The sequence below is a fragment of the Schistosoma mansoni genome, chromosome 2 (assembly GCF_000237925.1).
Source record: "Schistosoma mansoni strain Puerto Rico chromosome 2, complete genome".
NCBI lineage: Eukaryota > Metazoa > Platyhelminthes > Trematoda > Strigeidida > Schistosomatidae > Schistosoma > Schistosoma mansoni.
The window spans coordinates 1,974,264-2,046,352 of NC_031496.1; the positions used below are offsets into that span (position 1 = coordinate 1,974,264).

The 72,089-nt window shown below is 38.4% G+C and overlaps 3 protein-coding genes and 1 non-coding gene across 4 annotated transcripts; 3 read left to right on the forward strand and 1 right to left on the reverse strand.

Annotated features, from left to right (window-relative positions):
• Window positions 1-6,921: 6,921 nt before the first annotated feature.
• Smp_166430 (putative 20 kD nuclear cap binding protein) lies at window positions 6,922-12,648 on the forward strand (the record flags this gene model as incomplete). The annotated part of the gene is given in 4 exon segments (XM_018795297.1): window positions 6,922-6,999; window positions 8,362-8,436; window positions 8,442-8,666; window positions 12,571-12,648. Coding segments are annotated over 4 exon segments (456 nt in total).
• A 3,109-nt stretch (window positions 12,649-15,757) lies between these two features.
• On the reverse strand, window positions 15,758-16,451 carry Smp_082030 (family C56 non-peptidase homologue (C56 family)). Its single transcript, XM_018795299.1, has one exon. It carries the CDS (start codon window positions 16,430-16,432, stop codon window positions 15,878-15,880), a length of 555 nt encoding a protein of 184 aa, XP_018649625.1. The 5' UTR covers window positions 16,433-16,451; the 3' UTR covers window positions 15,758-15,877.
• An 11,955-nt stretch (window positions 16,452-28,406) lies between these two features.
• On the forward strand, window positions 28,407-56,858 carry Smp_166420 (hypothetical protein; the record flags this gene model as incomplete). Its single annotated transcript, XM_018795300.1, has 8 exons — window positions 28,407-28,688; window positions 32,431-32,643; window positions 33,127-33,351; window positions 37,124-37,482; window positions 40,605-40,800; window positions 44,480-44,991; window positions 50,105-50,217; window positions 56,728-56,858. 8 exons carry the CDS (start codon window positions 28,407-28,409, stop codon window positions 56,856-56,858), a joined length of 2,031 nt encoding a protein of 676 aa, XP_018649626.1.
• Window positions 56,859-70,333: 13,475 nt separating this feature from the next.
• Smp_tRNA_01709_Gln_TTG.1.1 lies at window positions 70,334-70,407 on the forward strand. The gene has a single exon. It is a non-coding gene (tRNA).
• The last annotated feature ends 1,682 nt before the right edge of the window (window positions 70,408-72,089 follow it).

The following is a 72,089-nucleotide window of genomic DNA, read 5'->3' on the forward strand; positions in this document are numbered from 1 at the left end:
ATTTGTAATGAACTTAAAATCATTGACAGAAGTGTGCTTCAAAGTTGTTAGTGCCAATTTTCTTTCCGAATTCCAAGTTAGATCTTGCCTCGTAATGCAGCTTGATTGTTTCCGCAATGTACATACTATCCATCTGCAGTATCTCTTCCTAATTTCCTCTTCCGATGAAAGTTGGTTTGTTCTCTCTCATAAAAGGCTGTTGCTGATACTGTCTATCCAAACGACATAAAGTATATTGCGTAGAAAATTGTCTACAAATACATTTTTGATGGTGGTTGTAGTAGTTCTACAAGTTTAAGCTCCGTATATCAGAACTGTCCTGACGATCGTATTGAAGATTCTGACTTTGCTATTGGTTGACAGGCGTTATGAGTTCCAAGCTTTCAACTACGGGGATACTTTCCTTGATTTTGCTAATCCATGCCTACACATCTGTATCAGATCCTCCTTGTCTATTGACGATGCTGTCCTGGTATGTAAATATTTTCGCCTCGTCCAGAGCTTCCCTATCAAGTGTGATTGGGCTGGTGTTTCCCGTGCTGTATTTCGGGATCTTGCTTTTTCCCATGTGTATATCAAGACAAAATTCTTCGGAGGCTGCTGCAACATTGACTATCGTGATCTGAATTTGCTTTAATGTATGGGATGAAAGAGCTAGGTCATCTGAGAAGTTTAAACTGCTTAGTTACATCCGGGCTGTCCACAGTACTCCTTGCTTCTCCTCAGATATGAAGGTCTTTATAATCCAGTCAACAGTCGCAATACGAAAAGGAATTTTAGGTAGTCTTGTCTGACGTAGATTTCACGTGGAATGCACATATGAGCTGTCCTCCATGAGTGACCTTGCAATGTAGTCTGTTGTAAGAATTCCGTTTGATCCTGTGGATCTTCTGAGGTATGTCTTTATGTTGAAGTTGGTCCCATAGTGTTCTCCTGTTCGGAGTGTTAAACCTCCCATAGTCACGGAATTCGGTGTATAGTGACGAATTCCATCTAATTGACTGATCAACAATGGTCTGTAGTGTTGTGACATGGTCTGTGCACGACCGATCCTTACGGAATTCAGCCTATCGGTCTCGAATTAGCTAGTCTACTGAATCTTTCATCCGGTTCCGCAACACGCTGTTGAAGACTTTTCCTAGTATCGATATTAGTGTAATGCCGTCGTAGTTCTTACGCTTATTGAGATCTCCTATCTTCGGTATCTTGGTGAGATATTCTTCTTTGTAGTCTGACGGTAGCTGTTCTTCCTCATGAATCTACCTGAATAGAACGTGGAGCACCTTTGCAGTAGCTTTTTTTGTCCGAATTCAGTGCATCAATCGGCATGTGGTCACATCCTATGGCTTTCCCACTCTTCATTTGTCTAATAGCCGCACTGATTTCTTCGCTTATCATTGCGGTGACATCTACATTAAAGTTCATGTGTACTAATTCAAAGTCCAGCTGGTTTACTGAGGCTGGTCTATTCAAAAGTTCTTCAATGTACCATAACCACATGCCTCGCCGACACTGAACCCCAGCGAATCACTTGACATCTTCGTCCTTGACTGGTCTAGTTTACCACAATTCCCTGCCAGTTTCTTCGTTGGGTGATAGTAGTTTTAGTTCTAATTACATGATCCTCGAAGCCGAACATGAGATAAATGAGAGAATTCATATCCAACATTTGACACAGAGAGAAGGTCAGCTATAGTAATGAACCGAAATGGTATGGCTTGGTCATGCAGGCGTGGTCACCTTTCACAACTTCATTTTTTATCAAATATATTGTTCTCTTCCAAGCTCACATGTTTTTCAGAAGTGCTAGATGTTGTGTTGCTGATATTACGATCGGACGAGTCAGTGTAGAAAATGGTGGGACGTCTGCATAAGGTCTTATAGATTGGGTAGTCACACCATGACAAATCTACAATTTCGGGATTAGGTCTATGATTATGGTAGTACTAATACCAAACTAGACCATAATTCTATAAGGTCTAATATGTACCTCAGCTTGTCATATTTAACGCTCTTCCTCACTCTGTTGTTTGTTTTTGCGTATTCCGCTTGTGTCTTAGCTTTCTTTGCTCCCCTTCAACTGTCGCTAATCGCTGCCTTGAATCTTACATGGAGCAATAACAGAGTTCTATCCTTTGTGCCAGTGTTTCTTGGGGCCTAGCACCCCCTTAAACATCGAAGTTATTCCTTCATTAGTCTTTTCTTAGTTGCCCCTCATAATAGTTTTTTAATCTTTCTTGTTATTTTCGTTCACAAACAGCTCACTGGTGTATAAGTGTTTCGAAGAAATCGTTTCAGATTCCTTCTTCCTGCATACTTGTAACGCTTGGAACTCTTTTTAGAGAGGTATACTAAATTATTTGCGTTTGTCAGCATCTCGATGGAATTCTGTATTAAACTTTTGTATAGCTGTTTCCCCAGTTTTCCCGTGCTTCTTTAGCTTCAGTTTCATTTTGGCAACCACCAGATAATTATCTGAATTTATGTCAGCTCCTCTCTTGCTTCCCATTTCTTCCATTGACCTTCTCAGTTTTTTATTGATGCAGATATGGTAGATCTAGTTGTCAGTATTGTGACCGAGTGAGACCCATGTGGCTGTATGCCATCAACAACCATTTTGTTGAACTCACATAAACCTGCTAATTTCTCACCATTCTCGTCCCTCTCTTTCATACCATGTCGTCTCATGACATCGTCATACCTTGAGTTGTCATTACGTCTTGAGTAATTAGGTCTCCTATCAGGATTATCAGGTCTTTTCCTGAGCACTTCTCTACGATTGACTGCAGCCTCTCATAGGGCTAAGCCTTATTGTCTTCAGTGTTATCATTGGTGGGGGCACAGAACTGTAATCTCCTCCTTATTTTGAAGGAGGCTTTGATGAAACTGGAACAGTAGAATTCCCATCCATAGGTGATTTTTGTGCTTCTTTGGACAGCATTATTGCAGCCCCTTGTGTATGAGAAGCAGTTTATTGTTTACGTACAGAATATAACTGCATCCCTCTCGAATCTAATCTTTTCTGTCCAACTTGGGTCCAATGGATTTCACTTATTATGAGAACCGTCAAGTTATACCTCTTCATTTCAGCAGTTATTTGGCCAGTCTTTCCACTCCATCACATTTACCGGATATTCTATGTACCTAAATTAATTGTTGCTCTGGTTGTTAGAAGTGGCATCGGACTCGTGATTTCCGAAGAGCCTCAGTTTTACGATGAGGCGTCATAATTCTTCGAAATGATGATCCTTCAATTTCCAGGGTAGAGTTTGAATGGTTCAAGTCGTTGTTTTCGTTAGCATTTTTTAGCAAGATTGCTTTCCATCCAATCCTCCTCCATTACCCGGACCTCGGTAGACAGTAACCCTACAACAGCTACAGGTAAGTCATGTTCCGACGAAATATATCAGTACATAAAGACAAGTTATCTTTCCTGAGTTCACTATGAAGATCAGAACCCCAACACTATCACGATCTCCCACCATAGACCTGGGACTTTCACGAAATTTCATTTCCTCCCTTTCCAAACCGGTGTCTTCTGTAATTCTTCGCTAACCAGAGTAACTAGATCTTCTCCAGCAAACCACTTCAAGGGAAAACCTAGCTATTCAATGCTAATCCAAGGATTACATACACCCAGGAACAATGGATAATTGCACAAGACGATGTGAAACTCACTAGTTTCACTCTTTCTGCAGTACTATCACGATTATCGACTCTACTTATTTATTTACCTAAACTATGTTTTTCTCATTTCCATCTCTCGTCGTTGCTCATCTATTTACATGATTGAATCTACAATGTTGGAGGTTTCGATAGACAGATTCTCGAGAAAATTTGTCAAAGCAGTACTCAGTTATAGATTATCGTCTACCGCTTGGACTATCTGTAACTGATGCATGTCTCAGTGTCTACCTACTGTTATCAGAGTCCCATATGAATAACGTATTCCGATACCGCTTATTACCATCTTGGTTTCTGCCTAATTCCTAAACTTCAGCCTTTTCATACTGTATGCAATCGACCGGCTTAATGTTATCAAATACTTATCCAAACAACAAGAAATGAGAGCAAAGTATCAATTGATTTGTACAAGATCATGGCAAAGATGGTGCACATTTGACATACGTTAACAATTAATCAATTTATTTATTTACTTCTTGAGACAATCGTTCTTTCCTGGCATCCAAACTGTATTGAAATTATAGGAAAAAGTGTCAAAGAAATTAGTTGTTTTATCCAAACTCCTAACAAAAGTATTGGACAGAGGTATTTTTCCTCCGAGTATATTTAATAGTATCGCTTGTTTAATTACGCATCAAGACTACCGTTATTGCTTTGATTGAATTTATTTCAGTTGAAGTAATCCCCAAGATTACTTCTTTTCTAGAGAGGTTAATCATCTGTACTTTTCGAGTACAGATACAATAAACTAAGAGCATGAGTATTTATTTTTTCTCATTGAGTATATTTTTGAGTATTTTTTGTATCCATAGGTGTTAAGGTCTTTTTTTGGCTACTAAAGTTGCATTTTTCTTTATTGTTGTTCGGTACATTTATATACAAACTTCCGTTTTGGTTTGTATGTCTGTCACCTTTCAAGCTTTAAAAGGCACTCTATCTAGAGATCAGATTCCGCTATGAGATCTCAAAACAAATTTATGGCACAAGTAAAACATCGTTATGGCAGACCTGCATACCGTTTCCCTGTCGATAATGGGATGCAATATGATAACTGCAATAAGTGGTACCACAATGTGTGCACCGGAGTCACAACGACTGCATATAAAAGGTGCTTTAAGCCATCATCACGCTGGCTGTGCAAAGCATGTTGTTCCACAAAGTCTCTGCTGATCCTAGAGGCGATTGAGCTGTTGGACATAACTAGAAAATTGCCCCCATAAACAGGCAGCAGCAGATGATCAGAACTCTGCTTCCCAGGAACTAGAGAGCATTATCATGATCCCAGCTCTGGATTTAAATGAAACCATAAAGGCGGACCCCATCAGAGAAGCAGATAAGAAGCATATGGATGTTTGTATGGTCACAAGGAAAAGTAAAAAGGGCGCGGGGAAAGATGAATTATAGGCAGTACCAAGTTATGTGAATCTACGGTTTCTGTTCCGGATACACATATCAACACAAAACAAACTTTGGAGGAGCCAAGTCTGAGCGGTGTAGAGGATGTGATCACTAGACAAAATAAGGTAAGTGAGTGGCCCACAGTCAAAACCAGGGAAAGAAAAGTGAGGAAACAGAATGCGACCTCTTCGTTTGGCGCCAAATCGGAAGCGGATTGCAAGGTAGAGACGATGTTAGGAATTGAAATTCCACAGCGTGTCAAGACGGACCTTGTTGACAGGTCAGTCATTTTTCTTAAATGAGGAAAATCTTCCGATAAGAAACCAAAGGCTAGATTGGAGCATGATCTCGGTCACATTAAATTCTTAATAAGCAAGCTACTGCCAGAAACAGTTTTAGGAGTTGACATCTGTGAGCTTTAGAGAATAGGACAAAAGGTAAATTCTGAAAGTACTCAGGAAAGCCGTCTCTTGAAGGTTACCTTTGCTACGGTTGAAGAAAGAATCCTGATACTGGGAGACTCACGCAAACTGACTGGATCTGGAATATACGTCCAAGAGTATCTCAGCCTGATTGCTGGTATTAAGAGACGAGCTGCAAAAGTATAAATAAATGAGGGTCGCCGAAACGGTGAAAGAAACCTCGTCCTTAAAGTTCTTCACATTGTAAAAGTTCGGAGCGAAACGATCTCAAAACAACTCTGGGCAGGAAGGGAAAGTTATTCACAGAATTAAAGGTGTGCCACACAAATACTCGCAGCCTACTTAATAAAATGGCAGAGCTCAAGACAGTGGTAGATATAGAAAAACCTGATGTTATTGCTGTCTTAAAAACATGATTAACGTCGGAAGTGTATGATAATAAAATTCAGTCGACTGGTTTTTTATCCAGTTGGGCTGATGGATTAAACCGAGGGGGAGATGGAGATATCCTGTACACGTAAATACCTTAACCATACGAGTTACTGAAACACTGGCACATGATTCACGGACATGTGAACTAGTGTGTTGCAAGCTGAAATGTAGACGGCAATATATTGAATTAGTTGCAGTATATCGCAGTCCAGAATGTGTAGTAGATGCAATCGTCACTCCCATACCTAAAATCGGATCGCGACAACTTCCGTCGAACTACAAACCTGTCAGCCTAGCCAGTATCATAGTTAAAATACTGGAATGAATAATCAAAAAAACCATAATGACATTTGTGAAAAGCAACAATTTGTTAAACAGCGAACAACATGGTTTCAGAAAAGGTTTATCTTGCACAACAAACCTCCTTATAGCAAGGGAGCAATGGATAAAGGCACTAGACAACAGAAAGTCAGCAAATGTGGTCTACATAAACTACAGCAAAGTATTTGTCAAGGTGCTAACAAATAGACTACTCGTGAAGCTAGAAAATCTTGGTATTGTCGGACCATACGAAGAGCAGCTTGAAAAGCTAGACCTCGTCACTCTGTCCTATCTCAGATTAAGAGGTGATCTGATTTCGATGTATAGAATACTAAGGAATGATTTTGGACATAATATATTCTCTTTTTTCTTCTCAATAGATCGAGGCATCTCAAAGTACATAATGGGTGAGTAGAAAAGTGAAGAACGAACGAATTACCTGTAACATACAGGTTTTCACACAGAGTTATCAGATCTTGGAACCTGTTACCCGAAGTAGTGGCGTCCGCACCTTCAGTTGACTCATTCAAGAGAAGACTGGACACTCGTAGAAGCATACTAGAAAAGGAATAACATCGGTCATAGGCCTTATGTCTTTACTAAACAAATCTGAATGTTTGAAACATTCCAGGTCATGAGCGTTTATCGAATCTCGCGGTGCGGTATGCCAAGAGACAAAGCGGTGTGCGATATTTTAGATGCTTCGTTTTATAAATCACCCTACCGTGACAGGAGGAATGATGTAAGTGATTGGACACTATATTCACCTTCATGCTAGTCATTCATCGTAACAAAGTATTTGGTTTTGTTCCCGTACGAGCAATCTTTCTAAGGCACATAGTAAAATATCTGTTCTTTAAAAATATCTTCCTGCTAAAGTCACGTTTATTAGTTGTAAAATTACCGTTGCAACTGTGACGTGGTGCACGTAATAACGTATAAAAGCCTTGAGGATTCATATGATACGCTTAACAAATGAATTGTGCAAAATATTCACATATTTCTACTTCAGATGTTTCGTAAGCCGGACTTTCGTTTACTGCCATTGCAATATGTTACCAATCGGCTTTTTGGGCAACACATCGCAAAAATCTTTTGAGACGAGTCCACAGTATTTTGAACAAAATTACTATCAGAACTATCCGCACGGATATTTTAGTTACATAACCGAAGTCCCACGTAAGGATTTAAACTAATGTCTTTTTGGTTAAGTATGTCGAGATAAGGGTCGCTTATCGTCTGTAACTTTTAGGAACGAACAAGCTGATTCAGAAGATAATATACATACTCTGAAATAAGTTTTGGATAACAGTAACACTCAAATGCTCATAGATTCAAGAAGCTCGTAGGAAAATAATAGCAGGTCGATCTTACATGGATATTGAGCTAGTGTTGACCAGATTATTCATATAACTTATTATATTTCCTTAAGACCATGTAAACGTGTTCATTTAACTTGGTTAAAATTGGTTCGTCAGCTTAAATTTTACCTTAATTCAAACACTGCATTCAGTATACATACCATGAACTCTCCATTTTGATATATATTTATGTACGTGGATTTAGAGGTATTTTTATAGATATCAAACGGTCTGTAATAAAGGTTTTGTCAATATATCGCCTCCAAGTCAACAAGTTACTTAGTGAGGTTGTGTCTCAATGGATTGCACAACTACTCAAAGCTAAAATACGAGGTATTTAAGATCTAATCATCCCCACAACTAAATAAGACCATTTTGTTAACACTGAAACGGTTGGCTGTAGGACAGCAATCAAAGTCGCTGAGAAGAATTATCAAAAGGCAAGCAACTACAAGAGTCGTCATATGCTGTCGTAATTTTAACAATGTGATGCAAACATCGATCATAGGTTTTTTAAAATTGCCTTTTAATTACTTTTCATTAGGGATCATGGCACTACTCAGCCCTCCAAACTGGAGCAGGTGGAATGAAATTCTAACCCATGTTTTGATAATTGGTGGCATGATATTTTTATAATTTATTCACTACCCTTATTTCATGGTTACCTGTCTTAGCATAGAATTACTGTTGTGCTTAAAAGAGTGACAAGATATTATAACCCTCATTATAATTTAATTTCAGTTTTCTCCACGGGAATTATCTCAGTGTTTAAGAGAAACTACCACTTTATACATCGGGAATTTGTCTTTCTATACTCGTGAAGAACAAATTTGGGAACTATTTAGCCGAGCCGGCGAAATCAAGCGCGTTATTATTGGGGTTACACAGATTTGATAAAACTCCATGTGGTTTTTGTTTTGTGGAATATTGTACACGGGACGGTGCAGAAATGGCGATGAGATATATTAACAAAACCCGATTAGATGATCGAATAATTCGCACAGACTGGGATGCGGGTTTTGAAGAAGGAAGACAGTATGGACGAGGAAGAAGTGGTGGACAGGTAAAATGCTTTAATTTCTCGTTATTATACGTAATTGTGCTAACTACATACTTTGAGGACTTACATACTAGTTAGGTACTAATAGACATTAGAACTTTAGAACCTCAAGAAAATGTACATCAACCCACTTGCTACATTTCACATTATGATAAAAAATTAATGAAGGAATAATTACTCCAGTAACCTCATAAGCAACTCAAGCCTCAAAAAAAGTAATACTCTCAAAACTTCTGCACAAATTTAAGACCAGTTTATTTTGATGATCTTCGTTATGTGATCTAGCCTATCCTCATTAGGCAGATACATTTATGCTAACCATGCTAAATTTGTCAACATGACGGTTGACTCCAGATTAACACAGATACCGTGCGTCTGTAAGTTGTCCAGGATTCCTGTAGTTTCCTCAACCTCGAAATGGTCTTCCGATGTACATATTCATTTGTCTAATAAACGATATATTGTAGTGCGTAACTGTGCGAATTTTATCATTGTTATGTAAGATGAAATGATAAGTGTAGTGTAAACTTCGCCAGACTTGTGTTCTTTTATCTTACCTTTCGTCTGCATAATACCTTTGTCAGAATGTGAGGGACGGTAAGAAAGTTTGAAAATTCAAGGGACGAAATTCTTCTATGGACAGAAAGTTTACCTGTGTTCTAGTTCCTAAAAACTATTTAATGATTATAAATTGGCTGTAAAGACATATCTTTCAAAAATATGGTAACTCCAATTCTTATTATTAGTTTATTTCAATCAATTGTCAGAACCGCAACTTGTCGATTGACCGATATTTGCTAATTTGTCTACTTCTGGTTTTAAGCTTAAGATATACTTATTAGTCAGTCTGATACATAACTAGAGATGGACTAGTCAATAGGATCCTACAAGGAAAAAATAAGCACAACTTTCTTATTATAAATATCGTATGTAGGTATCAATGCCAAAGTTAAACTTGATAGTTTCAAGTAAATTGGACATAGTTCAAAAGATTTCAGGATTTGATTAATGTTTAATGGACATCTGCTAGATATTGTCATCCTCTAGTAAGCCATTAATAAGGTCCAGACACTTATCAATTGGAATAGTAATGTATAAAGATACATCATAGTTTACTGTGCAGCAGTTCGTTCCGTCCTACTTTATGGCAGTGAAACATGGCCGATAAGAGTAGAGGATATTCGTAGGCTGCTAGTATTCGATCATAGGTGTCCTCGACGCATTGCTCGTATATCCTAGGACCACCGGGCAAGTAATGTAGTTGTTAGGAAACGGGTAATAGGTAAGGATGGCAAATCAATTGATGAAGTAGTGAAACTTGATCAGTTGAGATGGCTGGGATACGTGTTACGTATGCCCAACCACCGACCGCCCCGACGTGCAATGTTTTATGGTGTAGGAGTAGGTTGGGAGAATGCTAGAGGCGGCCAGACCAAAACGTGGCACAAGTCCATGAAGTCACTGACAGTCTGACTGAGCCATGCTGGTAGGTGTAGACTACCTGGTTGGGATTCGCGAGATGATAGCAATCGATTGAAGAGACCTTGAATGACAGGGCTCAAAATCGTTTGCAATGGCGAAGGTGCATCGACTCTTTGTGTTCTCCCAAATTCTAATCTTCTGAATTCCTCATGTCTCTACCTTTTTTCTCTTTCCAAATTTATTTCTCTGGATTTTACTCCTTCAGTTACATCTTCAAACCCTAATCTTTCGGATTACTGCTTATGCTATTACTACTTTTACCACTATGGGATTCGAATGGACAACTGCATCTTTGTGTTAATGTGGGATGGCAACTCGAACTGATGTACATACGTACGAAGTTCTACGTTGTGACTGGCTGACTCATAGTTCACCATTGTTTTGTCCTCGTTGATAGAAAATTCCGAAGTCTTCGGTTTAAATACGGATAAATCCTTTAAGGCATTACTTAGGTCATGTTGAAATGGCTTCAGTATATTGCTTAGATATTAAGATAAAGCACATGTGGGGGTATTTGTGGAGCCTACTATGGGTCTTAAATGGATATCAGGTTTGTGAATTTTCGGTAGCCCATAAAAACGTGATGTGTTGGATTTGAGATATAAACTAGGCTATAAGGAAACGCCAATAAAAGCCTTTAGTTCTTTTAGAACTCCGCTCGTCTCAGGTCTAACTTTAATTTTAAACATATAAAGGTTTTTTGAATCGATTTCTACAAACGATCCCATAGATAGATGTTCAGGGGCTTTTTCTTCTGTCTCTTTTGTTCATAACCTCTGTTTTGTTGACTTTGTCAGGCTTGGTGATGACAATCGTTCTATTATTTTATAAGGAGCATAGAGCTCTCCATTAATCTTCGGAAACATTAAATGAAAGGCATTTCTGTTTTGTCAAAATGTGAAATGCTTTCTGGCACAATATATTATCATTAATGGCTTTGTTCAATATTATTTTTTGGTCCAATATAGAAATCTCAGCACGAGGTGACTGCCTATTCAGAAGTTTACTTAAGTATCGATTCTAGAATTGGGACGATTTCTAGGGTACCAGACATAGATGATGAATCTTTTTAATTAATTGAGGAATAATCCTATTAATTTACTTTCAAGTCATTTAATATCATAACCAAATTATGACATTACCTCTAATTCGGTTATGATCATCAGTTACTTTTCGCATTATTTATGTATTTCTTCGTATATCAAACAATTGAGAATAACGCCATCACTAAAGCATTAACATCCCAATGAAATAAACATCATTATATTATGTGAAATACTATTAATTATCAGCCCTCAAATGCTCTGGTACGGCCGAGAGTGAGTAGAGTCCGCTCTTCTTCTTGAAATGCTATCACATGGCCACGCTTATATAACCCCTGCCAGGGAAGTTCTACTCACTGCCTTCTCGTACCACGGGTGTTGTTTATGAAATTGAAATGACGAAAAGCGAAGGTCCGGCGCTTTAACTGGGTTGGCGGACACGGAAAGTTCACCTAGAAGAGTTGGAAAACCCTGATTCTAAACCAATGGTGCACATGGGCTGCAGTATCCTGATGGAACAAATGGCGTATGAATCAATCGTTGGTCACTAGCTACTATGGGACTGCATCTCCTTACGATGCTCCACTGCCTTATGGATCAGACTTTTAGGTCAAAGGCTCCGGGTGTGGCCTCCTAAGAAAACCACCTGCTTCGGTTTTGGCACCTGAGCAGTATGATAGCCCTCACACAAATCAAATGAGATTTGTGTGGCACATATATATCTGGTGCCCCCTTTGTACCAATATTTTTTTGTGTTTAAGGTACCCATTAATTATCACCTTCGTTAGGACAAGCTACTCAGTCTGATTCTCATCAAATTTCACTGTAATACTGATTATCGTTCTATGCTTCTAACAAAGATTCATGTTAATCATCCATACCATGGAGCTAATATTGTAAATAATACTGATACAGAAAGTCAGGTACAGGAAGTTGAATTTTGAAGGCAACACTAAGCATTACCTATCTGGTCTCATATCAATAAAATTCTACGAGTAATCTATCATGCTTCGGCTAGTTGAAAAGAAAATAGCTTTAACAGCGATCTGATATCAGTTGGGCATAACCCTTGAACACCATGAGACTATTGGACTTTTTCGGTGGTTTGAAAATTCTTGTTATTGTTTAACCGTGTTCTTAACTAGTATTAAACTCCTTTAAAGCCAAAACTCTACTTCGTTATGCAACCTTTGTGCTTAAAATTAACCTATTGGTAATTTTTTTTCCTGGTTACAACCAAATGTTAATGTCGAGTTCATGTAGGCGGTATTGTACACTAGTTTTATGTCAAAATTCATATCAACTATCAGTGTTGCTAAGAGAAGATTATGTATGTTGTTGTGTTTTCTTCTAATAAATAACCTTAGGTACGAGATGAATTCCGTAAAGATTATGACGCCGAACGAGGTGGTTATGGAAAGTTGGCTCAACGAGATGGAGAATAGTTATTATTTTTATATCTTGTATTTTAATATTATAGAAACAAATAATACTAATGTACATACAGTTCGGCTTTCTTTCGCAAAATGATATATACATATATCCGATAAACAGTAGTATAAATTTAAAACTGTTCGTTGAGGACTTGGAATACTAATACCTCTTCTAACTTGAGTTAAGTAAGACGAGAAAGGCAAATGTTTTAATGGACAACGTATTTAACCGGCAATTTATTATGTGTGAAAGTCGATGTTTTCGTGAGTTACGTTAACATTTAGTGGTCATATACAAAACTTGCCTCGATTCCAGACTGTTCTGCAACTGATAATCATAATCTTGTTCATGTTACAGAGTATAGGGAATGAGAACATCAAACAATGTCAGACCCTAAATCACGCTCCCAAATATTCGCCTTGGATGTTACTAGGCACTAGTTTTTTTCAAGCGGACTATATCTTATGTCAGAATATCAAGTCCCCTAAAAAACCTATTAAATGGTCTCTACCTTCCAGTTGGGTCGGTAGAGGTTAACAGGTGACAAAATCGCCAATCTCAATATCGAATTTTATGAGCTTTTCCTTAGCACTAGCAGTTTTCTATCAACTCTGAATCTTTATTGCTCCTCAATATAGTAGATCCTAGCCGTGTCTGTTGAGTCCAGAACATAGTATCCGCCTCCACTAGATGAATAATATGTTCCAGACATACGTAGCTTATATATAAGCAGACCAGACCGCATCATACGATGAAATGAAAAAATAATTATATAGGATAAATCCGAAAGTGGCTGTGAATATAGGGGACTGTAAGTGATAGACTGGGAATAAATCAAGAATGTTAAATCGTATAATAGTAACCAGTAAGTCAAATGAAAGCTTATGATAAAAGATATAAATATATGTAGTCTAGTTGCTTAATAGTTATAAATAAGAATGTATATATGTAATAAGAGTCTATAAATAACTCCCACGAGTTACCAATAATTTAATCCGCTTCCAATACAACAAAGGTTCCTGGGAGCTTAAATTCTACAACAATAACTACCGAACGTCTAAACTATTCCATGAACATTTGCCATTCATTCGCATGACTTTTTATCTGTTTCTTCGTGATAGAGGGGTACGCAGTCAGTCAGCTACAACGTAGGACCAGGGGTACGTAGTAACCTGGTATTAACTTTTAAGAAACTGTCTAGCGTCTGAGAAGTACTTATTGTTGTGAAGCACCAGTCTACCGTTATCCAGGTCTTCTAAATGAAGTGATAACAGTCAAACTCATTCTACTGATCCTATGATTGACCCACTGTCGTGGAGTAGTGCATACTGAACTGTACAGACCTACTGTTCCGCTAGTATTAATGGATAATCAAGACGTAGACACTTATTTGTCAGATATTAATATACTAGTTTTTACATACTGCTGAGTTGTGTGGTTAATTTCAACCGACGCAATCTTACTACGTTGTAACGCTTCTCATCTATAAACGTGCTTGGGAAATTTTACAAAATGATGGGACAAGAATGGGAAGATAAGTAGGTAACCCATTTCCGAATAGTAACAGTGACAACAAATCGAATAAATGTGGTACGACTAATGGTGAGTGGTGTCAATATGTTGATGAGGATAAGGCCGACTAGGGTACATTATGCTTGTCGTCATGCTGAAGGCGTTTGATCTACTAATCATTTTTAGCTCTACTTGGAGTATTTATTCATAGAGGTCGCTGTTTTACTATCTATAACCCTGTGTTCAGATTTTGCTATCACAGCCCTGTGCTTATTTTTGACGTGATTTGTTTGTTCACTGAATAGAACCCATATTCCGTAAAGAAGTAACTGCCTGTTCCGATTGCCTACTCAGGGTATTCACTAATATAGGAGTAGGACGATACTTGAGGAGTCTTTTACTTGAACACTGACTAAAGAAAGTTACAAGGAACCCGGAGGTTAGGTTACTTTGCTTGGAAATCTACGTTTCGTTCCAACATTGTCTATATGGCGGTCAGGGTGGGTGAAGCTCATTGGCAATATCTAGGTGAAGCATCACCAACCTGTACAGTTACAGAATATAATGGGAAGTTAATTCGCGCCGCATAACTAACCGCCAATTACTAAGGAGACGGTATTGTCGTAGATTACAAAGTGAGTCCTGCGCTCTCGATATGCGTGCCTAGTCAGAGATCCATTTGTCAGAATGGATAAAGATGTACATGCGAAGTAACTAAGATCTTCATCCTTTAACGCCTCATTCAAGAAAGTATAAATCAAACTAATTTTACAGTTTCCTCGAAAGTATCAAGACTGATTTTGCTTAGTATCAGAGATATGGTACGCCCTACACTAGTCAACACATTCAACGATAAGGTAGAAAGTAGTATTTTTAACCGACACTAGTCGCTATGATGATTTTAACAAGATCGTAACTCAGTCTCGAGGAGGTGGCTGAACGGTCCAAGACTCTTCATTATCAGATGCTTACGAAAAAGCCACCTAGTATACAATACTTACATCCAACAACTTCCTGACTGGATACATGGGACACAATCAAGATAGGGGGTTGCCAGTTGCGTACAAACTACCAGGCAGAAATGTTGGGAACTACATTAATTGGCTCTAGTGTGGTAAATGCTCATAAAATATCGACATACTAAGAAACACGTCAGGGAGCATCAAGACTTCTGATTAGGTTTAGTGGTCTCATTAATATCCTGAAAGCTTGAATCAACTATTGGGAAACTCACATAGTCTATAACTCTTATCTGAAATACCTAAGCAAATGTTACACTTATTCATTTCCCCACAGTGACCCTTTCGGATGTGCCAGTTGGAGATCATGGGATTGCACTGATATAATAATTGAACTAGCGACAGTAGTCATGTAGAATCCTTTTACGAGCTTATATTGTAATATACAGGATCAACCATGTAAGCGTGGATAGTTTGAAAATAGACAAGTGAAACGACTCGAATTCGGTATCAATGGACGCCCTTTGTAATATTCATTCCTACAAGCCGGATATCGCAGTGCAACTTACACTTGTGTACTGTTCTAGGGAATAAATGTAACATCTCACGAGAAAATCGTATTCAGATACAATAAAACGAACAGAAAAAATACACGGTAGTTATTGAAATTTATTTGTGCGAACGTATGAAAAGTATTTTGGATGAATATGAAGTCTATCCAATCTACCATGACGGAATAAAAAGATAAGAACCGGGAAGTTTAAATGTTTTAAAGTGAAACAAGCATGCCTTTTATTAGAGTTTGAGCTTTCGGCTTGCCACACAGCAATTCAACTAATTTCATTGCAAAAGCAAATGCAGTTCCTGGACCTCGACTTGTAACGAGTTTATCATCAACAACAACATTGTCTTCACAATATTTATAACTCGGAAGTTGATCCTGGAAGCCTGGATAAGATGTCAGCCTTTTTCCTATAGCGATTTTGTGGGATTCTAGGGCGATCGGTGCAGCACAGATTGCTGCAATGTACTTGCCGTGTTTTTCGTGCTCTTTAAGTATTTTACCAACTAATTCCGATGACGCCATAGCATTAGAACCACCCATACCACCTGGCATTACTACCAGATCAAAAAGTTTTGACGAAACGCTAGAAAGTGAAACATTTGGCTTTATACAAACACCATTGCTTCCCTTAAGCACTCCATCGCCCTGAAGTCCACCAACAGTAACGTTTACCCCTGCTCTAGCCAGTACATCAGCAACCGTCACAGCCTCAATCTCTTCAGCTCCCTCAGACAGAATCAACAAGGCTGATGCACTCATTTCTGCTCTTGATGATCAGGGTCAAGGTCAATATGAACTCAACGTCCAATATATTTATTAAGCTCTTGCGCAGTCATCAATCTTCAATGAAAAAATAGTAAATCAGTTGACGTATGCCAATTGTTGCGGTATGTCTTTTAATAAAGATGCAGTTTTAACCAGTATATATTATTTGATCTCTTGATTTTTCAATGTTGTACTAACGAACGGCTTTTAGTCTTTGGTAACACTCAGAAGAGGTATTTCAGTTCTCCAACAACAACTGAGTTCAAATTTTTCGTTATTCTAAACGAAAGCGCTTGTATCATGGTTATATGGTTACTAGGATTATCAGCTCGCGCGCTACTAGGTAATCAACTATGTCAGTCAGTCAGTCACAACGTAGAACTTCGTACGTATGTACATCAGTTCGAGTTGCCATCCCACATTAACACAAAGATGCAGTTGTCCATTCGAATCCCATAGTGGTAAAAGTAGTAATAGCATAAGCAGTAATCCGAAAGATTAGGGTTTGAAGATGTAACTGAAGGAGTAAAATCCAGAGAAATAAATTTGGAAAGAGAAAAAAGGTAGAGACATGAGGAATTCAGAAGATTAGAATTTGGGAGAACACAAAGAGTCGATGCACCTTCGCCATTGCAAACGATTTTGAGCCCTGTCATTCAAGGTCTCTAACAATCGATTGCTATCATCTCGCGAATCCCAACCAGGTAGTCTACACCTACCAGCATGGCTCAGTCAGACTGTCAGTGACTTCATGGACTTGTGCCACGTTTTGGTCTGGCCGCCTCTAGCATTCTCCCAACCTACTCCTACACCATAAAACATTGCACGTCGGGGCGGTCGGTGGTTGGGCATACGTAACACGTATCCCAGCCATCTCAACTGATCAAGTTTCACTACTTCATCAATTGATTTGCCATCCTTACCTATTACCCGTTTCCTAACAACTACATTACTTGCCCGGTGGTCCTAGGATATACGAGCAATGCGTCGAGGACACCTATGATCGAATACTAGCAGCCTACGAATATCCTCTACTCTTATCGGCCATGTTTCACTGCCATAAAGTAGGACGGAACGAACTGCTGCACAGTAAACCCGTCCTTTTGTTGCTAGACGGATATCTCGCCTATGTCATAAATGACGCAAGTTAGCGAAAGCTAGACGAGCCTTCTGTATCCGTGCTGAGATTTCGTCACACACCAGACCAAAAGGGCTGATGAGAATACCAAGATAAGTGAAGCAGCCAACACGCTCAACTACTTCACTCCCTATCATTAGTTCAGGTGTCGATGCAACCCAATCCTGAAGTAACATTCTGCACTTCGAGGGTGAGAATCGCATCCCGAGCGTGCCTGCATAGTTGCTTATGGTGGTCAGAAGACTCTGCATTTTGTCAGCGCCTTCACCAAATAAAACTATGTCGTCGGCGTATTCTAAGTCAACATGTGAGCCTCCCGGTAAAAGTTCAACTCCTGGAGATTGAAATGATGAAAGTGATATCTCTAAAAGCATGTCAACGACAAAGTTAAAGAAGAATGGAGAGAGTGGACAGTGCTGACGAACACCACTTGAGGTAATCAATTCTGATGATGGTTCGCCATAAGCTTTAACTCGACTAGTTGTCTCCAAGTAGAGAGCCTTTATAAGGTTAATGTACTTCTTTGGTACTCCTTTCAGTGACAAACACTGCCATAGAACCTCACGATCAACGGAGTCAAATGCCGCCTTAAGGTCAAGAAATACTACTATTGTGGGACGTCTGAATGTATGTCTATGTTCTAGGACCTGACGTAGAGTGAATATCTGGTCTATGCAACCACGTCCAGGTCGAAAACCAGCCTGGTCTTCTCTAGTCTGCTCTTCACGTGCTTTGGTTAGGCGTCCAAGTATTATTGAAGCTAATATTTTAGACACTATATTAGTCAAACTGATCCCTCTGTGATTGTCACAGGAGGACTTATGTCCTATCTTATTGACTGGCACAATTAGTGATTGGGACCAGTCAGATGGAATTACGTCCAGTTCCCAGATTCTACCTAAGACCTCAGTCAATCTCGCTGCTAGTACTGGACAACCATCCTTAAAAATCTCAGGGGTAAACCTGTCAGGGCCTGCTGCTCTCCCTCGCTTCAGATTTCCGATAGCTTTTTCAACCTTGTAGAGAGTTGGAGGACTTACATCAATTCGCCATTCAGGACGACTGGGGATCATGGGTAACTGAAGTGTGGCTGAAGGCCAGTTGAACTGATCCCTAAAGTGTTCTGCCCATCGATCCAATCTCCTGGATTGAGAATGAATGATATGCCCATCTTTATCTGAGATGGTTTCACTGATAGTTGGGTTCCTAATGCCGGTTTCTTTAGCGAGTCTGAATAGCTGTCTGCTGTTACCTATTGCCGCTGCCTTTTCCATCTATCTTGCTTTCGCTACCCACGACTGTTCACGATCATTACGTAGGCTTCTTATTAGCCTTCGCTTGAGCTGACTCCGCTCTTTGTTATGTTCAGAGCCAGGTGGGATGAGTTTTCGAGCGTCTATCAGTGCGGTAGATGCTGCCGAGATCCATTGTTTCTCCCTAAACTTATGGTTTACCTTACTGGCGGATATCACTGCTGTTTCCACAGCTTTTCGGATGTCATTCCACGCTGCCTCGGGGTAGGCACAACTTACATGGCTGCCCAACTGATTTTCCAGTTGTCCCTGAAATACTTTTTTAGCTTGCCTATCATTAAGTAGAACCCTTAGAGGCTTACCTACAGTGTCTTTCTTACGTCCAGTAAGACGCAGACAGATACGTGCTCGCACTAGAGTATGATCTGATTCTAAACATGTGCTCCAGAATTAGCGACAGTCTTCTATCGAGTGTAGCAAGCCCATTCAACTACTGTATTATTTGTGTGCTCTCTGTAATCCTAACATTTAATCCACTTTGTAAATTTATGTGTGAGTCTGATTGAGCGCATGTGTCTGCACATCAATCCTTAATCTGTTCTCTCATTGGTTGTAAACAAAGACAATCAATAATTTATCCACAACCATTAACACTCAAAAATATATATGGATTTTTAACACTCACACACACACTTGTTTTCCCGGTGTGCTTGCTATCTGTACGCTTGCGGATTTTACCGAGCTTCAACAATAAACTATCTTTATAACTGGTGTTCAGGCTTTTGAATAATCTCGAGTAAACCCGTAATTCTACTAGGAGATTTAGCCTTCAGTAAATATTCAGTTAGCGGGATATAATTTATTTATTGGAGTCAGATATAGAGGAATTAATCCTCTACAAAATTGGTGAGCCGCATTTTGAACACGCACCATTATTCCACAAAGTTGGTAATCCGCTTTTTGAACGCGCACCATCTCTGTACAAGTCTGCTGCATATTCTCTAAGCATATATCATAAAGAACTTCACATTGGAATTACTGTTACAATTATTAGCAATTCGTTGACAGTCATAATATATTCATTCATAGCATTGTCCCTTTGGAATTATATTGATATACTCGCATATTTGTACCCAAAGTGACAGTTTTTTTATTCCGTGAGTCTCTCATTTATATTTCTTGTTGTTGTTGATTATCTCTTCATATTGTGTATCTTAGTCCACAGCTTATTATCATTGCTACTGTTATTATTTCTTTGTGTCATGTCACTCGATAATTCGCTTAGCCTTTCATCTAAGTCTATTTCCGTGGGTGCCATCTCTGTACCTTTACCTGTTTTTAATCCTCGAAAGGCAGAACTCTGGTTTGCACGCTTAGAAAGCTTTTTTGTTACAAACAAAATCACAAGCCAGATCACGAAATTTAGTTACGCAAATTCGTTGCTGCCGGATGACGTTATTGAGCAAGTGCCTGACGTCATTTTTAAACCGGGTCCTGACTCACCATATGATTGCCTAAAAAGAGAGGTCATACGTGTTACATCTCTCACTGACCAGCAGACGATCGATCAACTTTTAGCCAATGTAGAGCTAGGTGATAACACACCTTCCCAATTAAAACGCCATATGACAAGTGTTTTAGGGAATCGTATAGTTGATAAACGTCTATTATATCAATTGTGGCTCAGACGCCTCCCACAAAACATACAGCAGATACTCGCAATTGGAGACGAGGATGTCGATTTTGACAAGTTGGCGGATATAGCCGATCGAATTTACGAGCGGACCAGGACTCACTCGGTATTACACGTACAAACAAACTCAACCGACGAGATCGCCGAGTTACGACAGACAGTCGAAGTCCTCACTAAACAGATAGCTCAGCTCCAACTTTCGAATGCCTATCACTGCAAGTGTAGAGGAAGGTCCAGAAGTCGTACACGTCGTAGTCCAAGCACCATCCGACATAACATTTGCTGGTACCATAAAACGTTCGGTAAACAAGCTAAAAAGTGTATTCCTCCCTGTAATTTTGCAAGCACACGGAAAAGGGAACATCAAGGCCGACAATTAGTGACGACTGCGGTCACCGGCCACAACTCACACGAAAGTCGTTTGTTATATGTCACGGACAGAAGAACCGGAACACAGTTCTTAGTCGACACCGGGGCAGAGGTTAGTGTAGTACCACCTACTGCACTCGGGAAAAAGACACCTGACCCCATACTGAAACTAAGAGCCGCGAATAGATCCGAGATCAAGACATACGGCAAAAGACATTTGCAATTGCATTTCGGTCCCAAATCCAACTTCTCATGGAACTTCATCATAGCTGATGTTCTTGTTCCCATTATCGGTGTTGATTTCCTGCAATCACATAAAATACTCGTAGACGTTAGAAACCGGAAGCTGGTACTTGCCGATCACAGCAGCGTAATCAAAGGAATTCTATCTAATGAGAAGTCTATACATTTATTGGTCAAACCTCATCGCGAGAATGACAAGTACGTCAATTTACTTAAACAGTTCCCAGACTTATTAAGACCTTGTTTCAAAGGTGACAAACTGACACATACTGTCGTACACCACATTAAGACAGAGGGAGCACCAGTATTTGCACGTCCAAGACGCCTTGACCCCTCTCGTCTGACTCTCGCAAAGAATGAGTTCAACAAAATGATAGAGTTGGGTATCATACGCCCCTCCGATAGTCCATGGGCATCACCGCTGTTATGGTACCTAAGAAAAACTCTTCTGAGGTTAGACCTTGTGGCGATTACAGAGCTCTTAACAGCAGGACTGTACCAGATAGATATCCGCTTCCACACTTACATGACTTTACTCACAGTCTATCTGATGCAACGATTTTTTCAAAGGTTGACCTCGTCCGTGCCTACCATCACATCCCAATTCACCCGGATGATGTTCCTAAAACAGCCATCACTACCCCATTTGGGTTATACGAATTCGTTCGCATGCCTTTTGGATTGAAGAATGCTGCACAAAGTTTCCAACGTTTTATTGATCAAGTCGTACGTGGCTTACCGTTTGTATATGCCTACATAGATGACTTACTTATCGCCAGCAAAGATGAAAACGAACATCTAACTCATCTAAAATTGCTTTTTGAGAAGCTAAACGAATATGGGTTAACAGTCAATCTCGATAAGTGTGAGTCTGGAAAGCAATCCCTCATCTTTTTAGGCCACTTACTCGACAATCAAGGTATTAGACCGGTTCCTTAGGAAACACAAATCATTAAAAGTTATCCTTTACCTGACTCCTTCAAGAAACTACGACGTTTCCTTGGGATGATCAACTTTTATCGACGTTTTATTCCGAAATGTGCTGACATAGCGAAACCGCTAACGGATTTATTAAGGGGACGCGCCAAATCCCTAATGATGACACCGCAAGCAATTCAAGCTTTCGAACAGTTGAAAAACGCATTAAGCACTGAGGCGTTGCTGGTTCCACGGAAGGTTAACGCACCTTTAGCAGTAATGACCGACGCCTCTAATGTAGCGGTAGGTGCTGTACTTCAGCAACGCGTCAATCAACAATAGCAACCCCTAGCATTTTTCTCAAAAAAGCTAAATGCGACGCAAACAAAATATAGCACATTCGGTAGAGAACTGTTGGCCGTCTATTTAGCCATCAAACACTTCCGGTATATGTTAGAAGGCAATTCTTTTACAATATTTACTGATCACAAGCCGCTAACTAAATCCTTGATGCAAAACCATGATAAATACAGTCCACGTGAAATTCGTCAACTAGAATTGATTTTGCAATTTGCAGCTGACGTACGCTATATAAAAGGCATGGAAAACGATGCAGCAGATGCGCTATCTAGATTAAACATTAATAGCTCCTCAATCCATGATATAAACTGTCAAGATATTACAGTAGAAAAAGCTGGTAAACATGCTACTGTTAGCATCGACAGAATAAAACCAGCGTTTTCAGAGCACATCAAGAAGCAGACAACGAAACCATCCAAATCCGCATCAAAGCAAGCACTACACAAACTACCTGTAACAATCAATACTTCATACGGAAGTTCAACGGCTACAGAAACTACTATAAAATCAGGTAGGAGAGTACACTTTCCAGATAGGAACGTAGCAACAACCATACTTATCTAGCCCAAATGCTACAAATTGTTCTCTATTTTTATTAACTGTTCTTTATTGGCCCCACGGAACTTCATTATACTTACTTTTAACTTCATGCAATCCTTATACACATACATAAAACGTTTCAACACATACAAACTATCATTACAACTTAACGCTTACTCATCACATCGGATTGTACATTTATTTTATAAAAATTTTTTTATCACTTTGTCGAACATAGATGTTAATAAAAAAAATCTTTGTTATGAAAAAAAATATCTACATTCTGAATGGGAACTTATGTAGCAAGCCCATTCAACTACTGTATTATTTGTGTGCTCTCTGTAATCCTAACATTTAATCCACTTTGTAAATTTATGTGTGAGTCTGATTGAGCGCATGTGTCTGCACATCAATCCTTAATCTGTTCTCTCATTGGTTGTAAACAAAGACAATCAATAATTTATCCACAACCATTAACACTCATAAATATATATGGATTTTTAACACTCATACACACACACACACTCACTTGCTTTCCCGGTGTGCTTGCTATCTGTACGCTTGCGGATTTTACCGAGCTTCAACAATAAACTATCTTTATAACTGGTGTTCAGGCTTTTGAATAATCTCGAGTAAACCCGTAATTCTACTAGGAGATTTAGCCTTCAGTAAATATTCAGTTAGCGGGATATAATTTATTTATTGGAGTCAGATATAGAGGAATTAATCCTCTACACGAGCCCTCCATCGGTGGCTGATAGCGATGTGATCTAATTGGGTCCAACGTTGGGACGAATTCGGGGGTCGCCATGTCAAAAGATGTTTTTCCTTATGCTTAAAGTTAGTATTTGTAAGAAGTAGGAGGTTATCTGAGCACAGCTGCAACAGACGGTCGCCATTATCTGTTCTTTGAGCCACGACACCATAAGATCCACCCAGGTGTCTTTCCCTCTCACTTAGTTTACCTACTTGAGCATTAAAGTCACCAGCCACTATTACTACATCAGAACGCCTAGCTTTTCGGAGAAGGTCAAAAAGTTTCCTGTAAAACTCATCTTTTATATCGTCTGAGCTGCAGTCAGTGGGAGAGTAGGCAGAGGCGACGAAGAGGCAACGACGGGTTTCCTTATCTTTCCGAGTCCTTACTGATCCGTTTAGTCGGACAGCGCATAGACGACTGTCTACTGGGATCCAGTCTAAAAGAGCTAGTTCTGCCCTAGGACTTAATGCTATACCTACTCCAGCGAGGCCACGGGAAGCAGCATCAGGGCTTCCAGATACACGAAGCGTGTATCGAGATGGTTCTTTATTTTGGTTAGGTGAGGTCAAATGAATGACGCTACTCGGATCTTGTATGCGCGTTTCGGAGACGCAGCACACATCGATGGTGTAAGATTCTAAGGTCCTAGCTAAGGGAGCCTGTTGTCCTATTTGGCACAATGTTCGGACATTAAAAGCTCCTACTTGTAGTTTAGAGCGTGGTTTCAGGAGACCAGGAATAACGTTCCGTGTACTCGAATCGTTTGCCCTAGCGGTGCGAGGTGATAAAAGGACGTGGGAAGGGTTAGTCGTGGAGATAAGAGAGTTATTAGGAGGTGTAGGAAGGATTTGAATGTGACCAACTTGGTCTCGTGTGCAGTTACGGGTATGAGGGCTAGTATCACTTCCCGGCTGCCCACACCGTGGAAGGGTATTTCTTGAGGGACCTGAAAAAGAAGTTGGATTAGTGTTGGTCATAACGACCTGGGAGCGTGACCGCAGTGCTCAAGGGACAACTGCTTGAGGTCGGTCACGCACGGCTTTTTTGTGGGGGATTTTTGATGTGTTAGCTCCGTTCTTCAAAGGACCTTATCGCCGGAAACGGAAATCCGTGGGATAAGGCGAGGTGTGCATTTTTAGGGTCGACCTTTTCTAACCTCACCCCTGCTTGTGGGAAGGCAGCATCGCTGTCATGCTGGTCGTCTGAAGGAAACACCCTACTGCCGCCACACCTCTGTACAGTCGGCAGTACGACTTTGCCTTCGGACCTTGGGTTTGCTGCTTTTAGTCTTACCGCTCTTCAACCGACCTGTCTGGCATGGTAGGACCTTGAGGAACGATTGTTCCAGTCAGCATAGCTCGATTGGATCATCACGATAGGCAAGCCCGACCACCACGTCAAGGTAGCAGCAACGGTCAGGAATCAGCTATGTAGTTTCAAAAAAATTATGTTAGATAAATGTGGGAGAAGACATGGATTTAAGGTAATTGTATTGGCTAAATAGACAATTTCACGTGTGCAGATGGAAAGAGAATGGACATAGTACCGGACAGTGGAGGTGATTCGGAGTAGCATAAGCTAATAATAATGATTGTTTGGATTGTAATAACAACAATCGATAGATCATTAGACATAATGAAAATAGGATATGTGAATGCCAGAATGTATTTACTAGTTAGTGTGTGTGATCAACTATTATACAAGGTTTAGTCTGATAGTTCATGATTACCTTCGTGGTTACCTAACCTCTTTTAGAAGCTTTCTACTATGAGAGCTTTAGCCACATTAGCAGGAACGTTACTGAAAATATGAAAAACTGAGTGTGAGAAAAAAATGAATTTCACCTGTGAGTTTTCGCATTGGTTTTCAATGTATCTCAGGCTGTAAGTTTTTTGTGAGCGTGACCTGCACAACTCAATATTTTGTAGGTTATGGATTTTCTGGGCACCTAGTTGCGAAAAGCATTTTAAAGATATTAACTTATGGCCGTGTAGTTTACTCGGTAAGGTATTGTCCTCGTTACATAGTAACTTCAAGTTGATGACCTTTGTTATATCTTTCACGTTTGTGTGAGTAGTTGTGCATGGTAAAATTCCCTCCAACCTACATACCATAAGACATTAGCCTTATTATCACTTTGAATATTTAGTTAATTCGTTCATCCATTCGCTTTAATGTACTACGTTCAACTACTGGTCCATCAAGGGTATTATCCATAAGCACTTATAATTATGTCTCTTCAACCGTTTCATTTCCATAGCAGTTGTTCGTCTATGGGAAATATCTTATATTCTTTAATGGTTGACTGCACAAGGTTTAAGAAGGGGTCTGTTCACCTGCATCAGCATACTGTTCAGATATCTCATTTATCTGTATACCTTATGCTTAACATTCTTCTTAAATGATAATGTTGTATCAAGTGAAGTGAAGTAATGTGATGCACTGGTGATTTTTGGGACGTAGTGAACAAAGCGTAGATTTAACGGCCAAAAAATTTTCAGTATTTGTTCTGAGTGTGGAGCTAACGAGCCTGAGTTTATTTGGTTATATCGGACTGCGTTATTCTGCATAGCGTACGAAGCGGTTTTGAGTAACTGGCATTAAATCAAGCCCAAACACTAAGTCTATACTCAATTTGGACGGTTCTAATTCAAGAAAAACTATATAGAGAACACGAAATACCTCAAGTAGTACATGTTGGGCTATATAGTCAAAGGTCTATTGAGCACAAAATGACGTTCTAAACATCCATAAATGAGTGTTCGGTACCTGACAATAAGTAAGAAGATATGATCAAGTACCCGTTCGCAAGAGTTTCAGAAACCGTTTCCAACATCCAAACAAAGTCAACAACCAAAGGCTGTATCTTGAGTTCGACCAAACACGAAGTTATCGTCAATGAAACAGCAGCATGCAATAGTAAAATTACGTAATGAATATGAATCTCTGTCTAGTCAATAATAAAAGCCCAGACAAAGATGACTGAAGAACACAAAACTTGGTTACAAGAGACTTGTATAAAAGTTAAAATACAAGATAGAGAAGGAGAAAAAAGAAATAACATTGCTGCAAAATGAAACAATTTAGACGGAACTTCGGCGTATTCCCTCCATTGTACTGACCACCTAAATCTCTCCAGCTACGTGAAGACATTTTCTAACCCATTCAGTTATGGCTATCCTAGATAACTTTCTTACGTCAATGGGTAGTGCAGCACTGACAAGAGTGTGCTTGTACATCCATAAACTTAACCCACAACATATAGTTATCCGGCTCACTTAGGAAAACAAAGATTTCTCATACCTTTTCTTGCAACCTCTTTCTTCATACGTACTATTACTGTTCTAACTAGGCTATCTCTATCTACTTACAATTGTCAGTCAATCTCATCGGCCATGTTCTGAGAGTAGTAAAGTTGTTAGTCATCACTACATCTACATCATCTTTCCACAGCTTTCTATGTTCTCGAGGCTATTTCTGTCTCATTGCAGTAACGGGAAGTATTCATTCACCTACCTATGCCAGAAAACGTTTTGGTGCATCCTTTTCCTACAATCATACTGAGTTTGATTGCAACTTCAGCGCTGCTATCCATAAAGGACCACATCAACTCTCCATCTAAAATGTCATCATTTTTGTGGCTCTGACAGCAGCTAGTGTTGACAGTTCATGGTTGGATTTAAGAGACAGGGAAAATATCTAAATAATTCGTAAATGACACTAGTACCAAACAAGTATCATTGTACCAGTAATTGAAAATTAGCCCTCAGAATTGGTCATTTTGATTTTCATGACTTTCATTATTCATAACTTCTTTAGGTGCTTCTGGACGTTTAACAGAATATGAATATGTAATTTGAGCAGAGATGGACTCCTGGTTTTCGGTATCACTGGGATATATAAAGAATAGTAAACTTTGTTCTTAAGGAATATTACCAATAAAAACATGGAAAATTATGCCCCAAACTGTCACTTGCCCGGTAACAAAAGATGGAGCTTTTCTGTCCATAAACTTTTAGTTGAACTTAATAGGTACTAACTGTCACCCAAAGTACTTTCCAAACGAAGGCAAGAGAAGACCATTGAAACGAACCACCTTTGTGAATACCACGTGTGATAAAGTGTCTATCAGTTTTACTCTTCTTTATTATGAATAGGCGAACTATACCATAGCTTGATAACTTATTAAGTTTCAAATACCTGAGGCTTTGGAGCACCATTCCAGGCAGCAAAAGAAGTACAAAATTTTCTCCACTTTCCTAAAACCCTACCGACTCCCCATTGTCAGAGAGTGGTTTCCGCCCGATTCCTTCAGTGGAAGTTTCCATTTATTCTAGGTTCTCCTTTGAGACTAACAAAACACTTAAAGACTCTTTTTAACAAAAAATTCTTCTGCCTAGCTTCTCGGTGCTTCCGTTAATTTCATTTGGGATGCCTTTACATTAAGTCCTACAACAATCTTAAAGTGTTTGTTGACTGATAGTTTTTTCTTTTACTGAGGCCAGCCTTACTACTGCTACTGAGTAAATAAACAAATTTTTAGGAGGAGACACCCTCTCTATTTCGAAATAACTGTCCCATACTAGCTAGTTATACAGGTTTTAAATGCAAAGAATGACATGAACAAAGAGCAAGCATTACAAGCTTGTTTGTATTTATTGCCATAGCAACTCCTCTTTCGCGCTTACAAAATTATGAAAATTAAAGAAGGGGAATTCACAGCTGCAATATATGGCGCGATTAAAGACCAGAAATATAAAGAAGCGGTGAATATACTAAATCAACAACTCCTCGTCCATCCAACCAATCGAGCTGCACTTTCACTACTTGGTTATTGCTTTTATCAGCTACAGGATTTTGTCAGTGCTTCCGATTGTTACGAACAATTGACTCAGCACTTCCCTGAAGTAGAAGAATATAAATTTTACTTTGCTCAGTCACTCTATAAAGCAGGCTTGTTTCAAGCTGCGACTAAAGTAAGTGCCTCTATGTGATAATTAATGATCGTACTACTAATTAAAATTATTCCAACTAATGTGCTAACTAAGATCTCCCAAACTATTGCGATTTGGGGCAAGTAGAGCTAGATCAGCACAAAAAATAACGTTTTATACTTTTAATTCGTAATCAGCGGGCCACCAAGTGCAGCGGAATCATTAGTTCTCACAAATGCCACACTTTATTAGATCTAAAAGGAAAACGTTAAGATAACATAGTTTCACATTTTGTGGTCTAATTGAACGTAAATTTATGAGTCTTTAATGTTGTGCTGAGCGTTTACTACCTCAACGGAGATGAGGAGTTTAAAGAATAAAATGGGTATGACCTAATTTTGGTTAGGCCGTTGACGCAACTATATGTAATCAGAATGATACTCAAATGGACCTCGAAAATTTTTTGTTGTAATAATCTGGTTATGTTAAGCTGCTTTACGGAGCTTTGTCTCAGCAGATTCACATATGAATTTCGACGTTATTAAAAACTGAAGAATCCTAACTACACTTAAAACCTGCCTATAAATGTGAAATGTATTTATGAAACCATATCAGAAGAGGCAGCGGATGAAGCAACACACATCTTACTGTTTTCATATTCGTATTTAAATTCTGATCCACAAGAGAACTGAGTGTAAACAATATTATGACCATCAACTGCCGTATAGTTCTTTTAGATCACTTCATAAATATGTTTGGTTGATTTTTTGTTCAGTCTCAAAATGAAAATATTTATGGATCGTCAATCTCTTCGCATTAGTGAGAAGTGATGGATTTCTTTTCAAATACTTAATTAAAATATCATATAAGCATACAACTAACTACTTATAAGGTATTTGGCAGATAATTTATGTGGTATTTTAAAATGCATCCTTTAGAAAGATCTCATGTTTTTAAACACACGGTGTGATTAAAATGTAAGTGACTAAGATTTACATGTAAATAAGCTTCGCTCATACCCTTTCATTAGAGTTTTCAGGTCTTTTATTAAGACGATAAACATAAAAGTTGTTATGAACAACGATTAAAAAGTTATACATTTTCTAGGTTGCATTGGAAATTCTTGTTGTAAGACAGATTGACGGACTAATTGTTAGTGAGTTCGGTTTGCAAATACTAGATTGCAAGTTTGGCCTTGATATTCTTGCTCCAACTATGGCAAACGGGCAGTATTACTGAATTCAATATCAGCAAAATGAATCAAACCTGACTGTGTAACACATTCTTGGTGAACGGTTTATCATAAATAAGATGTAAAATGTGTGTGGCTCATACCTTTGTTCCTTTCAATCCATTTAATATTTCAAAACGTAGCAGTAAATCTTAGAAGGCCTTCCTTTTGGATGTGTTTATTTCTAAAATGCTAGCAGGCAAGACTCACTTAAAAATGGCTTCTACGTTTTGTTAGTACAACACAAATATGTTCAAAAATCATCATAGAATATTTGGAAACGAAGAGTATTAAAGAAAAAGGGTGAAAATCATAATAAATACACAAAGGCTATAGTTAGTAATAAGAATAGGGCAACTCTAATGCAGACTGCTATAAATAGAGGGGTTATGTACATCGTTTTCATATGTATAAGCTACGCTTTTTGAGTCGATACTAATTGCTTCAGCTATATAAAAGGAGCATGATCTTTAGCTTTTCGGTCGAGTGCTAGGATCTTGATGTGTAACTGAGTAAGCATTTTTAGTGTTATGCCCATAGTAAATTAAGTGGGAAGGACTGGCACTGTTAATAGATTTCATAAAGCTTTTTCGTAACACTGTTGGCACGTGTTCACGAGCACCCAAGGATAAGAACGTTTGAGTACGGTCAATATAATTAGCCCCACTGGAGCAGCCAAATTAATAAACACAGACAGGTGAACCCGATTTGAGCATTTTGTCCCTAATTTTCTTCATCAACATTGGCTTCATTAAGAAATTTACATGTATTTCGAGAGTTGTTTTAGAAGACATACTCGTTCAATGTATTAGAATTTTACTCGCCTTATCAGTTAAAATCAAGCCTTAGATACAGAGTTCGCTTTTTAGCTGTGAGAGTCTGTGTTTCAATTTTAGGTTTAGTTATGCATTTCATTATGAAATTATCTGAGCATCCATTTTTTAGCAGCATTACCCTTAGTTTGCTTAACTCTTCCTACATACTATCCTCAGGATGTAGTCATCGGATTTTGTGACTCATAGGTCTAACTAGACGAATTTCATATTTGGGGTATGTGAACCTATGGTAGTGGATATATTGTACTGTCCGAGTTGCTATTCATTTTTACCAGATTATTCGACCTTCCTCAAAAAAGAACGTTGACAAATGCTAAACATTTATCACTTCTCTTCTCAACATGTGAGAATAATCAATAGGTATGCATTAATAAGTGTTTTTAGGAGTTCTTGTATGTTGCTCGTTTTGTTGCAGATAATTATTGTATCATCTATGTAACGAGAGCAGTATTCCAGTTTGTTAAGTGTCATATAACCTTTCGTTTTCTAAACTACTCAATAAAAATACAGGCAAAACTTAAACGTAGGATGGATCCAACTGCTGTTTGTTAGTAGAGTTCGTCGTTCAACATGAACTAGGTATTCATTGTGCATTTTAGCAGATACTACTTCACTTTATTCATTGACATCAGTAGCACCGTCTTCTTTTCTACAAGTTATTTATATAGATAATCGATAGTTTCAGTTAGTGAATATATTTAAAAACAAGAGAATGTATTTCTTCTCGGTGAATTTTCATTCAATTTATACCACATAAACCACTGCTCTTATTTTTCATAGTTATAGAGTGACCCCAAGATAGAGGCTGAAGTAGTTGAAGTAAACGTTATTGATGCATAAAAATGGTCTTTGCCACATTATGATTTTGACGTAAAAACAAAATTCAGTCAAAGTGGCCGATGTGAGGTATGGGGTTAATTTGTATGGCCAATGTTTCATGCCAGTAGACTTTATGAATCTAATCTATCAGGTATCAGATTCTAATACTTCTGTCTGTCAGTCAAACGCAAAGTTGAACCTAACGCGTGTACATATCGATTCACGTTGCCGCACTCTGTTAGCGCAGCGAGATGAAATTGTCAGTGAAACTGACTTGTAATCAATCTCAATAAAGAAGTTGAATAAAATCCTTATCCATCAGTTGAAATTATTGCTTCATTTATATTCTGTTGCTTCGACTTTTTCAATCCTGACCATGAACCAATCAATATTATACCACCATTGGAAACCTGGAAGCACTGGACGGCCGTTTCTTCTTAGTACTGGACTCCTCAGTAGTGTGCATTCACGCTCCCACACACTGGACTCGAACCCAGGACCTAAGGTTTTTCCCGAATACTTAACTTCTAGACCACTAAGCCGTAATCGACTGGTGTTAATGTCTAACTTCCACAAATCCACAATATTGCGCAACCATATTCCATTGTCTTCGATGGATAACTGCCTCACAACAGACATGATTGAACTCTACTGGTCTGATGAAATGATTTCATGCTGATAATAATTAAAAAAGGGTTAAATTACGTTTGTTGTGGTTGAGCATTCAGAGTATAGAAGTCCGTGCATCCAGAACTCCAAATAGGTTTGAATCTAAGACCTCTATACACTGAATTAAGCATAATGCCAACAGTTATCTTATAAAAAGCTCTGAATTATCTCAGATCAATAGATTTATCATCTATTTAAACATAAATTGTGTTTTCTTTTACAAAAAAAGGCTGCAGCTCAAATTGAAGATCCAAATTTCAAAGAAAAACTAAATAAACTCAATGCTGCTATACATTATGGTGAAGGAGACTTATCTGGTTCACGTAGTATAGTTGAACAAAATTCTACTGGGGACATTGATTCAATAATTAATCTCGGTTGCTTGTTCTATCGTGAAGGAGATTATCAAAAAGCTTGTCAACACTTTCAACAAGCTATACAAGTTAGTTATCTTTTAAATTAATTCTTCATTATTCGGAATACAAGTTACATTCCACCAATTTTAATAGTTGAAAGCGTGAGTCAATTGAAGCTAGACCACTATGGAAAACCTGGAAGCACTGGATGGCCATTTCATCCTATTACAGGACTTCTCAGCAGTGGCCAGTGGAGTTCAAACCACGTCTGTCGTGAGATATCAACTCACTGAAGATATTGGTGAAATGGTTGCTCAACTTTGTGGATCAGTTGAAGTTAGACATTAATACCGTTGGATGCCGGCTCAGTGATCTATCAGTTAAGTGCTCTGGCGCGAGACTGGTAGGTCCTGGGTTCGAATCTCGCTCGCGAGGTGGGATCGTGGATATACACTGTCCCTCAATAGTTTTGACCAGTTATCTCTTATAATATTTTACAAATAATTCAAATGAACTTTCGAAAATACAAAAAAACACACTCATATTTCTCCTTTTATTTTGTTGTCAAGACAACTGGTTACCAAGCACAATTAACTTATAATATTGCATTATGTTATTATCAAATGAAACAATATGCTCAATCATTAAAATATATTGCGGATATTATAGAACATGGTATAAGAGATCATCCAGAACTTGGTGTTGGTATGACTACAGAAGGTTTAGAAGTAAGAAGTGTTGGAAATACAATGATATTACATGAAACTGCTTTAATTGAAACGTTTAATTTAAAGGTGAGTTGAAATTATTGAGTATATATATACAGGGAGGATTCGTATTCTAGTTTATGGGAATCCTCAGCATGTCATATTCTATAATCTACTAGGAATCGAGCCCATTTATTTATCAATGATATGATGGGATAGTTAGTTTGACTTATTATTTATTTATTTAAACACATAAATATTGGTACAAGGAAACACCAGATACATATGCACCGTACAAATCTCATTCGATTTGTGTGAGAGCTATGATACTGTTCGTGTGCCCAAACTAAAGCAGGTGGTTTTCTTAGGAGGCCACTTCCGGAGCCTTTGACCTAAAGATCTGATCCACAAGGCAGTGGAGCATCGTGAGGAGATGCAGTCCCATGGTAGCCGGTGATCAATGATTGATTCGTACGCCATTTGTTCCCTCAGGATACTGGAGCCAGCCCATGTGCACCATTGGTTTGGAATGAGGGTTTTCAAACTCTTCTAGGTGATTTTACCGTGTCCACCAACCAGAATAAAGCGCCGGACATTCGCTTTTCGTTCTCTCAATTTCGTATACCACAGTAATGCCACGAGAAGGCAGTGAGTAGGACTTCCCTCGTGGAGGCTATATACGCGTGGCCAGGTGAGAGCATTTGGGGAGGGAGAGCGGACTCTCCCCACTCTCAGGCGTACCAAGGCATTTGGAGGCGGTTAGAATAAATAAAAATTTGTATCTAAAAGACCAAGGTGATCAAAAAGTTATTTTCTTCGTCGAGACTATCCGTACATCCTAATTCTTATATATCTGTAAATTAAACAATTATTTGGGCACAAAACATTTCATCAAAGTATTAGGACTACGTTTTACTTATTTATGCTATTTTTATGTTCTCTGAACTATTCGATGTAATGGTAAGGCTTTCATTAGTCGTCTTGCATATCATCATTAACAACTACTTCAGATGGAAGTGAACTCATTGAAATTATTACATTCGTTCGTGCCTATTGGCCTTATGGGTTTTTAGTCAGAAGGGGTTTTGTGGAGAATTTAGTATTTTCATAGTTGAAATCATGAGTCGATTGAAGCTAGACCACCATGGAAAGCCTGGAAGCACTGAACGGCCGTTTCGTCCTATTGTGGGACTCCTCAGTGGCAGTGCGCATCCACGATCCTGCCTCGCGAGTTTATGAAAAATACAACAATAAAACAAATGCACACAACTGATCATTGAATGCTGGATTTTGGGAATGAGTTAAGAATGTAAACAAACATCTGGTTTTTCTAAGTAAGACAGAAAGTATTTCTTGTTACTTACACTATATATTATCGAGATATAATGAGTTATAGTATTGAAACGTTTGCACATGAGACTTACTTTCTAATAGAGATTGAATCCCTGTAACTCAATGAACTGATTCTAGTAGAATAGTTTCGTAGTCAGTATTTATCATTTCAGTGATTTTGTGGGGGTAGGGTCTGATTTGTAATATGGTTCAGCATCATTTAGGGTATCATAGAAAATCAAGAATCACTGGACAGATGCTTCGTCTTAGTATGAGACAGTTCCTTCATCTGTAAACACTCCCAACCGTTGCTGCTACCTTAACGTGGTGGTCGAGCTTGCCTACCGTAATGAACCAATCGAGCTATACTGGCTGGAACAGTCATTCTTCAAGGTTCTACCATGCCAGACAGGTCGGTTGAAAGACAGTAAGACTAAAAGTAGCAAACCCAAGGTCTGAAGGCGAAGTCGTACTGCTGATTGTACAGAGGTGTGACTGCAGTAAGATGTTTCCTTCAGACAACCAGCATGACAGCGATGCTGCCTTCCCACAAGGAGGGGTGGGGTTAGTAAAGGTCGACCCAAGAAATGCACACCTTGCCTTATCCCACGGATATCCGTCTTCGGCGGTAAGGGCCCAACAAGAACGGAACTAACACAAAAACTACCCACAAAAAGGTTGTGTAAGACTGACCTCAAGCAGTTGTCCTTTGAGCACTGCGGTCACGCTCTCAGGTCATTAAGACCACTTCTAACCCAATTTCCTTTTCAGGTCCCTCAAGAAATACCCTTCCATGGTGTGGGCAGCCGGGAAGTGATATTAGCCCTCATACCCGTAACTGCACACGAGACTAAGTTGGTCACTTTCAAATCCTTCTGTAAACACTGAAATAAAATAAAAAAGACGTTGAGTCTTATGAATAGAAGTATGATCTGTGAGATCCTTTAGAGGGTTTTAATTTAGCAATCGAGTTATGAGTGTAATCTAGAAGCCAAAAGACAAGATTTGTTTGGAATATAATACTAGGAAGTTGTACACAACACAAACTACTCAATCAATATTAAGTAGTGTAATCAATACACGAAAAGGAGCTAGCGGCAAATAAATGAAGTTAGAAGATATGAAATGGATTTGATATCATGATTAACATTGAAGGTTTGTAGAGAAATTTTTTTATTTTCAAGGTAGATTTTAGCATGAAGTGACTCATTGTTGAAAAATACTGAGAACCATGGTGCAAAAGGTAGTTTCTCTTTCCTGAATTGAGACTCTCCAGAAATGGATTGAACATGAACTCGACATCAGTCTTACCTAAAGCATTAAAGTTTTACAATGAGGTCAATAAATTTAAACCACTCATTCAATATCCAGTATTTCAAATTGCTGTATGAAAGTTCATTCAGACCCAATCGAACATTTTCCACAAACCTCCTGTTTCAATAATTACGTGTTCTCATAGTTGAAATCATGTGTCAATTGAAGCTAGACCACTATGGAAAACCTGGAATTACTGGAAGACCGTTTCGTCCTATTGTAGGACTCCTCAGCAGTTCGCATCCACGATCCCGCACTCGCGAAATTCAAACCCAGGACCTACCAGTGTCGCGCCAGAGCACTTAACAGATAGACCACTGAGCCGGCATCCGGTGGTGTTGATGTCTAACTTCAACCAATCCACGAAGTTTGAGAAAGCGTTCACCAATTGTCTTTAGTGAGTTGTTATCTCACAACAGACGTGGTTTGAACTCCATTGGTCACTGCTGAGGAGTCCCATAATAGGACGAAACGGCCGTCCAGTGCTTCCAGGTTTTCTATGGTGGTCTAGTTTTAACTAACTCATGATTTCAACTATGAAAATGCTGAGATCTCCACAAAACCCCTTCTGATCAATTACGTGTTTATTAGTGATGATTAGCATTCTTGGATTACTAGTGGAAAGCTGTACCTCATGAGATTCAGAATTTAAATATCTGGTTTTCCAATAGCACTCAATTTATTACAATAAAACTTTGGAATACTTTCCCGAATATTAGATCTTGATCAACTGAAATGTTTTAGACATGTGTCATATATGCTTACTTGTTTCCTTTCTTAACTCACGATGTTTCCTGTTTAAGCATCAGGTTGCTAGGGCTCTGGAAGTGATAAAATCAAAGAGTGACATTGACCCATGAAATCATCCAGTCATGTTAGTTGTCTGGTTGAGATACCCACGTTAACCGCGATTATCAGTGGCTATAGACGTTGAAGGATATATCTCAGAATCAGTGTCATGATCGTACAAATATATTCATTCTTTAGTTCCCTCTTATCATCTTCAAACCCTAATCTTTCACATTAATGCTTATACTCTTACTACTTCTACCACTATGGGATTGGAATCAACTACTGCATCTCTGTGCTAATGTGGTATGGCAACTCGAACTGATTTACGTACGTACATACGAAGTTCTACGTTGTGACTGACTGACTGACTAACTGACTCCCTCTTATTAACTATTGTCTTTGGTATTTTCTTCTATTTAAGGCAGCTATTGAATTCAATTTAAAAAATTATACTTCAGCATCTGAAGCATTAACAGATATGCCACCAAGAAGTGAAGAAGAACTTGATCATATTACATTACATAATCAAGCTTTAATCAATATGGAAATAGAACCAGATATTGGTTTTCAAAAACTTCAATTTCTATTACAACAAGAAACCTTTCCATCGGAAACATTTGCTAATCTATTATTACTTTATATTAAATATGAATATTATGATTTAGCTGCTGATGTATTAGCTGAAAATACAACATTAGCTTATGAATATCTATCATCGGATTTATTTAATTTTATTGAAGCTGTCATTCTTAGACAAACTGCTCCACAAGATGCTTATAAGTAAGTTGATTCATTGAAATAGATCTTCATTTCATCTTTACAACTGGTAGTAAGTCAAATTGCCTTGTGGGAAGGCAGAATCACTGCAGATGCTGGCTGTCTGAAGGAAACATCTTACTGCTGTCACACCTCTGTACAGTCAGCAGTACGATTTTGCCTTCGGACCATGGGATTACTGCTTTTAGTATTACCGCTCTTCAACCAACCTGTCTGGCATGATAGGACCAGCCAGTATAGCTCGATTGGTTCATCACGATAGGCAAGCCAAACCACCACGTCAAGGTAGCAACAACGGTCGGGGCAAGTGACACCTATCTATGTTCATCAGTAGTTTACACATTTGCATGGATCGATCAGTGTCATATATTTCTGTACTTAATGTTCAACAAACTCTATCAGTCAGCCTGTAATATGGTTACTAAACTAAGTGATTGAATATTCTCTTTACTGTTTTGATGGCTAAACCTAAGTTTCGTGTTAATTAGTACTCGTCAGTGTGACTTACTTGTGATCTGAAAGAAAGTGATCTTCGGTGTAGGATTTGAAGAGAACTATTCAAAGACGAACTCGACTCTCACTTAATTTAAATGTCACAATCCCCTAGGAGGTTAATTATGGCTCAAATTTACCAATAATAACGTCCCTTGTTCGTAGCGTAGTACAGGTTGGAATCTCTCATGATGAATGAGTCTCTTGAAGATTGTAGTGAAGATATCACCACATTTTGTAGTTTAACAACTCTTTACCAGTAGCACCTATAATCGAATCGCGCCCACCGAGTTAAAATCAAAAGTCAGAAGCGAGGAGGTTGGAAGATATATTTGATGGGTTATCAATATATCGATAAGTGACTGATGTAATCTGGCTAATGATCGTAGGAGATGCTTCCCATGCCGTTCTGTAACGTGATCTGGTACGGATGCATGACCGAGCGCCTTCAGCTAAACGAGTCCATTAAAACTAATGTATACTATTAAGACAACTGATGGCAAGTGATGGGAGGTTATCAGTAAGTAGCCGTTACACGTCACAAGATTTAGCCATTACTTACTTACGCCAATTACTCTCAATGGAGCATAAGCCGCCGACCAGCATTCTCCAACCAGATTTGTCCTGGGCCGTCTTTTCTAGTTCTATCCAGTTCTTGTTCATTCTTCTCATGTCTGTCTCTATTTCTCGGCGTAATGTGTTCTTTGGTCTTCCTCTTCTCATTTGGCCTTCAGGATTCCATGTGAGGGCTTGTCTTGTGACGCATTTGGGCGATTTCCTGGGATCGCTAACCCCATGTCCAACCCTCCTCCTTTACCCGGGCTTGGGACCAGCAGTAGCCCTCGGAGGAGCTACAGGCGGAGTTAAGATTTAGCCATGGATCTTCAGATTTCGTAACGACACTGCTTAATCACTGTGACATTGTTTGATAATCTGTATTTTCTCTGTTTTAGATAAATATTCACACAATCACTTATGTGAACGCTCATGATGTTCATACTGTTAACGAAATTGGAAATGAATTTTTGATGACTTAATGAAAAGGGGGTTTTTCTGTGGAGATCCACAGAAAAACCTCTTATCATAATGCTCACTAGTGACTGGCTCCATGAGGTATTTCCTGGAGTTCTAGTGAGAAGCAGTAACCAGTAGAGTTCAATCAGGTCTGTTGCGAGATATCAACTCACTGAAGATATTGGTGAAATGGTTGCTCAAATATCGTGGATTGGTTGATGTTAGACATTAACACCGTTGGATGCCGGCCATCTCAGTGGTCTATCGATCAAGTGCTCTGGCGCGAGACTGGTAGGTCCTGGGTTCGATTCTCGTGAGGCGGGATCGTGGATGCGCACTGCTGAGGAGTCGCAAAATAGGACGAAACGGCCATCCAGTGCTCCCAGGTTTTCTACGGTGGTCTAGCTTCAATTGACTTATGATTTCAAGTATATATAAAAATTACTTAATGAAAAGTTTTGCGTCTAACAATGTCAATGAAGCTGAGTTAGAGATACTAACCTATAGATGATATCGACTAAGAATTATACCGTTATCACAATATGATTCAGGTTGATAATATTAATTACTGATTTTTAACTTGACACTGGTTCAATAAGCAGTTATTGCGAAACTTTAAATCCTACAGGAGGTTAGCCATTGTTCAGATAACTTAGTAACAATGTCTTTGATTACAAAACTGGATGATATCGATTTGTACATCATGAGGAACATAAGCTTTCTTATAATTCCATGTACGTCTCACTGATATGTCCCAGTTAATACGAATTCTAGATCCACGGTCTTCTGTAGATCGCCGTCAACAGTCAGATAACATCGGTTAACTTAAATTAGTGAACTCATTGCAACTTAACTAATGTTATCGGACTAGCATTAAAGATGAAAGAAATGTTGCATTGTTAAATCAATGTAGATGTAAATTTATTTATTTATTTAAACACATAAATGTTGGTACAAGGAAGCACCACATATATATGCGCCGCACAAATCTCATTTGATTTGTGTGAGGGCTGTGATACTGCCCAGGTGCACAAACTGAAGAAGGTGGTTTTCTTAGGAGGCTACACCCGGAGCATCTGACCTAAAGATATGATTCACAAGGCAGTAAAGCATCGTAAAAAGATGCAGTCCCATGGTAGCCGGTGACCAACCATTGATTCCTAGGCCATTTGTTCCTTCAGGATACTGGAGCCAGCCCATGTTCACCATTGGTTTGGAATCAGGGTTTTCCAACTCCCCCAAAGTGGATACTCCACATCCACCAACCCGGTTAAAGCACCGGACATTCTCTTTTCGTCCTCTCAATTTCGTAAAGAACACCACCGCCACTGTGAGAAGGCAGTGAGTAGGACTTCCCTGACAGAGGCTGTATATGCGTGGCCTTGTGAGAGCATTTCGAGAGAGAGAGAGAGAGAGCAGACTCTCCCCACTCTCAGCCGTACCAAGGCATTTGGGGGCGCAGATTTAAAGAGGCATAATGGGATCAGGAACATGTGGAAATCCAGTTAGTAGTTTAAGGTTCTATGATGATTTAGGTGTCAGTTTGAATCCAGTTGTCTAAACTTATTTTATAATAGATGAAGTATTCAGCAAGTTTTTTTTTTGTAATTTTTTTCAAGTCGTCTTGATCAAATGGCTATTAAACATACAGAACAATTAAGACGTTTAACAAAAATCATTCAAGAAGCAAGACAAAATCAAAATGATGAATTAGTTAGAACTACTGTACAAGAATATGATATAGTATTGGAGAATTACATTCCAGTATTAATGCAACAAGCTAAAATCTATTGGGATATGGAAAATTATCAACAGGTAAACTAATGTTATACAAAAGATTGTTATTGTTTATTTGTTTCATTGTTGAAAAGGGTAAGTCAATTGAAGCTAGACCATCAGGGAAAACCTGGAAGCACTGCTTGACTGTCGTTTCGTCCTATTGTAGGACTCCTCAGTGGCAGTGCGCATCCACGACCTCGCCTTGCGAGATTCGAACCCAGGACCTACCATTCTCGTGCCAGAGCACTTAACCGATAGACCACTGAGCCGGCATCCCATGGTGTTTATGTCTAACTCCAACCAATGTCTTTGGTACGACTGATGTCGAGTTCATGTTCAATCCATTTCTGGAGAGTCTTAGGAGCTATCTTTTGCCCCATGGCTCTCAATATTTTTCAACAATGAGTCACTTCGTGCTAAAATCTACCCTGAAAATAAAAAATTTCTCTACAAACCTTCAATGTTAATCATGATATCAAATCTATTTCATATCTTCTAACTTCATTTACTTGCTGCTAGCTCCTTTTCGTGTATTGATTACACTACTTAATATTGATTGAGTAGTTTGTGTTGTGTACAACTTCCTAGTATTATATTCCAAACAAATCTTGTCTTTTGGCTTCTAGATTACACTCATAACTCGATTGCTAGATTAAAACCCTCTAAAGGATCTCACAGATCATACTTCTATTCATAAGACTCAACGTCTTTTTTATTTTATTTCAGCGTTTACAGAGTCAGTCAGTCAGCAACAACGTAGAACCAGGCATGTATATATGCATCGGTCCAAGTTGCCATACCCCACTAGCACAAGATAAATACCAAATTCATAGAAGTAGTTAAGTTAGTGGTGGTAATATATAAAAATTAGGTTGCATATAAGGATTTTGTACACGAAGAAAGACAGATATGAAGTAATATTAATATTAAGGTTTGAGCGAAGATAAAGAGTGTATACACATACGCCGTTGTGATCGATTCTGAGCCATGTCACTCAGAGTCTCCAACCATTGGTTACGATAGTCACGCGGACCCCAATCAAATAGTCTGCATCTACCAACATGCCTCAGACTAGAAGTTAGTGCTTTCAAGCACTGATGCCACATTTTGGTTTGGCCACCCCTAACTCTCTTTCGACCATACTCAATACTAGTCAGAATAGCGCGTCGTAGTAATCGGTGTTCAGACATACGTAACACGTGGCCAAACCATCTCGAACCCAGGACCTTCTGGTCTCGCGCAACAAGCTAAAATTTATTGGGATATGAAAGATTATCAACAGGTAAACTAATGATATACAGAGATTGTCATTGCTTATCTATATAAAGTGTGTCACATTAAAACTAGCAGACAAATCTATGGAGTATTAATACTTCGAAGATCATCGAAACGATCATATTCTGTCACAAAGTTATATAGAAAATGAGAGATAAGCCTATGAGTACTATTCCATCATCCATATGTTTGTTTTTTTATTTTCATAATTGAAAGTGTGAGTCAATTGAAGCTAGACCATTAGAGAAAACCTGGAAGCACTGCTTGACGGTCGTTTCGTCCTATTGTAGGACTCCTCAGTGGCAGTGCGCATCCATGATCCCGCACTCGCGAGATTCGAACCTAGGATCTACCGATCTCGCGACAGAGTACTTAACCTTATTATTTTGTCTAACTTGTTAATGCAGACAAGTAGTAAGCGTTAATCATTACCTTTAGGAACTAAAGTTACATACATATAATCTTGGTATTCATTAGTTCCATTGTTGGTTGGTCATAACACCAACTAATTTGGACTATAGACTTGATTAACAAGAGCTTAGTTATTCAACTGTAAACAGTGTTATGCTCTATAACATTAGCACTTCTTAAAACTCAACTAATTAGATTTACAATCCATCTAACAAGATAAATGACCTAGCATTATGATTGAACTTGCTTATTATGAAAGTTTACCTTCCACTTACTGAAAGTATTAGTCCCTTGAAGAGTTCAAATATGCCTTACATGTGGAAACCTAACCAGCATAAAACTCAATTCTATGGCTTAATATCACTTGGCTTCCTGTACTATATCCTTATATACACTCTTTCTTTTATATATTACCATCATTAAATTAACTACTTTTATGAATATGGTATTCATCCTGTTGTGCTAATGAGGTATGGCAACTTGGACCGATGCATATATGTGTCTGGTCCTACGTTGTAGCTGATTGAAAGACTGAACGTTTGGCCCAAAATAACCCGTAGTCAGTTAGTGACTTCTGTATGCTTATGTGATCATCATTCGCAGTCTCGAAATGCTCTCATATGACTATGCGTATACAGCCGCTGATAGAAATGTCCCACTTACTGATTTCTCGTGGCATTACTGTTGTTTACGAAATTGAGAGGATGAAAAGTGAATATCCGGTGTTTTTTGACCAAGTTGATGGATATAGAGAATTCATCTAGGAGAGTTTGAAATCCCTCATTTAAAATCAATGGTCACCGGCTACCATGGGACTACATATCCTGATGTTGCTCCACCACTTTATGAATTAGACCTTTGGGTCAAACGCTTTGAGGTGTAGCCCCCCATAAGGAAAACCATTTGCTTCAATTCAAGCACCCAGGTAGTATCTCAATCCTTAAAGTGTGGTGCACATGGGCTACAGGATCCTGAGGGAACGAATCGCATATGAACCTATTATTGTTAACCAGTTACCATGGGACTGCATCTCCTGATTTTGCTCCACTAGTTTATGAATTAGACCTCCAGCTCAAACGCTTTCAGATGTAGCCACCCCCCCCTCCAAAGAAAAACAACTTGCTTCAATTTAGGTATCCAAGGTAGTATCACAATCCTTACACATATGAAATATTAAACTATGACATATATAATTTCATTTAATATTGTCTGATTTGAATCTTCCCATTGATGTTTTTAGGACTGCAACTGATCAGTCTCTAATTGGCATATGTGCATACTGTGCGTATTACCTCGACATAGCCTTAATTCACAAGCATTATAAGCAACGATGGATAGTGGCTAGCAGTGGAATCCAGTTTGACGCGCGTCACTTCGTCCTATTTCGGACTCTTCAGTTGGATGTACCTTTTAGCATCTCAGAGTTGATGTTCACTCTAGGACTCAAACACATATATAACTATCAGACGGGGTTTTATGGAGATTTAGTATTTTTCATGGTCGAAAGCGTGAGTCAATTGAAGCTAGACCACCATGGAAAATCTGGAAACACTGGACGGCCGTTTCATTCTATTGCGGGACTCCTCGGCAGTACGAATCCACGATCCCGCACTCGTGAGACTCGAACCCAGGACCTACCAGTCTCGCGTCAGAGCCCTTAACCGATAGACCACTGAGCTGGCATCCAACTCCCCTAAGTGGATACTCCACATCCACCAACCCGGTTAAAGCGCCGGACATTCGCTTTTCGTCTTCTCAATTTCGTAAAAAACAGTAATGTCACGAGAAGGCAGTGAGTAGGACTTCCCTGGCAGAGACTATATACTCGTGGCTATGTGAGAGCATTTGGAGAGGGAGAGCGGACTTTCCCCACTCTCAGCCGTACCAGGGCATTCGTGGGGGCGCCCCCCGCTTCCACCTAAGGAAAAACCACTTGCTTCAATTTAAGCATCCAAGTTAGTATCTCAATCCTTCTTGTATCGATATTCACTTTTCCCTTCTTTCTTTTTCTTTCTCTCTTATTATTTAGGTAGAAAAAATCTTTCGTAAATCCGTAGAATTTTGTAATGATCATTCTATATGGAAATTAAATGTAGCCCATGTATTATATATGCAAGAGAATAAATATAAAGAAGCATGTCAATTTTATGAACCAATAATTAAGAAACAATATCATCATAAGTTACTCAACATTAGTGCTATTATTTTAGCTAATTTATGTGTTACTTATATAATGACTAGTCAAAATGAATATGCTGAAGAATTAATGCGTAAAATTGAAAAAGAAGAAGAAGAACAAGAAGAACAAGAAGAACTACATCGTGGAACTGACGGCGATGTCGACGGTGTCGTCGACGATCATCATCATGATGATGATGTTATATTATCTCGTCATCATTCAAAGAAAAAATTATTTCATTTATGTATTATTAATTTAGTAATTGGTACATTATATTGTACTAAAGGGAATTATGATTTTGGTATTAGTCGTATTATTAAAAGTTTAGAACCATATCATAAAAAATTAGGACCAGATACATGGTAAGTAATCAATATGTTGTTTGTTTGTTTATTTGTTTTACTTTACTTTACTTATTTACGCCTGTTACTCCCGATGGAGCATAGGCCGTCGACTAGTATTCTCCAACCCACTCTGTCCTGGGCCCTTCCTTTCTGGTTCTATCCAATTGTTGTTCATTGTTTTCATAGTTGAAATCATGAGTCAATTGAAGCTAGACCACTATGGAAAACTTGGAAACACTGGACGACAGTTTCGTCCTATTGTAGGACTCCTCAGTGGCAGTGCGCATTCACGATCCCGCAATCGCGAGATTCGCGCCAGATCACTTAACCCATAAATCACTGAGCTGTTCGGCGTCTAACGGTGTTAATGTCTAACTTCAAGCAATCCAAGAAGTTAAAGCAACCGTTCACCAATCGTCTTTAGTGCTTCCAGGTTTTCTATGGTGGTCTAACTTCAATTGATTCATGATTTCAACTATGAAAATACTGAAATCTCCAAAAAAACCCCGTTCTGATTATGTATTATTTGTTTATAAACATTATTAACTGAACTATTACCTATTCACAATTGATGGATCACTTAGGTGGTGATCAATGTTATGTGTGTCAAGTCCTTCTTAGTGCAGATTGAATGTTATCGATCAAGTTGCAATGTGGTCGCTAGTCTAGGGGGTTTGACACTACGTGCCTTATGTTGAGATAAGATAGTGGTTGGAGGTGGTCAACAGGAATCCCTGGACCCGGGTTTCATGCTACTCAGTGGTAACGTTTCTAATTGTGAAGCTGAGTGACACGGGATCGAATTCGTCAGAGAGCACCAGTTACCTCAAGATTACAGATATACCTTGCTGGCGAGTGCCAAATAGCACGAAACCCGGGGTTTGCTGTTGACTACCTCCAATCACCCTTTTATCTGAACTGTACCTATGTATGCCAATATCATAAGAATTCCACATGATAGACTACAATGCAAAATAATGCATGAATGACAGCTGACAGATACATTCTAAATGAGTTAGACAATGCTGCTTATTATCATCCCTCTTCCTTTTTCTTCCGATGGTCGACTGGATTATAAATATCTCGACATCTGACGGAAAATATGGAATACAATGGACATCTCGGAATCAACTACAAGATTTGAACTTTACAGATGGCCTAACTCTTCTATCCCATACACACGAACAAATGAAACTGAAAACAAATAGTGTAGCAACAGCCTGTGCAGCAGTAGGTATCAACATACACAAAGGAAAAATCAAGATCTTCAAATACAATACGGAGAACACCAACTTTATCTTAGTTGATTGAGAAACTCTGTAAGATGTGGGAAGTTTCACGTATCTGATAAGCATCATTGATGAACAAGGAGGATCTGATGCAGATGTGAAGGCGAGGATTGGCAAAACAAGGACAACATGCCTACAGTTGAACAACATATGAAACACAAAACAACTATCTTCAAGCCAACATCAATGTGAGAATCTTCAATACGAACGTCGATACAGTTCTACTGTATGGAGCTGTATAGAGAGCTATCACAACCACCATCAAAATCTTACAAGTAATTATAAACAAATGTCTACGCAAAATACTCAATGTCCGTTGACTGGATATCATCAGCAACAGCCTACTATGGGCGAGTACAAACCAACTTCTAACTGAGGAGGAAATTAGGAAAATACGTTGAAAATGGATCGGACATACATTAAGGGAATCATCAAACTGCATCATGAGGCAAGCACTAATTTGAAATGCTGAAGAGGAGAGGAAAAGAGGAAGGCCGAAGAACATATAGTGTCGAAAATTGGAAGTAGACATGAAAAAGATGAATAACAACTGGAAAGAACTGGAAAGGATTGTGGAGGACAGGGTTGGATGTAGAATGCTGGTGGTCGGCCTATGCTTCTCCATCAAGTTGGTAACAGGCGTAAGTAAGTAAGTTAGTATGCTTCATCCTTTAAAAAAGACAAACATTTCTTCACCAATGCTGCTCATTTATAATCTGGTTGATTTCTGATTAAGTCCAATGTATCATTATTCCTTCTATTTATATAACGGCCTGTTTTCCTTTTTTAAAAGTACTTTCAAGGTAGAAATAATATAAAGTTCATCAAGGGTTAATCAGCATTGTCTTCCTTTTCATTTTCAACTTAATTGACCTGTATATATATATATATATATATATATCAACTGAAAATGTAAAAACTATTATCAGAAGGGGTTTTGTGGAGATTTAGTATTTTCATAGTTGAAAGCGTCAGTCTGGCGCGAGACTGGTAGGTCCTGGGTTCGAATCTTGCTCACGAAGCGGGATCGTGGATGCATACTGCTGAGGAGTTCTATAATAGGACGAAACGGCAGTCAAGCAGTGCTTCCAGGTTTTCTCTGGTGGTCTAGCTTCAATTGACTCACTCTTTCAACTAATCGATATTTATTGATTTTTGGGATTTAGAATAGACGAACACAAATAAACGTTGATCGATCAATCATAAACTATATAGAACCTTAGACATAGGTGTAATAGTCCAACTTGTCCCAGAATCATATCGTTGCACTAAAAGATGACATGAACAAGATGATGATAAGATGAATAATAATTAAGGTGAAAGACCTATTTGTTGCTTTTTATCACACTAGTCAGTACTGGATCCCCTGATGGGTAAAGCATGTCCAGATCACCGAAGATGTATGGAACTGTAGTGAAAGGGAACCCAAATGGGGACACTCGAATATATTTCGACACAAGTTCACAGAATATCTTACTAAAATCTGAGAACCACACATTTTGCAAAATGTCAATCAATTGTCTCACACTTGGAGATTCCTTTCTCAAATATCAGTCAATCGTCTCAGACTTCATTGTTCCTGAATTTCCATAACAATTGCTTTCTGTTCCCATCCATTTCTTCTTGAACTTCTACTGTCAGACATTCAAATCCTGACTATTGTTATATACTACTCATGTCGATATAAGTAGCACATACCACAGCATCATCAATCAGTTTATAACCAAATGATAAAATCATTATTTTAACAAAAAACTGTACAATAGAAAAAGTAATAACGAAAGTTGTTTGGGTAGGTACATAATTAGTTTAAATGTAGTAAATTACTGGAAATTTAGACAGATTCAACTGAATCAGACATTTTGAACATGTTCCAAATTGACGATCTACCTACTTTAAACAGTATAAAGTTGATTGGATAACCTATTCAGTATACAATGACCCAGAGAACCATATACCGATCGCCCCCAAATACCCTGGTACGGCCGAGAGTGGAGAGAGTCCGCTTTCCCTCTCCAAATGCTCACACACGGCCACTCGTATAAAGCCTCTATCAAGGAAGTCTTACTCATTGCCTTCTCGTAGCATTACTGTTGTTTACGAAATCGAGAGGACGAAAAGCGAATGTGCGGCGCTTTACCCGGGTTGGTGAATACGGCGAGTCCACCTAGGGGAGTTGGAAAACCCTCATTCCAAACCAATGGTGGACATGGGCTGGCTCCAGGATCCTGAGGGAACAAATGGCGTATGAATCAATGGTTGGTCACCGGCTACCATGGGACTGCAACTCCTTACGATGCTCCATTGCCTTTTGGATTAGTCCTTTAGGTCATAGGCTCGGGAGTGTGACCCCCTAAGAAAACTACCTACTTCAGTTTGGGCACTCAGGCAGTATCTCAGCCCAATTTATATTCGATAATTTCGATGTTTGATTATACTTCCATGAAAAGAAGTTTAGACCAAGTTGTCAAGCAAGACATTAGATCTATTTCAAATTCATTTGTTGAGATTTACACAAATACCATTTTTCTTCTTTATTACCTAAATGTTGCATGGCAACAAAACTTCTAATTATCCATGTACATAGTGATTTATTATCTGTGGTGTATTATGTAATTCCTATTACCTATAAATATCATCACACAAATTTCAAATATAATAAATAGTCATAATATAAATAAATCAACTAGCTTTCTAATATTCTGATTAGTTGCTAGGATAGTAGGGGGGGAAGGGGGAGGGAGGGAGAGATGAATTCTTATATGATTATTACCATGGTATTGTTTCTTGGTCGATACTAATGATAACATTCTAGTTATGAACTGAAATTATACTGATCAGTAGTTGCGTAGTAATAAAAAAAACAAAATGACATTAATATAATATACGTAATCCATTTTTGATACTTCTTTAACTCTAATTGACATTTATATCTTTCGAAAGAAATTATGAATAAATGGTAATATTATCAGTATAAGGGGAAACGTGAAAGAATCTGATGATTATTTAATCCTAGTATGGAATTCCTCAGAACTGCCCTTCAACAACCTGACATCAGGGAATCAAGCCTGGTATCCTACAATGTTAGATATTAACACCGCTAGATGCCAGCTAATCAGTATAAAGTTTCAGGGATTGGAGGTTCTGTGTTTTGGAAATAGTTGAATTTTCGAAGTTTAAATGATGAATTGATTTTAACTAAGTTACCATTGGAAACAACTCTATGGGCGAAACAACAAACCAGATTCCATCCAGTGGAGTAAGAAATCAGGAAGAAGCGCTGGAAGTGGATCGGGCACACTTTGAGGAAATCACCCAATTGCGTCACAAGACAAGCCCTCACTTAGAATCCTGAAGGTCAAAGAAGAAGAGGAAGATCAAAGAACACAATACTCTGAGAAATAGAGATAGACATGAGAAGAATGAACAACAATTGGATAGAAATAGAAAGGGAGGGTGGGGAGAGAGTGGGTTAGAGAATGGTGGTCGGCGGCCTATGCTCTATTGGGAGTAACAGACGTAGGTAAGTATGGAATACCTTAGCAATATATTTCGACAACCTCTCATCAGGGAATCAAGTCTGGTATCGTACGATGTTAGATATGAACACTGCTAGATACCAGCTCATGAGTCAAGAGTTTCAGGAATTGGAGGTTCTGGGTTTAATTCTCGTTTAGGGTATCGTGAATGTGTAACACTGAGGAGTTGCCTAGCAAGGCGAAACAGCTTTTAAAGCTTTCAAGTTTTGGATAGTTGTCTAGTTATGATTAGTTAGTAAGTTAAACTACGTAAATAATAATATTACCATTAGTTTCCTTCCACTTTCTATCTCTCTCTCTTAGGTATTATGCTAAACGTTGCTTCTTATCCCTTATTGAAAATATGGCAAAACATATGATTTTGATAAGAGATGCTGTATTAATGGATTGTATACAATTTTTGGAACAATGTGAATGTAAGTCAAAGGATATTTAGTGTTTTTCGTGGTTGATGTTGGACCCAGGTTTCTTTCTAGTTAACATTGGTTGGCAATATGTTTCTGTAATCTTGCGATAACTGATATTTCCTATAGGGTTCGAAAGATTAGTCAGTCAGTCACAACGTAGAACTTCGTACGTACGTACATCAGTTCGAGTTGTCATTACCACATTATCACACTGATGCAGTTGTCCATTCAAATCCCATAGTGGTAGAAGTAGTAAGAGTATAAGCAGTAGTTGGAAAGATTAGGGTTTGAAGATGTTATTGAAGGAGTATAACACAGTGAAATAAATTTGGAAAGAGAGAAAGGATAGGGATATGAGGAATTCAGAGAATTAGAATTTGGTAGAACACAAACAGTGGATGCACCTTCGCCATTGCAAACGATTTTGAGCCATGTCATTCAAGGTCTCTAACAATCGATTGCTATCATCTCGCGAATCCCAACCAGGTAGTCTACACCTATCAACATGGCCCAGTCCAATTGTCAGTGACTTCATGGACTTGTGCCACGTTTCGGTCTGGTCGCCCCTAGCTTTCTTCCAACCTACTCCTACTCGATAAAACATCGCACGTCGGGGCAGTCGGTGGTTGGGCATACGTAACACGTGTTCCAGCCATCTCAACTGATGAAGTTTCATTACTTCATCAATCGATTTGCAATCCTTACATAGTACCCGTTTCCTAACATTTGCATTACTTACCCGGTGGTCCCAGGATATACGAGTAATGCTTCGAAGACACCTATGATTGAATACTAGTAGCCTACGAATATCCTCTACTCTTATCGGCCATGTTTCACTGCTATGAAGTAGGTACATTGGTTCAAAAGATTAGACAAACATTAGGTTAGTTATTGTTCAATGAACAATCAATAGAAATATCTCAATCCTACGAAAAGGGATTCATGGTCTGAAAAGATCATATACCTGTGATATGAGTTTCAATAACTCGTCCTGAATAGGTCTCTTGAAAAATGGTAGCACACACTTTACTAATGAATGTCAACTAGTATGAAAACTGAATAACAGGACGTTTTGTCAATTGTTTTCAACTCTACAAAATAATCACTTCAGATACCATGCATTTTGACAAGTTTACACTTAAAGAATATCCTTTGATGACATTGTTTATTTCCAGAGTCAATTAAAGCTAGACCACTATGAAAAACCTGGAAGCACTGGAAGACAGTTTCGTCCTAGTATGGGACTCTTCAGCAGTACGCATCCACGGTCCCTGAGTTCGAACCCCACGGGTAGAATCTTGAATGCGCACTGCTAAGGAGTCCCATATGATATTTACTGCCTATATATTAGCAATAGGTCAAGGGAAAACCCATAAAAATCAGTATTTCATTACAAGTATTTTAAAAGATTCCTAAAGTTTTTTCTAACGTCTTATTTGGTTTATCAACAGCAAATCTGGTTAGAATCATTGACCAATAGAATTAGTTTAGTCAAGATGGAGGTGGTACCCTACACTCTCACAATTTGAAAGATGTTGATAAGTCTTGTCGATTTGAACGCTATATTTGTTTTCCTAAGCTATTCTGGTAACCCACAGGCTAGAACTACTCAGCGACTTGAACACCAGAGGGAAGACGCAAGTATAAGTGAAAAAAATACTCTACTCCAAGGTTAGTTCTTGTACAGAAAATTATGGGTATTTATAGATGTTAGCGTCTGTTAAATCAACATCATATTTCAGCCAATTCGTTAACGACATAATATGCTACCGACCAATAATAGCACGCCACGTTGGAATTCTAGAATGTTCCATCATACTCTGATTGGCTAGGGCTCTTCGGCTCCTTTTAGGCCTCTGGAGGCTCCGTTGAAGTTCTCCGGAAGCCGACTCAACAGATGTTAAAAGTGAGATTCAGTTGTGTTGTGCCCACTACAAAACTTTAAAGATTATGCATGAACACTATAAAGGATTTCTAAATTGTAATAACACATCTGTTCACAGCGCTTTGGATTCCATCAGTTCATTACCTACATTTATGTTGTCTTGTAACCGCTGTCTAATATCAAGTGTCCAGTTATCAATCAAAATCCTCATTCTAATTCAGTACAGTATATACTCCATAGTCTAATATCTCTGACTTGGCCAATTACACGCCCATCTATCACTACTGTCCATGAGCCGGCAACTAGGTTCCTATTTGTCAACCTTTGAGTTCAGAATTAGCAACTAACCTTTACTTACTTACGCCTGTTACTCCCAATGGAGCATAGGCAGCCGACCAGCATTCTCCGACCCACTCTATCCTGGGCCTTCTTTTCTAGTTCTATCCAATTTTTGTTCAACCAACCTTTACGATATTTATATTTCAAATAAATATTGTTTATATACTTAACATACCAGACCATATCACCCATAAAATTTGGAATAAAAATTGTACAGGAATAAGTCAAAAAATTGTTATGAATGTGGAGGCGGGTGGCGGAGATTGTAAGTAATCGACTGGTAACAAAATTGTAACAGTAAATTGTATAATTATAGTTGATAAGTGTAAGGATGGCTCGTTAGTAAACTCTAGGAAGCATTAAGAAGCCCAGAAAGAGCCGAAGACATTCCATCCAATCACCACTTGGGGAACATTCTAGAATGTTGACGTGTAGCTTCCCTATTGGATGGATAAGAATGACCTCGTATATGCCTATTAGCTGTCCGAAGTGATGATTTACTTTCAGCTAAAACACTATAAAAACATGAGATTTTTGTACTATATTTGACACTGTTTTTGGGGAATAAAATCCCTACTTACACTGGTCTTCTATCTTCTCATTTTGCGATGTTGCGGGTTTGGATCGTTCAAGTAATCTAATAGTACACGGCCTAGTAAGAATCAAAGCTCTAGATATAATAGTGGCAGTGTTCTTCTTTATGGCAGTGAAACATGGCCGATAAGAGTAGAGGATATTCGTAGGCTGCTAGTATTCAATCATAGGTATCTTCGAAGCATTACTCGTATATCCTGGGACCACCGGGTAAGTAATGCAAATGTTAGGAAACGGGTACTATGTAAGGATTGCAAATCGATTGATGAAGTAATGAAACTTCATCAGTTGAGATGGCTGGGACACGTGTTACGTATGCCCAACCACCGACTGCCCCGACGTGCGATGTTTTATCGAGTAGGAGTAGGTTGGAAGAAAGCTAGGGGTGGCCAGACCAAAATGTGGCACAAGTCCATGAAGTCACTGACAATTGGACTGAGCCATGTCGATAGGTGTAGACTACCTGGTTGGGATTTGAATGGACAACTGCATCTCTGTGCTAATGTGGTATGGCAACTGGAACTGATGTACGTACGTACGTACGAAGTTCTACGTTGTGACTGACGGACTGACTGAAGTCAACGGAAAACTTGTGAGAAATAGAATATATATATCTACATAGTAATCTATAACAAAGTTATCATTGATGCCAATTCTAAAAACTAGTTTCAACTTTTACATTATCGAATCCATTCTAACAATCAACTAGTTATATCCTACTATCATCATTTTCAACTCACATTGACCTTGATAGTATCTTTGTTTATATGAATACTATAGAATGAATAGTCTAATCTTTGTGTGTGTATGTGAGGTTGGTATTTGTAGATGAAGAATTTGTCACTTTACTGAAAACAGGTAAAATATTACAATGTAAATTCATTTAGTATTGTTTGTTTGAATGACGAGTCCCAAATGGGACGAAACGCGCGTCAAACTGGATTCCACTACTGGCCACTATCCATCGTTGCTTACTATGCTTGTGAATTAAGGTATATCGAGGCAATACGCACAGTATGCACATATGCCAATTAGAGACTGACCATTTGCAGTCCTAAAAACATCAATGGGAAGATTCAAACAAACAATACTAAGTGAATTTAAACTTCACCCCATTGCACAAGCAAGTGGCTATCAGGACTCAATGGCCGAGTGAATAACGCGATAGCGTTTGAAGTGAAAGATATTGGGTTCGAGTCCCAAAGTGAACATCAACTCTGAGATGGAGGTACATCCAGCTAGTGACGAGTCCCAAATAGGACGAATCACGCGTCAAACTGGATTCCACTACTGGCCACTATCCATCTTTGCTTACCAATCTACAACAAAGTTATAACTGATGCCAATTCTAACAACTAGTTCCAACTTTTACATTATCGAATCCATTCTAACAATCAACTAGTTATATCCTACTATCATCATTTTCAACTCACATTGACCTTGATAGTATCTTTATTTATATGAATACTATAGAATGAATAGTCTAATCTTTGTGTGTGTATGTGAGGTTGGTATTTGTAGATGAAGAATTTGTCACTTTACTGAAAACAGGTAAAATATTACAATGTAAATGTTAATTGGACTTGGTATTTGTTATATCTAGAGCTTTAGATTCTTACTATACCACGTACTACTAGACTACTTGAGCGATCGAACCCGCAACGTCGTAAGAGAGAAGATAGAAGACGAGTAAGTAGGAACTTTTATTCCCCAAAAACAGTGTCAAATATAGTACAAAAATCTCATGTTTTTATAGTGTTTTAGCTGAAAGTAAATCATCATTACAGACAACTAATAGGCATATACGAGGTCATTCTTATCCATCCAATAAGGAAGCTACACGTTGACATTCTAGAATGTTCCTCTAGCAGTGATTGGATGGAATGTCTTCGGCTCCTTCTGGGCTTCTTGAAGGCTTACTAGAGTTTACCAACGAGCCATCCCTACAGTATTGTTGTTTACTTGAATCTTCCCATTGATATTTAGAACTTATTGGAATATATATACATATGCCAATAAGTGACTGATGAATTTCAATCCTAAAGAACAATGAGAAGATTCAAGTTAACAACAATATCAAATGAATTTGAACTTTATCTCATTGCACATTAAAAAGCTCGTTTGGCTTTTGCCAACATACGTCACTTATGGCGAAGACAAGATATCCGTCTATCAATTAAGGGACGAGTAAACTGCGCAGCAGTTCGTTCTGTTCTACTTTATGGCTGTGAAACATGGCCATTAACAGAAGATACTCGTAAGTTACTAGTATTTGACCACAGATGTCTTAGAAATATTGCTCGCATCTGGTGGGATCACAGGGTAAGTAATAGTGAGGTTAGACACAAGGTATTAGGGAATGATGGTAAATCAGTTGATGAGATCATGAATCTTCATCGACTGAGATGGTTGGGCCACGTGTTACGTATGCATGAACACTGATTACCACGACGTGCAATGCTGACTAGTGTAGGGGATGGTTGGAAAAGAGTTAGGGGCGACCAAACCAAAACGTGGCATCAGTGCTTGAAAGCACTAACTTCTAGTCTGAGGCATGTTGGTAGATGCAGACTACTTGACTGGTGTCCGCGCGACTATCGTAATCAATAATTGGAGACTCTAGGTGACATGGCTCAGAATCGATCACAACGGCGTAAATGTATACACCCTTTATCTTCGCTCAAACCTTAATATTAATATCACTTCATATCTGTCTTTCTTCCTATACTATATCCTTATATACAACCTTTCTTTTATATATTACCACCACTAAATTAACTATTTCTATGAATCCGGTGTTGATCTTGTTGTGCTAACGAGGTATGGCAACTTGGACCGATGCATAAATGTGTCTGGTCCTACGTTTTAGCTGACTGACTGACTGACATTCAGGTGGCTATCAAGAATCAGTTACTAAGTGGATAACACAATGGCGTTTGAAGCAAACGGTACTGAGTTTGAGTCTCAGAATGAACATCAATTCCGAGATTCAGGTACATCCAGCTGATGTATCCCAAATTGGACGAAACGCGAGTTCTGAATTCCACTACTCGTTACTATCCATCTTTGCTTGTAAATGTTAATTGTCTTTATTATACCAAAGTGGTGATTTTATCTCGATACTGTTATGAGTGGCTCTAAAGTAGGATATTTGTATGTAAAATAAATAGTATCTAGTTCTTCAACTGATGTCAATTCAATATTGAAAACTATCTATTCATTCACTTAGTATTACTTGTTTGAATCTTCTTATTAATGTTTAGGACTGCAACTAGTCAGTCTCTAATTCGTATATGTGCATACTGTGCGTAGTGCCTCGATATAGCCTTATTTCACAAGCATTATAAGCAAAGATGGATAGTGACTAACAGTGGAATCCAGTTTGACGCGCGTTTCGTCCTATTCGGGACTCGTCACTAGCTGGATGTACCTGCATCTCAAATTTGTTGATGTTCACTCTGGTACTCGAATTCAGTACCTTTCAATGTCTCGATATAGTCTTATTTCATAAGCATTGTACTGGATTCGAGTCCCAGAGTGAACATCAACTTTGAGATGCAGGTACATCCGGCTGACGAGTCCCAAATAGGATAAAACACGCGTCAAACTGGATTCCACTACTAACCACTATCCAACTTATCTATTCACTGTTTTAATTTATGAATTCACCCTAATAATAATTTCACTTGATTTCATTCTAGTATATGGACGTAATATAAAAGCTGTTATTGATCAACCAATTGAATCCCAAAAAATTCATCCAGGACAAAATACGATTACATATGAAGCACGTTTATTGAAATCCCTTCTATTAGAACTTATTCAAGGTTAAGATACAAGCCAAGTATTGAATATGATCATGTTTGATCCTGAAAAGAAAGTCGTCAAAATGATTCCTTACTTTTAATGAACGCTTGTATAGTGTTGAGATAGTGAAGAAGAAGAAGATTTGTAGCTGAGGTAGATGATTTTGATGAAGTTTTGTTGTCAACCAAATTATCCAGTTCAGAGAACAAACCTTCTGTAGTTGTTTACCCGGTCGAGTCTCTGTGTGTGTGTGTATGTATGCTAAACTTTTGATTCCCAGTGGTTCATGTATATAAATAAACAAAATTGGATTTATTTTGTTTATATTCTTTTCATGATTGTTAGTAATATCATGTATATTTATAATTTTAGTAAAAGTACTATCGCTGAAATACTCGTAATATCAGTCAGTCAGTCAGCTACAACGTAGGACCTACACCTACGCCATTGTGATCGATTCTGAGCCATGTCACTCAGAGTCTCCAATTATTGATTACGATAGTCGCGCGGACACCAGTCAAGTAGTCTGCATCTACCAACACGGCTCAGAGTAGAAGTTAGTGCTTTCAAGCACTGATGCCACGTTTTGGTTTGGCCGCTCCTACCTCTCTTTCAACCATCCCCAATAATGGTCAGCATAGCGCGTTGTGGTAATCGGTGTTCAGGTATACTTAACACGTGGCCCAACCATCTCAATCGATGAACATTCACAACCCCATCAACTAATTTACCATCACTCCCTAATACCCTGTGCCTAACCTCACTATCACTTATCCGGTGATCCCAGCAGATATGAGCTAAAATCTGGGAGTTGGACGTAATCCCACCCAACTGGTCACAATCTCTGATTGTCCCAATATATAAGAAGGGGCCAAAATCATCCTGTGATAACCATAGAGGAATTAATCTAACTAAGATAGCATCTGAAATACTTGCCTCAATTATCATCTTACGCCTAACTAAGACTTGTGAATTGCAAACGCGAGAAAATCAGGCTGGCTTAAGACCTGTTTGCAACTGTATCGACAACATATTCACTATTCGTCAGGTTTTAGAGCACAGACTTAATACTGTTTAGGCAAAATAATTTCCATTAGAAGATATGATGTTAGCCTATATAGTCACTGAGTATTGGATTAAAGTATAATGATACGTGTAGAATGGAGAAGAATGAACAAAAATTGGATAGAACTAGAAAGGAAGGTTCAGGACAGATTGGTTTGGAGAATGTTGGTCGGCGGCCTATGCTCCATTGGGAGTAACAGGCGTAGGTAAGTCTCAGTGGTCTAAAGGTTAAGTGTTTTCATGTGAGACCAAAAGACCTGAGTTCAAGTCCCGCGTGCGGAATCTTAGCAGGTACTCTTGAAGAGTCCCACTCTAGGACGAAACAGCTGTCCAGTCTCCTCAGGTTTTTCATAATCTTCAAGTTTTAATCGACCTATCAATTCAATTACTAAAAATTTTTAATGATATGAAGTTAGGTAAAATTGTCCAATGACATATGTAGTGTAGTGAACAAGAACACTAGTTGGGGGACAATCGAATGTATTTAGGCACAAAATTAAAGATTACCCCACTAAATTTCGATAACCATACAATGAACAGTTAATTTCGTCCTATTTCGGACTCAGCTGGATGTACCTGCATCTCATAGTTGATGTTTACTCTGGGAATCGAACCCAGTACCCTCGCTTCAAACACCATCGCGTTGTCGACTCGGCCACTAAGTCGTGATAGCCACTTGCTTGTGCGATGGGGTGAAGTTTAAATTCACTTAGTATTGTTTGTTTGAATCTTCCCATTGATGTTTTTAGGACTGCAAATGGTCAGTCTCTAATTGGCATATGTGCATACTGTGCGTATTGTCTCGATATAGCCTTAATTCACAAGCATGGTAAGCAAAAATGGATATTGGCTAGCAGTGGAATCGAGGAAGTGCATTTCGTCCTATTTGGGACTCGTCAGCTGGTCAGTCGGTCTTCTGCCTTAATACATTCTATGTCTGACCATCACCATATACTACTTATATACGGATATAAGTAGACTACACCACATTAGTTTCTATGTTCAAATAACTTAGATATATATAAGAATATTAAGAGGGTAACAACAACAATGCAAATAAAAAAAATTAAATCCATGTCAATTGATCAATGATCAAACATTTTTCTTCGACATTCATCTGAATGTAAATTTTTTTCTGTCTTGTTGAAAAGTGTATGCAACCATAACAACAAGGTTTAATGTTTGTATAAACGGCATATACAATGTAAGGTTAGAAAGTTTTGTATCATTGGTTTATATCGTTAAGTTACTAGATGAAGTGAGGAATGACACCGCAACTAATGAATAGCTTAGATATTACTAAAAAAAAGATTTCAGCAGTATTTCAAATGGAATATCGTTTTTTTGAATCAATGGAATGTCATAGTGACTACGGATAGATAGATAGATAGATAGATGGTGTTTTTGTAAGTATTGTATATTCATAACTTCATGTGATATTGAATCTAAGATATTCAGAGCTCATGGTAGGCACAGCAATTGTTCATTTATTTATATATTTGAACACATCAATATTGGTACAAGGGGGCACCAAATACATATGCGCCACACAAATCTCATTTGATATGTGTGAGGGTTGTGATACTTCCCAGGTGCCCAAACTGAAGCAGGTGATTAACTTAGGGGGTCACACTCTGAGCCTTTGACCTAAAGGTCTAATCCACAAGGAAGTGGAGCATCTTGAGGAGATGCAGTCCTATGGCAGTCGGTGACCAACGATTGATTTTATACACCATTTGTTTCTTCAGGATACTGGAGCCAGCCCATGTGCACCATTAGTTTGGAATGAGGGTTTTCCAACTCCCCTAGGTGGATCCTTCATATCCACAAACTCGGTTAAAGTGCCGGACATTCGCTTTTCGTAAATAACATTAACGCCACGAGAAGGCAGTGAGTAGAACTTCTGTGGCAGAGGCTATAAACGCGTGGCCATATGAGATCATTTTGAGAGGGAGGGCAGAATCTCCCCACTTTCGGCCGTATCAGGGCATTCGGTGGCCAAACATTGTTGTGACTTTATAAAATAAGAACGTCATATCCAATTCGTTATGTTTTTATGTTCGGCTTTTTATCACGTGAATTATCCACCAATTGGGATACGATTTGTCTAATCTTAACACTGTGCCAAATCAATGACGTTCGATCAGGATGAGCAGTCTAGCGTCCTTATTTGTCCCTTATCCGTCTAGCCCTTCTAATTGAGTCCAAAAACACCAATTACAGCTTCTGCTATGCGAATCATTTATTTCAAGCATACTCGGTTCATATACCAGATAGATAGACCGCATCACCCCGTAAAATAGAAAATAATATTTGTACAAGATCAAGCCAAATGTGGCTGTGAACGTGGGATACAATAATTAATAATTCATAAGTCAAAATGAAGCTTATAATAAGATGAATATAGATATACACAATCTAATTACTGAATAGTTAAACAATAAGAATATATATAGAATAATAGTCTATTAATAGGTCCTGGGAGATACCTGCACTCATGTCTTCGCTAGGATATAACAAAGATAAATCTGACCCACCGACTGTTAAAACATACACAACTACCTTAATTAGTGAATCAACATCATCAGGACAAGAGACATATATTATATGTTTTTTTACAAGATAATATGTTTTAAAACTAAGCTTACTTACTTACGTCTGTTACCACTCATGGAGGAGCATAGATCACTCACCACCATTCTCAATCCAACCCTGTCCTCCACAGTCCTTTCGGCTTGTTTCCAGTTTTTATTCATTCTTGTGATGTCTGCTTCAAATTCTCAACACAATGTATTCTTTGGTCTTCGTCTTTTTTGTTTCCCTTTAGCAATTCAAGTTAGTGCTTGCTTAGTGATGCAGTTTGGTGATTTCTATAATATATATCCTATCCACTTCCAACGTCTTTTCTTAATTTCTTCCTCAGCTAGAAGTTGGTTTGTACTCTCACACAGTAGGCTGTTTCTGATGGTATCCGACCAAAGGAAATTGAGTATCATGTTTAGACAGTTGTTTATAAATTCTTGTACTTTTTGATGATAGTTATGATAGTTCTTCAAGTTTTAACTCTGTGCAGTAGAACTGCCTAGGGCTACTACCGTTCCCAAGCCCGAGTAAATAAGTAGGGTTAAGCATGGGGTCAGAATCCCCATCCCGTAGAAAACACCCTTAATAAACAAACTAAACTATTTAAAACTAATCTAATAGGAATTATTACATAATTGCTTACTTACGTGCGCCTGTTACTCCCAATGCAGCATAGGCCACCGAAAAGCATTCTCCAACCCACTCTGTACTAGGTCTTCCTTTCTATTTCTATCCAATTGTTGTTCATTCTTCTCATGTCTGCCTTCATTTCTCGGCGTAATGTGTTCTTTGATCTTCCTCTTCTCCTTTGACCTTCAGGATTCCAAATGAGGTCTTGTATTGTGACGCAGTTGGGTACTTTCCTCAATGTGTACCTGATTCACTCCCAGCGCTTCTTCCTGATTTCTCCTTCCTCTGAGATCTGGTTTGTTGTCTCCCACAGTAACTTGTTGCTGATAGTGTCTGGCCAACGGATCCAAAGTATCTTGCGTAGACAGCTGTTAATAAACACTTGTATCCTCTGGATGATGGCTTTCGTAGTTCTCTACGTCTCCGTCCCATACTGTAGGACTGTCTTGACATTTGTATTGAAAATTCTGATGTTGGTGTTGGTTGATAGTTGTTCTGAGTTCCAGATGTTCTTCAGTTGTAAATATGCTGCTCTCGCCTTGCCGATCCACACCGTCACATCTGTATCAGATATAATAGGAATTATTATATCCTATCTAATGTTATGTATTTACAACTTGTCAATCTTATTTTAAATAACTGACTAGATAATTGACATTTGACCAATGAAACCTTGGATACATTATTTGTCCCCATACTACTTTTTGTTGTAAAATCGTACACGTTCATTGTCCAAGTATTATGTCATAATAGGGATGACATTTAATTGAATACATCTGAAAATTAGTATAAATTATGTATATATATATATACGTGTCATTGTCAATGTCATTTAACCTATTAGCCTATATTTCTTTCATAGATATGAATTAGTATTGACATATATGATTAATGTCAACAATATAATTTGTATATGTTTACATTCTAAACAAATTGATACAGATCAATGTTAGATCATCAATGAAAATTTGGAAGTAGTGAATAGCTGTTTCGTCCTAGTGCTAGACTCCTGAGAAGAGCACGTCGATGACCCGACCGTTGCTGCTACCTTGACGTGGTGGTCGGGTTTGTCTATTATGATGAACCAATCGAGCTATACTGGCTAGAACAATCGTTCCTCAAGGTCCTACCATGCCACGCAGGTCAGTTGAAGAGCGATAAGACTAAAAGCAGTAAATCCAAGGTCCGAAGGCGAAGTCTTACTGCTGACTGTACAGAGGTGTGACGGCAGTAAGGTGTTTCCTTCAGACAACCAGCATAACAGAGATGATGCCTTCCCACAAGGAGGGATGGGGTTAGAAAAGGTCGACCCTAAAAATACACACCTCACCTTATCCCACGGATTTCCATCTCCGGCAGTAAGGTCCCAACAAGAACGGAGATAACACAAAAAGGTCGTGTGTGACAGACCACAAACAGTTGTCCCTTGAGCACTGTGGTCACGCTCTCAGGTCATTAAGACCACTTCTAACCCAATCTCCTTTTCAGGTACCTCTAGAAAAACCCTTCCACGGTGTGGGTAACCGGGAAGTGATAACTGCCCTCATACCTCTAACAGCTCAAGATCACTGCACGTCGATGAACCGCACATGACATTCGAATCCAGGAACTTTAGTTACATGAGAAAGTTTGAATGATAGTCTTTGATTGATCGGTATATCATCCTAATAAAGTCCCAACAATCTCCAAAACCCTGTATTGATAATCATCATGTGCTTAATAGCAACTAGCTTCCAGAAGTATTTCTCTAAGTTCTAGTGAGAAGCTGCGACCAGTGGAGTTCAACTGTATCGAGTGTGAGGCAGTTATCCACTGAAGACAATAGAAAAGTTTTTGAGTAATATCTTGGACTGATTAGAGTCAGACATTAACACTAGTCAATGTCGGCTCAATGGTATCGAGGTTAAGTGTTCGGAAGAGACCAAGGATCTTAGGTTCCAGTCTCACGTGTGAGATCGTGGATGCGCACTACTGAGGAGTTCTATACTAGATTTCCAATATCGGTCTAAGACTGATCGGTTCATGGTCTCAACCAAAGCTCAACAATCTCCACAACTCTATAATGAAAATATTTATTAGTTCAAAGGGGATTTATAGAGATTGTAGAATTTCCATAGATTAAATCAGAAACTGATCTTAGTTAAACCTCTGATCGAAATGTGGAAGCAATTGATGGCTATTAAATATTAGTATGGGACTCTCGAGCAATACACATTCACAGGCCCTTTCCCGTGAATCGAACCTAAGACCCTCCTCCTCTCGCGCGAACTACAAACTTTAATCCCCTGATCCAGTACACAATGGTGCACATGTCTAACCTCAATCAACTTACTATATTTCGTAATCATCATCCATTGCCTGCCGTGAGTAATTATCTCAAAGACGACATAATTGAATGCCGTTTGTCACGGATTCTCACTGACATAATGAAAGGGTATGAAATCAACCAGCTTGAAAGAGTAGTTAGTTCTATGAAGATGTTTATTTAGTTAGAATCTTACAAGTATGGTTATTAAAATGTCGAAAACCCCCATATTGATAAACATTAGGTGTGCATTAGCAACCAACTTCAAGAGGAAATTTCTGGAATTCTAATAAGAAGCCGTAACCACTGAAAATTCAAAAGTGCGTTTATGAAGGTACATACTATAAGTCTCTCATCCTTTCTCTTCTGGTGATCGACTGGATTATGAAGACGTCAACATCTGGAGGGAAGCATGGGATACAATGGACAGGTAGGATGCAGCTGGACGATCTAGACTTCACAGATGATCTGTCTCTTCTATTGCACACGCAACAACAAATGCAGAAGACGACCAGTTTAGCAGCAGCCTCAGCAGCAGTAGATCTCAACGCATATAAAGGGAAAAGCAAGACTCTCCGATACAACAAAACATGCAACAATCGAATCACATTTCAAAGAGAAGCTTTGGAGGATGTAAAAGCCTTTACATATCTAGGCAGCATCATTGATGATCACGGTGAGTCTGATGCAGATGTAAAGACGTGGATAGACAAAGCAAGAACAGCATATTTACAACTGAAGAACATCTGGAACTCAAAACAATTGCCAACCAACAAGATCAGAATTTTCAATACAAATGTCAAGACAGTTCTACTGTATGGGGCAGAGACAAGGAAAACTACGAAAGCCGTCATCCAGAAGATACAAGTGTTTATTAACAGCTGTCTATGCAAAATACTTCGGATCCGATGGCCAGAAACTATCAGCAACAACCTACTGTGGGAGATAATAAACCAGATTCCATCCAGTGGAGGAAAAAATAAAGGAGAAGCGCTGGAAGTGGATAGAACACACCTTTGAGGAAAGCACCCAAATGAATCACAAGGCAAGCCCTCACTTATAATCCTGAAGGCCAAAGGAAAAGAGGAACATCAAAGAACACATTACGCCTAGAAATGGAGACAGACATGAGAAGAATGAACAACAATTGGATAGAACTAGAAAGGAAGGCCTAGTACAGAGTGGATTGGAGAACGCTGGTTGGCGGCCTGTGCTCCATTGGGAGTAACAGGCATAAGTACGTAAGTAACATACCATAAGTAATGGAAGGTAATTGGGATATATCACAGACTAATTAAAGTTATACTTGTATGCCATTAAATCCCGGCTCAATGGTTTGGGAGTTAGAAGTTCACGTTCAAGGATAAGAGTTCTAGGTTCTATTCCCTTGTACAGGGTCGTGGATTCTCATTGTTGAGGAATCCCATACTCTGACAATCAACCGTTCAGCAATCATAAGTTTTATTTGGTTGTATAACTCAGACTGATTTTTGATCTTAATAGAATTCGGCAAACTCTATAAACTCATAAGGATGAAGATAATTTACAATTGATTGGTCACTGGGTGTTGATCAATTTCATGTATGTCATGTCCTCCTTAAGGCAGATCGAATCCTATCGACCAAGTCGCAATGTTGCCACTAGTCTAGGTGACTCGACACTGTGTGCACTATATTGAGATAAGATGGTGGTTAGAGGTAGTCGACGGTTCTATAGGAGATCAGTTGCAATCCGGATAGTCCATTAGTAACATCTCTGGCCGTCAAGCTTGTTGTTGCTGAAGGTATCCGGCCAACGGAGATTGAGTACCATGCGTAGATAATTGTTTATAAATACTTGTACATTTTTGATGATGGTTGTGGTAGTCCTACAAGTTTCAGCTCCCACTTTGATGTTGACATGAAGACAATTGTTCTAAGTCCCATATATATTTTCCAACTGTAAGAATGCTGCCCTTGCTTTTCCAACCCTTCCCTTTAACATCTGTATGAGATCCTCCTTGTTTATCATTGATGCTTACCAGATACATGAAAGATTCCATACCTTACAGAGTTTCTCCATCAAGTGAGATAGTTTGGCGTTCTCCCTATTGTATTTGAGGATTTTACTATTTCTTTTGTGTATATTGCATATTACATAAATTCATTTAGTATTGTTTGACTTGAATCTTCCCATTGATGTTTAGGACTGTAACTGGTCAGTCTCTAATTGGCATATGTGCATACTGTGCGTATTGCCTCGATATAGCCTTATTTCACAAGCATTATAAGCAAAGATGGATAGTGACTAACAGTGGAATCCAGTTTGACGCGCGTCACTTCGTCCTATTTGGTACTCGTCAGCTGGATGTACCTGCATCTCAGAGTTATTGATGTTCACTCTGGGACTAGAACCTAGTACAATACTTATGAAATAAGGCTATATCGAGACATTGAAAGGTACTGGGTTCGAGTTCCTCCCAGAGTGAACATCAACAAATTTGAGATGCAGGTACATCCAGCTAGTGACGAATCTCAAATAGGACGAAGTGACGCTCGTCAAACTGGATTCCCCTGCTAGCCACTATCCATCTTTGCTTACATATTATATAAATGTCTACTACTGAAAAATATTGAATAAATTACATGAATGAAATTACAGTTAACTTTACCTAGAATTTCAAAAATAAATTCCTTTCAGTGTATCTGTACATGATACAGTTGTAAAACGATGTATGCTACTGATGTATGTACATAAGTAGCTATGTATGTATGTATGTGTATCTATTTGTTCAACGCATATATATATATAGAACATAGCGTGTATAAGCCACCCCCCTCCCCCCCGGCAATTTGTACATCAACAATCCGACAAACGATATATACATCTCCCCACATAGTAACAACTATCCTATGTCTAGGCTTTCCTCTAATCATTATCAAATAAGAATCATCATCATCATCGAAAAAAAACACAAAAAATTAACCTATTGGATGGTAACATTTTATCCAGTGAAAATTCTAGAATCTGTCAAGGTCATTCAATGTATTCCCCGTGAGTCAGGATATAGAATCTATTTATTTAACATAGAAACTGATAATGTTTAACATTATTTATCCGTTGGCATGGCAACTATTATTATTCTTATATCAAAGATGTATGATTACATATGAATTTAATGATATACCATTTGTATAGTATTATTCAATTAGTAATGTTATGTATCTATATAAGTAGTATAGAAATAAATGTGAAAAAATTAAACCAACTTGATAATGTAACAAACAATCATAATGATGATCTTGATCATGATCATGATCCAATGAAGAATGGTATCAATGATATTATGAAAGTCTTAGAAATAGTGAATCAACTTTCCATGAAAGAATATACATCTATGGATGATCCTAATGATGAAGAACAAAAAGATGGTGACGATAATACTGTGGAACTTCTTCGTTATCCACGTTCAATTACATTCACTTCATCATCATCAACATCAACATCTAAATTCAATTCTGAATATCAAGATATACCATGTCATTTTCAATGTATCCTAAGGTCGAAAAGGAATCATCAAGAAATCAGGAAAATTTCCAAAACTACATTACATTTACCAAATAAAAAGACTGCTATATTAGATTGTTACAATTCTACGACGACAACGCCGACGACGATGGCGACGTCGATGACGACGACTACTCCGTCACCATTATTGAATATTGAATGGAAACAATCAATCATAAGTCAATGTGTTCGACATTTTACCAAACGTTTATTACATCTTATCATTGGAACCTTATCGAACGATTCAAATATGGCGGAATGGTTTATATTCACTTCCAATCAATTCAGTAGCAGTATATACGATGCTATTCAAGCATATATTCAACCAACAACCGATCTATATATCACCTTTACAATACCAATCTATCGTTTAGATAGAAATGACTTCAATAGATTATCACCATGGTTAAGATATATCTCCATAGATGGTAAACAATTACGTTATATAGATGTTATGCTTATAGCTAATTTAACATTAGATTATTTTATATTACAAGATTGTATTCGAAAGGATGAAATCATTATGAATCCCTTAGTAACAACATTACCCGACTCAAGTATTGAATTATATCATAAAGATCTGGATTGTTTAGTTTATTGGATTTATTCATGTCCAAATTATACACCGTTTATATTAATAGCTGATCTTAAAACTCAACGAAGATATTGTAGAACATTCAATACTGTTGAACCATCCATGGGGGGATCGTCGTCTACCATAGATGTAAGTACGATACAACCATTAGTCAATAATTTACGAGCTAAACGATCACCAAAACGTAATAAACCTAAATGGTCAATATTACATCATCCTAATGAAGAAACATCACCACCACCACCACCAACAGCAACAACAACAAGAATGTCAACATTGAAAAGATCTTCCATGGAACCTTCAGTCAGTCGTAGTCCATCGGAATCATCAGAATCTAAGATGGTCAATCATTCAAATGCATCTACAATGAACAATCAAGCCTTATTATCCCCTATTAAAGATTGTACTTCAATAGAGAATGATTTAAAACGATATCTAAATGATCATTGTGAACAAAAACTAATATGGTTAACTAACATCATCACAATATTACTTATTATTTTATTAGTAGTCATTATCATACTATTTGGATTATTATTTATATTTAGTTATTTTATAAAACAATATTTATTATTACAACGTGAAAATAAAATAAGATGAATTTCAACTGGTGAATGGCCTGAGCTCCTCGACAAAGGGGGTAACAGGCGTAAGGTAACTGAGTGAAAAAAAACAAAAAAAAGGAAGAACATTGTACAGTTTCTATGACATTTAAATGAATAAAGGTGAGATTATAAATTATGGATGGACTATGAGTGACGCTAGAATGACCTTCAGTGTATCCACTTAGTAACTAAGATCAAATAAGGGTTATCAGGAGAGAGTTGGATGGAGAATGTTAGTGAGCAGCCTATGCTCCTCGAGGAGGGGGTAACAGGTGTAAGTAAGTAAGTAATATTGTCAAAATTCTATTTAACCAAATGGATTGAATGAATTTCGAGTCAAAAATTTGAGATCTTGATTGGTTCATCCATAAATTATAGTCTCCCCTGAACATCTTTCTATATTTATAAATGAATGTAATTATATTTTTATTTTTGATCCATGGTTATTAGAGTGTTTGAACTGATCTTTTTATTAAATATAATCTATATATATATGTGGCTACTCATGAGTAGTATTTGTATTGATAATCATTTAATTAAGGGATATTTAATGGTTGGATTGATGAGTAGGCGGAAGCTACACAATCATGGAGAACCTGGAAGTACTAGATAGTTGTAGAATTGAACCGTATCGGTTGTAGAGGCGGTAACTCACTAAAAACAGTGGTGGACGGCCACTCGGTATCATGGATTGGTTAAAGTTAGACAGTAATACCGTTAGATTACGGCCGGCTTAGTGGTCTAGAGGTGAAGCGTTCGAGCGCGAGACCGAAGGTCTTACGTTTCAGCTCCTTGTGTGAAATCATATGTGCGCACTGTTGTAGAGTCCCATACTGAGACCAAACAGCCATCCAGTGCTACCTGGTTCTCTATGGTTGTCTAGATTTCATCGACTAATGAACTCGATTATAAAAACTTCTACAATATCCACAAAACCCTATTCTCGTTATTAAATAATGTTTGCGCAAAAATCCAGCAAGTTATTTATATTAAATTATTAACATGGTTACTTATGGATTTGTTAGGGACGTTCGATCCCCAGAACTCACTTGCGAAAGGTCCTAATGTTGTAATTTCATTCTGAAAGTTTGAATTTTATGTTTTCGTGCCAAAAGACGCTTAGTTGACCTACATCCCTCATTTCCAACTCGGAACTCCTTGACTGTCATTAGTTGACGGATATTTTTAGTCCGCTATTTTGTACCTCTTCCAAGGGCGTTTCTATCATTGTATAAATAAGCTTGATTTATTTGTTTAGGACAAGTCAGGTAATTACGAAATTTCTAACAGCTTATAGAACTACACCTAACCATATCGTCCCAGATGGAAAATCCCCTGTTGAAGCGATGTTCTGGAGAATTATTCGACACCATGTTGCCATCTAGACCAATGGTTGGACACAGATAAAATTAGAATATCCGGAGTTTGAATGTCGGTGATAAAGTGTTCGTCAAGTCATACAGAGGAAAAAATCGTTGGAAACCTTTGAAGTAAAGTGTTTCCCGAATATTTTGTGCTCTTTTTTCTCGTGTTCAAGTCGCTGTGTAGTTCTAGCTGAGGGGTACAAGACTAGCTTAGGATCCGAATATAGCGTTCAATAAACAAGACGTATCAAGGACCTCGAATTTTCTGAGTAGTCGTAGAATACATTCTATACACGTCATCAAAACTTCTTGATCTAGTTAGCAGAGTCGGGAACAACAGATAAGAATAGACTATCGTGTCACTGTTTGATTGAGCGTCGTTCCGTTTATCGAGTAAGGGGAACATGACATGCTGATATAAGTTAAAATTCGATAGTAAGAACTAAGAACTTGTCAATGAGTCTCAAAAATTGATCAATTTTAAGTAAACAGGAAGAAGTCTTTGATCTAGACCTTTTATTTAGGCGTAATTGCCGACAAGATAATGCTAAAAATCTGAAGGAAACTAATATCATCTTTGGCGGGTTCGGATCTGAGTCACTTTCTTTAATACAGGTTCACTCTCATGTTGATAAATTCCAATCAATAAGTAGTTCCATTTTGAATTTACTAATGGTCAACATACTGTTTGATCAATGGGTTTTAGTTAGGATTAAGAACTTGGCAAAGTAGCATTGGTCGTTCTTGCTTAACCATCGGTTATTGTATATATCTAGGGTTTACAGGTGATTCATACTATCTGTTGACATTCAATAACAGCCGAGTGGATAACGCGATGGCGTTTGAAGCGAAAGATACTGGGTTCGAGTCCCAGAGTGAATATCAACTCTGGGATGCAGGTACATCCAGCTAGTGACAAGTCCCAAATAGGACGAAACGTGCGTCCTGGATTCCACTGCTGGGTTTCGAAAGACCTCTCGAGAGAGCTGTAGTATACACAAACACACAAGCACGCACATACACACGGTTACTCATGTTCCAGACGGTAATCAAAATTATTCGAAGGTAAGAATTACAGTTTATTCATTTAATAATACTGAAGTTGTACTTTCGACAGTTATTTATTATAGATCAAAAGGGGTTTTGTGGAGATTTCAGTATTTTCATGGTTGAAATCATGAGTCTATTGAAGTTAGACCACCATGGAAAACCGGCAACCGCTGGACGACCGTTTCGTTCTATTATGGAACTCCTCAGCAGTGCGCATCCACGATCCCGCACTCGCGAGCGAGATTCGAACCCAACACCTACCAGTCTCGTGTTGGAGCACTTAACCGATAGACCAATGAGCCTGTTAATGTCTAACTTCAACCGTCCAGTGCTTCCAGGTTTCCGATGGTAGTCTAGTTTCAATTGACTCATGATTTCAACTCTATAAAATACTATCTAATCAAACGAAACGAAAGTTGAAAACTACAATTTGAAAACAACATTTAATCTATACATGTTTACAAATAGATGATGCATTAACCAAGTAACTTGAGCTTTTAGATTCATTGTTTAAAAGGAATATAAATTGATATTATGAATGAATCAATGTTAGACTGTGATTGAAAGCCTCGAAGCACTGGATGGATGCTGATGAGTCCAATACTAGGATGAAACACCTGTTCAGTACTTTCTAAGTTCTAAGTCTAATCACTGTGAAGATCATCAATGCACACTGCTGAGTCTGTCCATATTAGGATAAAACATCTGTTCAGTACTTCGTAAGTTCTAAGTTCTAAGTCTAATCACTGTGAAGGTCATGAATGCACACTGCTGAGTCTGCCCATATTAGGATGAAACATCTGTTCAGTGCTTCCTACTCTTCGATAGATCTCACTACAATTGTTTTGTGATGTAATTTGTAAAACTATATAGTGTATAACTGATTGAATGATATATGATGATCATTTCAAAAAACAGAATAACATGATCTGATTTTACACTACATAGGAACACGAATCAGTATAATAAATAGGAAACTCTCAACTATGTCGAACTACTATCTAACCTATAGATTCCTAGTTAGGTTTAATTAAAATGACTATTAGAATCTTTTACTTACTTACGCCCGTTACGCCCCATAGAGGAACTGTAATTACAAATGATAATTTAAGTCAGTCACAATATAGAACTTCGTATGTACGTACATCAATTCCAGTTGCCATACCACATTAGCACAGAGATCCAGTTGTCCATTCAAATCCCATAGTGGTAGAAGTAGTAAGAGTATAAACAGTAATCTGAAAGATTAGGGTTTCAAGATGTTATTCAAGGAGTATAATCCGGTGAAATAAATTTGGAAAGAGAAAAAAGATAGAGACATGAAGAATTCAGAAGATTAGAATTTGGGAGAACACAAAGAGTGGATGTACTATCGCCATTGCAAACGATTTTGAAACATGTCACTCAAGGTCTCTAACCATCGGTTGTTATCATCTCGCGAATCTCAACCAGGTAGCCTACACCTACTAACATGGCTCAGTCCACTTGTCAGTGACCTCACAGATTTGTGCCA

Excerpts from the sequence above, each read along its gene's own strand:
- Smp_082030 (XM_018795299.1), bottom strand. The coding sequence starts at position 16,432 with ATGAGTGCATCAGCCTTGTTGATTCTGTCTGAGGGAGCTGAAGAGATT.